General features: G+C 35.2%; 1 protein-coding gene across 8 annotated transcripts; it reads left to right on the top strand.

Moving 5' to 3' along the window:
- The first annotated feature begins 40,931 nt into the window (after nucleotides 1-40,931).
- On the top strand, nucleotides 40,932-49,196 carry PPR40 (pentatricopeptide (PPR) domain protein 40). Of its 8 annotated transcripts, none has more exons than XR_015211129.1 (6): nucleotides 40,932-41,206; nucleotides 45,188-45,516; nucleotides 46,734-46,815; nucleotides 47,101-47,273; nucleotides 47,400-47,476; nucleotides 48,505-49,196. XR_015211129.1 is itself a non-coding variant. In XM_086589195.1 (6 exons), the coding sequence occupies exon 1, from the start codon at nucleotides 41,065-41,067 to the stop codon at nucleotides 43,090-43,092; it is 2,028 nt and encodes a 675-aa protein (XP_086445321.1). In that variant the 5' UTR covers nucleotides 40,950-41,064; the 3' UTR covers nucleotides 43,093-43,302; nucleotides 45,188-45,516; nucleotides 46,734-46,815; nucleotides 47,101-47,273; nucleotides 47,400-47,476; nucleotides 48,505-49,196. The 8 variants fall into 8 exon arrangements, 4 of the variants coding, with proteins under 4 accessions (XP_086445321.1, XP_086445320.1, XP_086445319.1 ...); XM_086589195.1 differs by having other exon boundaries at nucleotides 40,950-43,302; XM_086589194.1 differs by having other exon boundaries at nucleotides 40,950-43,302; nucleotides 45,181-45,516.
- The last annotated feature ends 7,986 nt before the right edge of the window (nucleotides 49,197-57,182 follow it).

Genomic DNA, 57,182 nt, shown 5'->3' with positions numbered 1-57,182 from the left:
CTTGTTATTCACCCCCGACCAAACTTATTTTCCAAGTGTGGCGCCTACTTTTATGCTAATATGGAAGATACACCAAAGAATCAACGCCGCTCATGGCTTTTTTCTTAGACGGATTCACAATCAAAGTTGGTGGCACAAACCATGTCTTTTCAGAGGCAACACTTGCCCTGACTTTAGATCTTCCATATCACGAGCCGGCAACAACATGGCCATACATTTATCACAACTCTACTCGTTCCTTTTCATGGCCTGCTTTTCGCGCAGCATATGGTGACGGTCTTGAAATTAAAGATGAAGGAACCAAACTTGGAACATCACCATTCCCTTAGCCAGCATGACCATGAACATGGGAAATGCGATGTTGTTTGTCCTTCTTAACATCATGGGAGATTGGCATTTTTCTATCGCCAATGATGTTGCATGTGTAGTCTTCAATGCGCTTGCTCGAGGTCATACATTCTTAAACTGTGTTATCTCCAATTTGAAATGAGCTCGTACTTTTCAGGATCAGTATATACTTTTACCTGTAACTGTTTGCCGAATTATGAAGACACATTTCCCACAGTTTTCAGCTACTTTTCATGACTGGGTCAAAGTAGATTCTATGTGCCCAGCAAACAAGATAATTCGTTCATTAAGGTTTAGGCAATGGAAACGTCCTGCATGATACTTGAGACATGTTCGTTGTTATCCAAATGATGATAAGATGATGAAACATTTGAATGAATCTGGTGAACAAGAATGGGCCACCATTTGGGAATACGTTATCTTTTGGCGCGATACTAAGGAAATGCATTTCACTGAAGAAGATGCCAGACCTTCACCACATCCTGGATGGTAAACTTGAGTAGGGAATTGTACATATATCTAACTGTATATAGTTGTATATAGTGTGCTACTATTTTTCATTTTTTTTTGTATAATATATTATGTTACCATAACTTTCTATTCCAGCAATCCAGCTCTAATTTTGTTCATGGTTATTAGGTAATTCCTTTCTTTATCTATTTCTATTTCGAAGACTAATCATCACTCTGTTTGGGAGTGATTTAAAAAAAAATATATTATTATTATTAGGCAACTTGTAGTCTGTATATAGTTTCTATTTTCTTGTTAGTAAATGTAATTAGTGACAAGGTCTTGTTTCTTTTTCAATGATGAAAATTATCTAAAAGTCTCACATTAGCATTCGAATTATGATTCGTTTTTAAGAAACTTAAGCTAATACGTACGCAATAGTTTTTACATCTTTTCATGAGTATTCATGCACTGAGTATCATTGAATGTACATGACAGTAAGTTTCTGGAACCCACGGTTAGTCTACTTAAACTATCAATCCTATGAGAATCTAACCAAAAGCCTTGATATGAGTGATTTGTGAGTAATGACACAGAGGAGTAGTTTTTCCGAATAGAGAAAATCACGCATCGACTTACTTGATCACCATCCGAACCCTAGGCGAGAATTTAGGCATTCTTTGGATCGACATAGCTATAAATTATTACCTGTTACAAATTTTACCGCTAGTCACTCCACTGAACCTTTCATCAAACCTTTCACTTTCACCAAAAATTCCTTACCAATATATTAACCCCAAATAAAAGAACCTACCTAAGTGATGAGTATGAGAAATAGGATGAAATGTAGAAAAATAAAAGAAGACTTGTTCAAAATAAAAGTTAGTTACCTGCTTTAAAAAAATAAAAAAATAAACAGAATCATGTTTCTTAAGCCTTGAAAAAAAAAATGAATGAAATAAGTACAAAGGCTTAAGAGCAAAGTAGGAAAACTCAGGTAGGAGCAGGAAAAGAAAACAATGATTTCTCGAGTGTAAATATCTTGAAGACCTTATTCTCTCATACTTATCATTTTTGATCTTCCACTTCCATTTCTTTCTACACTATCACCTAAGCCCCATAATACCTAATAAAGACCTCTAGCTCAATTAGGAGTAGGATGATGTGATAATAAGTAGTAGATGTGATTGATCGACCTCGGCTCCTCTGACTGTCATCGAGTATGTGAGGAAAAGTGTGCCCACTACACACTGGAGTTAACGAAACCTGAGTGGGAAAATTATGAGCGAATTTATGTTTCGACACATACATGTGAGAACCCATTTAGGTACGCTCTCCAAAGGATCCAGAAACAGCCATGCCTGTGCAATTCAATGTAAATTCATTGTATGCATGCTCATATGTAGATGTTTTAATTATTGAATGCATATTAACTTGAGTTTCAAAAGAATTAATCCTCATTCCCCGCTAAGGAGATGTATAGATATCTGAGATTAATTTAGGAAACAAGCTTTTGTTACTGAGTCGTTGTAGTATAAATGAAGTTTGTGAGTATCTTCTCTGGAAAACTCTCACGAGGCTATAACTCGTCCACTAGGGAATTCCTAGTGGTTTAAGGCCTTGTTGCATATGGTCCATGCAACCGCACTGCAAAACGAGACTTAGCTTAGAATGCACAGTTTTGGCCACTTATCTGTTTTAATGTCTCTTCTTTGCTTGAGGACAAACAAAATGCTGTTTAGGAGTGGTGTGATAAGCACCCAAAACTGTATTATAAAAACATGTAGAGACATAACATTTAGGTCAATTTTGTGCTTAATAATCATGAAATAATCGCATCTTCGTATTTTTTTGCAGGTTAGAACAACTAATGTAAAAATTATGATAAAGCCAACATTTAAGCACGGAATAGGGAGTATACACATGCCTTCCGATCAAGCCCATGTGAAGCCCAACAAATCCGGACTAAAGCCCAAAGACTCAAATAGTACAGAATCCAGTCAGAAACGGGATTATGTGCACAGAAGCGTCAAACTTCCGGCTCTCATATCTCTTGAACCGGGACTCGAATCGACGAGTGAGCTACTCCGACGATCGTCGCGATGAACTCTACGATAGGCAGGAAGTTGTAAAATGCCAAAAGACCGGACTGCCATCGGACCTTGACGTGGACCCACTAGGCGGGCCCATAAGATTTGATGAGTCATCATGCAAGTCAAGACAAAGGTGCAAATAATTGGTGCAAATTTGACGCCTTGCATGAAGTTAATGAGTTGGTTGGATTTAGGTGATGTTTATCTAAAAAAATGAAAGGTGTCAAATGGGGGTTAGTTGTGGATAAGTGAAAAATAAATGAGAGGAGAGTATTTCACGTAGGAGAAGAGAAAAAGGCTCTCTTATGTAAAGGGGGGCTGATTTTGGGAGTTGGCTAGCTTTTACTTCCTTGACTTTTACTTTTCATTTACTTCCATGTCTTTACTTTTAGTTTTTAGTTTTTAGTTTTAAGAAAAAAAAGCTTGTAACTTGTTAATGGAGGACTACACATTCTAGTTCTTGAATAAAAACTTCTGTTTTCCTTAGGTAATTAATTGGCTTTGTATTTATTTCTTCTTTCTATCTCTTTTTACTTATCTTACTTGTAGTTTTAATCAAATCCTAGGATCATGATCTAAAACTCTCCCAAGGGGAGGGTTAATGATGCTTATGTGAGGATCAGGCTACAAATTTAGGATTCCAAAATCACTACTTAAAATACTTAGGTTCTATTTTTCATCCTGTCCCAAAATGACAGAGATTGACAAATATCTGATCAACTGTTGTAAAGTAGAACTAGGAGTTGGAATGATATTTCAGAGATGAAATATCATTTCAATTCCACATGCTAGCATGATATGTCTAGAGATAGGTATATTATGTTAGGGATTTGAGATGGTAGTGACCTGTTTCTAAAAGACTTGTAGCTAGGCCTTGCATGAGTAGGATTAATCCTTCCCTATCTTTCTCTCTCTTTCATTTAACTACAAAACAAACTTACAAATTTTAGATAACTTGTGTTAAAAAAAAATCTATCTATCAAATCCTTCTCACTTAGTTCTCCAAGGTGTAGATTTCAGTTGTGATCATTTAGATTCTTGTCTTAGAAGTTGGAATGAAATCCCTACTCGAACTAGATTGGCATTCTAAAAGAAAAACAGTGAGTAAGGAATTATTGAGTTTTAGCACGTAGTAAATAAATTTCTAAAAACACTGGAAAGTGCTAAGATCAACTGTTACAAAAGCTATATCTATTTTTGAGGTAAAACCCGATCCCAAATTAAAAAATTTGATAGAATCCCTCACTAAAAAAGTAGATGCCCTTGCAGTTCAAGTAAACGATCAACTCCCAAAACAGGTCATGAACGTTGACACATCCCCATGTATTCTTTGTTTCAGTCCTGACCATCCTGATGCTTATTGTCCCTTGTTATATGCCTCCCCTTCTCAACCATCAGAGGAGGTATGTGCATTCAACATTCTTAATGCACCTTGGCGACAACATCCGAATTTCGCTTGGCGCCCACCTCCACCACAGATGCCTCCTCCAGGTTTCGCTAATCCACCTGTTCGACCACCCAACAACTTTATTCTATACCGCCAAGGAAATAATCAGCAATACCAACAAGGTCAATTTCAAAATAATTCCAATGCTAACTATCAAACCAACCGCAGCCTTGTTCCAGCCAATCCAAATCCCAGCTATAATCAACAACTTCTCAGCAATAATCGTGAACTAGTACTTGTTGCACAACCTGCGCCACTCATTACGGATAGGACAAGCGAGACTTTCTTAGGTTACTTGAACCAACAATCTCAAATTCTAACGTCTATCTAACAATCACTTCAACAATTGGCACAAGAAAAGAGTCAGAAAAGCGTGTTTCCTGGACAAGCAGTTCCAAACCCTAAGCCAGCAAACACTGCCTTTAAACTCACCAATGCACCTGGTATAAGTACTCCAAACCAAGGTGAGGTGCATGGAATCACTACTCTTCGATCTGGCAAAACTGTAGACAATCAAATACATATGCCAAATGATCAACCAAAGGTATCCGAAGGTTCCAATGAATCTATTTCCAATAATGAACCTACGGAGGATTCACCAAATCCAACAAAGTCAACATCTCATAAATTAGTAAACGGGCAAGCGGACCCCTATGCCAAATTTCGGAATAAGGCACCGTTTCCTACACGCTTGGCAAAGAATAAACCTGATGAGAATTTTGATGAAATTTGAGAAACTTTTCAAAATTTGACAATCAACTTACCTTTTCTCGATGCTCTAAAGCTATTACCCAAACATGCAAAATTTCTAAAGGATATGTGCACCACAAAAAGGAGAACTAATGTTCCTCAACAAGCGTTCCTCACCGAACAGTTTTCATCCATCACCGAACACAATGGTATAGTCAAATACAAGGACCCTGGTCGACCAACAGTTCCATGCACCTTAGGTGACAAATATACGACTACTATGCTACTAGACCTAGGAGCTAGTGTAAACTTACTTCCATATTACTTATTTAAACAACTAGGTCTTCATGAGCTTAAACCTACAACCATGACTCTACAGTTAGCTGATCGTTCCATTAAGTATCCAAAAGAAATTGTGGAAAATGTCCTTGTAAAAGTCCAAGACTTTTACTATCCTGTAGACTTTGTTATTTGGATACAGAAGTTGAATGTGATTCAATTCCTATCATCTTAGGACATCTGTTCCTAGCAACTGCTAATGCTCTCATTAACTGTAGGGATGGTTCTATGACCATGTCCTTCGGAAATCTTTCGGTTGAGGTGAATGTGTTCAAGTTGATGAAACAAATTTCAGAGCCTGACATTGATAGTGAGGCGAACAGGGTTGACAGCATTGCACAAGAGTATTTAACAAACTCTTTTCCTGAAGATGAAGTATACCAATTTCTTTCCTTTAGCGATTCTTTATTTAACAAACTTCAAGAGTATTTAACAAACTCCATGGAAGACGACTTTTCTCAAGAATCTTTATTGATGAACATCAATCTGTTTATCTATTGATACTTCGAGGACTAAGCATCATTCAGTTTGGGGGTGCTTTAAACCTGTAGCAAAAATTAGGCAAATTGTAGCATGTATATAGTTTTATTTTCTTGTTAATAATTGTACTTAGTGACAAAGTCTTCTTTTCTTTTCAATAATGAAAATTGTCTAGAAATCTCACATTATTATCCGAATTAGGATTTGTTTTTAAGAAACTTAAGATAATACGTACGCAATAGTTTTTACATCTTTTCATGAGTATTCATGCACTGAGTATCATTGATTGTACATAGCAGTAAGTTTCTGGAACCCACGGTTAGTTACTTAAACGATCAATCCTGTGAGAATCTAACAAAAAAACCTCGATATGTGTGATATGTGAGTAATGACATAGAGAAGTAGTTTTTCTGAATAGAGAAAATCACGCGTCTACTTACTTGATCACCATCCGAACCCTAGGCGAGAATTTAGGCCATCTTTGGATTGACATAGCCAAAAAATCATACCTGTTAAATTTTTTACCGCTAGTCAATCTACTGAACCTTTCATCAAACCTTTCAATTTCACCAAAAATCCCTTACCCATTTAGTAACCCTAAATAAATTAAACCTACCCAAATGAAGAGTATGAGAAATAGAATGAAATGTAGAAAAATAAAGAGAAAAACTTGTCCCAAATAAAAGTCAGTTACCTGCTTCTATTCAAAAAAAAAAAAAAAAAAAAAAAAAAATCATCAATATCCTGAGGCTTAAGAGCAAGGTTGGGAAACTCAGTTAGAAGCAGGAAAGAAAACAAGGATTTCTCTAGTGTAAATATCTTGAAGACCTTATTATCTCATACTCGTAAATTTTGATTATCCATTTCCATTTTCTTCTACACCATCACCTAAGCCCCATAATACATAATAAAGACATCTAGCTCAATTAGGAGTAGGAAGGTGTGAGAATAAGTAGTAGACGTGATTGATCAACTTTGGCTCCTTAGACTGTCATTGAGTATGTGAGGAAATGTGTGCCCACTGCACACTGGAGTTAGCAAAACCTAAGTGAAAAAATTATGAGTGAATTTGTGTTTCGACACATACCAAAGGATCCAGAAACGACCCTGCTTGTACATTTCAATGAAGAGTTCACTGTATGCATGATCATATGTAGATGTTTTAATTATTGAATGCATATTAACTTGAGTTTCAAAGAAATCAATCATTGTTCCCTGCTAAGGAGATGTATGGATATCTAAGATTAATTTAGGAAATGAGTTTTTGTCACTAAGTCGTTGTAGTATAAATGAAGTTTGTGAGTATCTTCTCTGGAAAACTCTCACGAGGCTATAACTCGTCAACTAGGAAATTCCTAGTGGTTTAAGGCCTTGTTACATATGGTCAATGCAACCGCACTCTGTGAAACGAGAATTAGTTGTGACTACACATTTTTGGCCACTTATTTGTTTTAATATCTCTTCTTTGCTTGAGGACAAGCAAAGTGCTGTTTGGGGGTAGTGTGATAAGCACCCAAAACTGTAATATTAAACCCCATTGAGACATAAATTTGGTTAATTATGTGTTTAATAATCATGAAATAAGTATATTTTCGTACTTTTGCAGATGAAATAAGTAAACATGAAAATATTGGTTCAACCTGCGTTAAAGCACGGGGGAACGATGTATATATGAATTCTTCCAAATCAGCCATGTGAAGCTAAACAAAGACGGGTCAAAGCCGGGGACTCAAACATGATAGAATCGAGTCAGAACGGGACTATGTAAAGGAAAATGTAAACTTTCAGAACTCATATCTCGTTAACCTAGACTCCGATTTCGACAAGTAAGCTGCCCAAATGATTAGCATGACTAGCTCTACTTTAGGCCAGAAATTGCAGAAATCGATGTCCGGACCCACCAATAGACATAGCACATGGACCCACTTTTTGGGCCCACAAGAAGAGATGAGTTATCAATCATGGAGCATGTCAAGACAAAAGTGCCAAATTATTGGTGCAAAGTTAACACCTTGCATGTAATTAATAAAATTAGGTGTTAATAGTGAAAAAAAGCAAGGTGTCACTTTGTTTTAATGTGGTGGATAAAAGTGAATTAAATGTGTGTGCGTGTTTTCACGTGGGATGAGGGGGAGAATTCTAGAAAGGAAGAATAAAACAAAACAAGGGGGATGCACTCCATTTACTCCCTTGACTTCTTTTCCTTTATCATGCATTATTTTTTTTTTAGCTCCTTAGTAGGAAAAGCAAGTTAGTTTTTAGTTTTAGTTTTAGTTTTGAGTTTTTTATGAAAAAAACTTGTAATAGTTTTAATGGTAGAACTTTTTGTGTTCTTGTTCTAAATGTAATCTAAACTTCTTAATGCAAGTGAGTTCTTTTATTATTCCTCCTCTTCTTCTTCTTTCTTATTTTACATGTCTATTTGCTTCTTTCATTTATATCCCTAGGATCATGAGCTAAAACCTTCTCTTTGTGGGGGGTTAATGATGCTCATGTGAGGGATAACCTTAGTGATGTGATTTTAGTAAGTTGTTTAGGAATAACAACTAGATCTACATCCTATCCCAACATGGTAGTTGGTGTAGAGTCTAGTTAGGAATCAAGGTGATGATCTTAGAGATAAGTCATTACTTTGGTTCTACATGCTAACAATATGATCTTAGAGACGAGTCATAGTGTTAGGGATCAAGTTAATCTTTATTAGGACTTGTCTATGAGTTCTAGGAAGATTAAGATGCAAGAACCTAAAATCATACAATAGAGGTTATCTTCACATGAGGAGAACTAACTCTCCACACCTATCTAGAAGTAAATTTGTATCTTTGTTTTAGTTGCATGTTTAGGTAACTTAAAGTTTTCAGTTTTTGCATTAAAAGAAACCAAGTAGTTAGTATCAATTAATCCATAGTTTAAACTTACTCACTAGTTTCCTAAAAGAGCAAAAACAACTTCTAAGTTGTCTTAGACTTAGGATGGTTCGAAATCCCTACTCAAAGCTATACACACGAATATCGTGAGTAAGGAAATATCTTTGTATTCGCACTTTGTCAAATTAGAGAATCAAATCTCTAACACTAGCAAAAGGTGAACATCAACTACACTTATGGAATGTGTCCATGGTAACGAGAGGTCTTTGGAATCAATAGCCAGGAATGAAAGGGAATCTGATTACCGCACAGAACATACTTCTCGCATTATGTCTAAGGATGCTTTCCTCCTCAAGCATGCATGTAAAGTTTATACCATTAGTGCTTTCAATAAATTCAAGAAACATTTAGAAAAGGCTAGCTAAGATGAAATATAGAATTGTTGGAGAAGAGATAGACATACATGGAACTGGAATTTATACGGTGAAGACAAGGGACATCAAGCAAACTTCAATTTGGAAAGTGACTTTTAATTGAGAAACCTTGGAGGGTGACTGTGAATGTAAGAATTTTCAGTTCGAAGGATTACTTTGTGCTCACATTTTAAAGTTTTTTCAGCATTATAACATCGAAGAGATTCTAGATCATTTTATTTTGAAACAGTGGATGCAAAAGGCAAACACATATAGAGCGGTGGTTGATGGTGGACTAGTGGCCGGTCATGAAAACCATGAGCCTTTAAGAGTTGCCCATTGTATCAAGGTTGCTACTCAATTAGCTTATGATGCATCGATCAGTGTTGAGACATATGCATATTTTATTCAAAAGATGAGTAAAATGTCTATTGGAGTTTTGGAGCTCAAGGAAACTATCAGCAAAACAGATACAATGAATAATGAAACACCTCCAGTTGAAGAGTCTATAGTTGATACCTCACAGGTAATTTATTTAGTTTGTTGTTTATCTTTACAATGATAAAAATCTTATTTTATTTTAACTCTTAAATCTTCCTTTCAGCTCTTGGTTTTAAATCCCAACATTTCTCAAACGAAGGGGAGGAAGAAGAAAGCGGAGATAATGAAAGGCCCCAGGGAGGAAGCCTTAGAGAATTCAGGAAGAATGTGTAAACGTTGTAATAAGATTGCTAAGCACAACTCCAAAAATTGTCTAGAAAAATTAAAAATAAGAGTGTGGAATGACATGCTTGTCGAGTGTGGAAGGACCGTTGGGTTCTTACACTTTTGTTTTTTTTGGGTGTTTATGTTTATTTTTTTGAATTGTTTGAATTTTAAATTGACTATATCCAGTTTTTTGGGAGCTTACAGTGTGGAAGGACCGTCATTTTAAACATGCCTCCACGAACACGAGGAGGATCAAGCACCCAAACCCGAAAAAGAAAATGTAATGAAGTGCCACCAATTCCCATTGCTGATGAACCCAATGAAGAAATCGCAAAATCAACAACTCAGTGGACTATGAACACTTAATGTTCATACTCTTGTTGGACTATGAACATTCAGTGTTCATACTCCTAGTGGACTATGAACACTAAATGTTCATACTCTTGTTAGACTATGAACATTCAGTGTTCATAGTTGATGCAATACATTTTGCCAATGATGTCAATGAAGTTGCCATATGATGTGTATGTCAATGAAGTTGACATACGTCAATGAACTGGAAAAGCGGGTAACAAAGTCGGAAAGACATGGACGTGCCCATATTTGATTGGAAATGTCAAAATAAGCATAACCCACAGCTTTGCAGTGGGCACCACCCTCTCGGGCCCTAAATCCATCGTTTAGGCCTTCAAAATCACGTTTTTGCCGTTTTAGGAAAGTTTTGTTTTTGCTATATCTTTTGATAGGAGAGTCTGTTTTCAATTTGGTCAATTGGGTTAATTTTATTTTGATTAGCAGTTTCTTAATATGTGGTTATCCTAAAACTTTCCATTTTTGGAAAATTTCAAGTTTTGTGGAAATTAGGGTATTTCGCCCTATATAAAGGCTGGTAATTTGTATTAAAGTTTTCAGTTTTGGTTTTGAGTTAATCATATTAAGAGTTACCACAATTGGACTATGAACAGTGATATTAAGAGTTAATCATATTATGAGCTATGAACATTCTTTGTTCATATCACAATTGGACTATAAACAGTGATTGTTCATAGTTCGGTAGCTATGGACACTCATTGTTCATAGCTATGAGCTATGAATAATGAGTGTTCATAGTCCATATTGTACGTACTATGAACAATCATTGTTCATAGTCCAATTGTAGTATGCACAAAGAATATTCATAGCTCATGACTATGAACATTGATTGTTCATAAGACGCATGCAAAGATGGACTATGAACACTCACTGTTCATAGTCCAATTGTGATATGAACAAAAAATGTTCATAGCTCATGACTGTGGTATGAACAAAGAAGGGTTAATTTGAGATACCCCCTTGTTTTGCAGTGAGAGGAGTGATTTTTCTCGTTAATAATATCATCTTTATTTTGTTTTGGTCAACGGTTGAGATTAGAGCATCTAATTTATTTTAGATCGACGGTCGAGATTAGATCTAACCATTTTGGTAGTCTTCCACACGTGCACAGCTTATACATTGTCGTATATAAACTTTCTCTGTTATATAGTGTTGTACACAGCTTATACATTGAGGTATGAACATTGATTATTCACACCAAATAGGTATGAACAATGAATGTTCATATGAACAATGAGTGTTCATAGCTCATATTGGGGTATGAACAGTGATTGTTCATACCCCAAATAAGAGAGGGTACAATGGTCATTTGACTTTCTATTCACAAAAAAAAAGAAATAGATCCACAAAAAAACCACGACCCCATTCTTCTTCCTCCTAACAAAAGCCATCTCTGCACAAAACTTCATAGTTGGGTATTGATTTGTGTATAATTCTTCAATTTGGAGATGGGTTTAATTTACCTTGGACTTATCCTCATAAATATGAAGTGGGTGATCCGGTTATCTGTTGAAGTGAATTCTTTGACTTCCATTGAATCATTGATAAAGAAATACCTTATATAGTTATGACACCTTTTTTTTATGTAAACCATTGGAAGGAATTAAAGATATGGTTGAGTGGAGAATCTTGGTGAGTTTTTGTATCTCTTTGATTCTATTGTTGAGCAGGAGGTAATCAATTTTCAAATGAGTTCTTCAAACTTGATTGAGTTGGGTTTCAAGGATTCAACTTTAATTATATGTTCCTTTTGATTCTTAAGATTTGATTATGGGTTAACCGGTTCCATTAAGTTTCCAGGCAGAGTTTTCATGAAAAAACATGGTGGTGGGTTTCTCTGAAAACTTGGTGGTGGGTGTCCTTGTAGTGAGGAGAGAGAAAGAGGATGAGGAAGAAGAAAGAGGAGTCAATTTTTACCCAATTTTCTAATCTAATTTGTGAAAGAAAAATAAAATTACTATTGTACCTTCTCATATTTGCTTTGTGAATTTAGCGCAAGATCTGGACGTTGGATCGGGTATAATCGAATGGACGTGATGAGCTGTTAAGATGGGTTGTCATTTTAAGCTGTCAAGGTAGCCATACCATATATATACATATATATATATATATATATATATATATATATATATATATATGGGCTACCTTGACAACTTTTAAAATGACAACCCATCTTAGAATTAAACCGATTTGGAGAGAACACCACACTAATTTAACACTAAAGCTATAACCAAATATTGGCCGATTTGGTGTTTGGTTTGGTGTTTTTTTGGTGTTTTCATCAGACTCTCCTGAAGTTGAAAAAACACCAAATTGTTGGAAATTTGGTGTTTGATGCTAGGTTGGTATCACTCCTAAAGATGCTCTAACTTAACATGTATTGAATCATTGAGAGAATGAGATAGAGATAATTTTTATTCATTGAGGTAAGTCTAAATAGGAGGAGGTTACCTTCATATACAACTAGGTAACCTCATTTCCAAGATAAAGGATTATCAGGATAAATACTAGATAGAGGGTTATCAGGATAAACACCAGATAGAGGACTATCAGGATAAACACAGATCAATAGTGAGCATCCATATAAGCCCACATATTTCATAACACTCCCCCTTGGATGTCCACCATTCTTGTGGAAATTATGGTGGATGCATCTTTTTGTGGCATTCTTTTGGATGCTCTATAACTATCCAATGACAGTTGCCTCATAAAAACCTTGCTAAGGAAAACCCAGTGGGAAAAACCCAAAGCGAAGGAAAAAGAGTACAACATTACTCAGAATCATTGTGACTTGCTTAATACTGCCTCATTAAAATCTTTACTAGGAAAATCCAGTGGGATAAAACCTAGATAAGGGAAAAGAGTACAGTGCATATGTCCTGGGACATATTCTTCAGGATGCTCCCCTTGTTCTATTACTCCCCCTGATAAAGACAAGTCTTTATATGGCTTGGTGGTGAACTCTGTGCATGCCGATCCTATATACAAGCTTTTGAAATGTATGCTTCGGTAGTGATTTAGTGAAGAGATCAGCAAGGTTGTCACTAGAACGAACTTGCTCGACCTTAATCTGCTTCTTCTTCTGAAGCTGATGAGTGTAAAAGAATTTTGGCGCAATGTGTTTTGTCATGTCTCCTTTTATAAATCCTTCTTGAATCTGGGCTATACAAGCTGCATTATCCTCATAAATAATGTTGGGAACACCTATTATAGAAGGTAATTGACAAGAACTACGAATATGCCCAATTAATAACCTTAGCCATACACATTCACGACTAGCTTCATGAAAAGCTAAAATTTCAGAGTGGTTAGAGGAAGTTGCCACTAAAGTTTGTTTAGTGCAATGCCAACAAATGTTAGCATTACCACTAAGAAATACATACCTGTTTGGGAGTGACCCTTCTGAGGGTCAGATAGATAACCAAAGACTGCATAGCCAACTAGATCATAGTCATTAGTGGAACCATAAGAATAAAATAGTTTCATACAAGTTATTCCATAAAAATATCTCAATATGTGTTTGACATCATTCCAGTGTCTAAGTGTATGTGCACAATTATATCTTGATAAGAAACTAATAGAAAATGCAATGTCTGATCTTGTGCACGTATTGTGCTAGATACATAAATACTTCCATATCACTCAAGTAGAGTAGTTTCAAGACCAAGAACTTCCTCATGTTCTATAAATACTTCCATATCACTTAAGTAGAGTAGTTTCAAGACCAAGAACTTCCTCATGTTCTTCCTTTAGTCGAAATGGATCCTTATCCAAATCCAAATTTCGCACAACCATGTGCTTTGTCCATTTCATTTCAAAAATCTATAGTCAGCAGTTTTCTCCAATTCCTTAGGAGTCCCAATCAAGTTTATACCAACCAAACTTGCTGCTACTATATTGAATCCAACCTCGGATTTTACTATAGGTCCACACCACGTTTTTCAAAGAGTTTAATTATGCTTGAATAGCAAATTCTAGATTGGCCAATCTTTCCTTTGTCGACAAAACACGTGGTTCATTTATTTTTCATCATTGTCTATAACAACCCCAATTTTTAAATAACATAAATTATATTATTTTAAATTGAAAATAACTATTATATTATGAAGTCTAGCTTGTTCTAGAATTTGTTTGGTTGTTGTTGATTTTTCAAAATTGTTTTTACTTGAATTGTTTGTTAGAACTTGTGTGGGTATTTTAGAATCATTTTTAGACTTGAAAACATTGTTAAAAGGTACTTATTCATATAGGTATGGACCTTGAGTGTTTTAGACCCATTTGAGGCCCATAGGTTAACTTAAACAGACTTAAAACATTGGATAAACAATACCTGCGAATTTCTTCTGTAAAAATCTCATTATTCAAAAACAAAACCCTAGCCTCCATTAAAAGGAATATTTTTTATTGAATGAAATAAAAAGAAGGGGATGAAGAAGAAAAGGGATAGGAGAAAAGGTAGCATATATGGGTATTCTTTTGCAAATTCAATTTCGGGTGAGTAGTCTAAACCTTATTTTCATATAATTGATTTATTACGATGGTTTAGATTAGTTATGTATTTAATTCTCTATAATGATATAGAACTTTGAGATCGAAATTATTTGTTTAATCAGAGACTTTCAGTATATTGAGTTACTGGCACCAAAAATTTAGCTTTGATATATATGTGTTGTTGTGTTCAGGAGTACTTGTATACGGTAGTGAGTAAACTATGTGTTTATTGATTAATTGGTAGTATTATATAGGCCTGCAACTATTTTGAATGATGTGAAATCATTGGATTCATGGTATAGGGTTTTGATTTTCAGAATTTCAGAACTATTCTTAGTAATTTAAGAATAGAAAATTCGTTTTTGATTTTTTTGATATGAATTCAACGCTTGTCTACTGTAGACACGCATATCTACAATTTTTGTGTTTTGTAAAATTTCATATCTAGTCGTTTCGCATACTGAAATTTAAGTTGAAGTCTGACGTAGAAACTGGGACTGAAACTGAGCAGTCTTCAGTAATAAAATCATATAAAATAAAATATTTACTCTTTTGTGTTGATTCCAAAACCATTAGAATCTAGACTTACAGAAGTACAACCTCATACTTTGACTCGAGTTCATACTCGTGTTTAAGATTATGAAAACTAACTTCAATATATGATAACTGTTTGTGCATATATTCTGGATTGGTTGCATTGTAGAAAGTGTATAGGACACTATACTTTGTAGATTTGTGTGAAACCAAAACCTAATGAAACCTTAGAGAGTCGTTTATCCGACGCAGTGAGCTTCACTTAATTTGGATGAGTGACGGAAAAGATATGACCTCGACAATTCAATGCGTCAGAAATTCTATTTGTCAGAAAATAGTTTTCTGCATAGGGTTTGATCACAAATTGCATAAAGCTAGGGGGAGATTTAGAGTTTTTGTAAAACATGAAAAGGTGAGTTTTATAAATCTTCTTTCTAACTCATATTCCGAGGTTAGTGGAGGTAGATATGATGTCTGGAAGTCTGACTAACATAAAACAATGCGTCAGAAATCAGTTTCTATGCACTGTGTTCTAACCTAGTTTTCGTATACTTAGAATAAGATTGAGTATTTTTGTAAAACATAAAAAAATAATTTCTGTGTGTTAGTTTTTCAACACAAAAAGCCTCGATGTATTTGGATACCTGTGGAAAGAGTTGTTCCATTTGGAAGATAGTCCGTCAGAAATCCAATTTGCTGAAATTAGAAACCAATTTACCGTTTTCAACCTAAGTTTTCTTTTATACGGGCTGAGGTTGGGACTTCGAGTTATACATGAAAAAGTATGTCTACATACCCTAGTTTCTAAATAATTAAGTTACATGTCATTTTGGATAAATGTAGGAAAAACTATAACATTGACAAGTTGGCTAGAAAACCTACCGTGTTATCTTTTATGTGTATGAACCTATTTTGGAAAATATGTCTAGTAATGAACTAAGAGTCTCTTAAACTCTTCTTGGGTGTTTTATATAGTGTTTGTAGCAAACTTTTAGACTGTGGTTTTATTTGGAACCGACATGGTTCATAAGATCATTTTTTTAGAATCAAAAGTAGAGAAATATCCATTTGTGAGTTTTTAGATTTAAAGGTTCATATTGTATCTCTGGGTATGAAACTTTACGTATATGATTGTGGGAGTATTTGAAACTTATTGTATGTGATTCTATATAATATAAATTGTTGTTTTCCTTAAAGGTACATATAAGGATGTTGATATTTATTGGTTAAGAGCTACGTAAGGTTTAATTCTAATCTTAAAAGATTGGATACATAGACAACCTTATGTACAGGTGTAGTCACTATATTATATTATTATATATTAGTTTTTGTGATAACTATATGTGTACAATGTTAGTACTTAATTGTGTACGTGATTATGGTTGTTTAAAATGTATTCATGAGACATTTAACTAATGCGTTATTTTTTATTGAACTTTTTGATATCTAAGATTTATATAATTGATAATGAGGTGAGTTGATTAGTTATTGTGTTTGGAATCTTTAGTAATAAATTATTGTTTGAGACGATGTTTGTTTTGTAATGAAAATATTATAATAACTAAGAACTCTTGAGTGTTAAAATCCGATGTAAAAGTGTCCGGTGAAAATTTAATGTGTCGTAGCCCATATCTTTAGATCTCTCCCCACCTCTTTGATGAAAAGAAATGAAATGAAATGTTTATGACTAATGATGTCATGGGAAAAGCCGCCTTAGGCTGAGTCCAATGGCTTCCTATCCCTTTAAAAGTAGTGTTAAAGTCAATAAAGTAGAGCTAAAGTCAACAAAATAGAGCTAAAGTCAACATATTTTACTCTCTATCATTATTTTTCTATATATATATACAAAGGATTTTACTCTCTATCTCTATTTTACTCTTTATATATAGAGAGTAAAATAGAGATAGAGAGTAGAATCCTTTGTATATATAAAGAGGAAATTAATGATAGAAAGTAAAATCTGTTGACTTTAGCTCTACTTTTAAAGGGATAGGGAGCCATTGGACTCAGCCTTAGAGAGGAACTAAGGCATTCGCCTTGCGGGTTGGCTGTATTCCTTGAATGTATGAGAATGTATGTGGGTATTTCTTGAATGTAGCGGGAATGACCCAAGGTATTCATTGAATGTGCTATGAATGACCTGTTAGTGTTATGATGGGTATTCCTTGAATGTGGCGAGAATGACCCAAGGTATTCATTGAATGTGCTATGAATGACCTGTCAGTGTTATGATGGGTATTCCTTGAATGTGGCGGGAATGACCCAAGGTATTCATTGAATATGTCATGAATGACCTGATATTTTGTTATGCCCAAAAGAGGCTTTGTGATTGTGTGTATGGGGAGCCCAGAGATGGCTGTGACTCACAAGTTATGAGTTTATAAGATGAAAATATGTTTCCTAGAGGCGATATCCCCGCTTAGGACATATGTCTTGTAGTGGTATTCGGTGTGAGTGAGGCACACGGATATGTGTGATTTGGCAAATGTGTGTAGTGCAAATCGTGGAGTAGGAACTAAAGGTTGGGCTGTGTCTTTTAATAAATGAGTCAACGAGATAATTAATAAGCAAAGTAAAATATTAATTTTACGTGTGATGGAGTTATTGCATATGATGTATATGATTTATTATGAGAAATGTTTATGTGGTTTGTGTGAGTTGATACTCACGAGGGATGAATGTACTCCCTGGTTGTGACTTTTTCCTCGTTCTCATAAGTAGACGAGTGATATCCAAGTAAAATATTGATTTTATGTGTGACTGAGTTATTGCATATGAATATTTATGTATTATGATGTACATTATATCTTACAAGGAAATGTATACGTGGTTTGTGTGAGTTGATACTCACGAGGGATGAATGTACTCCCTAGTTGTGATATATTTTCTCGTTCTCATAAGTAGACGAGTGGCTTTTAAGAAAAATATTAGCTTTAAGTATAAGCGAGTTGTTGAATATGATTGGTGATATATTATGATATGATGCATATAAATTCTTACGAAGGAATGTGAATATGATTAGCGTGATATGATGAATATGGTGGTGTGATATGAATGTTAGTTAATATTGGTGATATTTTATGATATGATGGATATGGTGGTGTGATATGAATGTTAATTAATATTGGTGATATATTATGATATAATGGATATGGTGGTGTGACATGAATGTTAATATTGGCGATATATTATGCCAGATTATATATACCCATGATGGTTGCAGTGAGAGTGAAATAGGTGTATACTATAAATGATTACGTTTGGAAAATCTAACTTTATTTTGCAGGAGGGTAGGACTTATTAACTTTTTATGCAGAGACGTTGTCCTACCTTAAGACGACATGCTGGCTTAAAGGTAAAGTGTATCATACTCATATTTAAATAAATTATCATATGTGTATGTAATAAGTTGAATATAAGTGGAAATTATATTGTGAGTTATTTTGGAAAGTGAGCATGATGAATACTGTTATATGAGATTTCTTGGAAATGTATATTGGGGGTTGAAATTTTACTTGGGAAGAAACTGCATGCCGTTTTGAGAATACGGAACTAACTTGTCTTCCAAGTTGAAATGATTGAATAATATATTTCTTTATTCGAAAGATATGAACGTATTGCTATTTTATATTTATTCTTACTCATACCAGCAAATTCAATTTGCTGACCCATTTTGTTTTGTTTTGCAACGTGGGTGTGTTCTTGGAAACATAGATGGTAGAGTGCAGTGGATGAGGACACATGATTTGGAATTGCTCTTAGAGTCTTCTGGTTTAAGTTTTTCTGAAGTGTACGGTTTTGTTTTGAGACAAATGTAATAAAGTTGGTTAGTTTCTTTGTAGTTTAATAATGTGATGAAGAGTTGTTCCTTTTAGTTTTCTTTGGATTTTAGTTTTTTTTTATATCGTGTTTGATAATAGAGTATTGGGTTTTGTTTCACCCCGGGTTTCCAATAGCTATACCATAGCTAAATATGTCATCCATGACAAGTGCTTTTCTATCGCACAATTCACCTGAACATGCATGGAATATTGAGATCGATCTCTTCATTTTCAGGTACCCGTGCCTCTTTATGGGCAACCATATATAGGCATTTCAGTGAATTTGGATATTTGCACATTTTCATTATTTGTTTATGGAGCTCCAGCCATTACCTGACTATTATTTGGACAAGATGGTTCCTCAGTTCTCCTCTCCTAGGAGCACTCTTTTTGGATTCTATAAGTCTACCACGCTTTTATCGTATAGTAGATTCATTTGCCGCCATGTTTGGACCCCGTCCAAATGGAACATCAATTATGGCTGGCACATTCATGGTTACTTTTACCATATCATTAAATGCTTAGGCATTTTCTCTGCAACCGCTTGCAAGTGTATCATTTTCCTTATCTCATATAATCACATTCATTATCCTTAATGAGACAGAGAATGTGATCCAAGTTGTTTCACATCGTTCCTTAGAGCAACCATTGCTTTTCTCCCCCTAACGACGGGAATATTGTCTCATTAAATTGACAATTATGTAATACAGACTGTCTAAGTGAGCGTCTTGCTCCCAACATTAGATATGTTACACAATGTCTTTCTCATTTATGGGTATAGTCTATCGGACATATATCCATAATACTTTTCTCCATTTATATATCCATACATTTTAACATAAAGCAAAATAAATTTGTAAAGATTGATACTAGCACAAGTATATTAAGAAAAATAAAACTTGAGATTCATAATAAGGAAATTCAAAATATTAACGACAATCCTGGCCTAGACTGTCCATGAAGTAAATACAATATTAACGGTAAACGTTCAATGAATTGGTAATAAAAATATAATTAACTAAATAAATCATTCCAAGGATGAAAGTTTGCTCATCAAACTTTTCCATTGCATTTGGTAGTATGACCATCTTTTGGTGATCATACCTATCCTTCAGGGATTTCCAAAGACCTGCTAGGTCTTCCTCTGTTAGGTACTCATTCTTTAAGTCGTCATGAATATGATGACGTAGGAATATGAGAGTTGTGGCCTTTTCCTCTGGGCTCATTTTGTTTCCTTCTTTTAATAGCATCACCAAGTTTTTTTAGATTGTAAATGGATCTTGGCATCCAACTGCCATGATAAATAATTGTCGCCTCTAATTGAAAGAGCTTGAAAATCGAGTTTAGTAAGGTTTGACATCTTTCAAGTAATTGTAACAGATGAAACATACATGGAGTTAAACATACATGATTTTTAGAACTGCAAGTCCTTATTTATGTTAGAACTTCAAGTTCTTGAAAACAAAATAGCTATAAAAACGAATTGGGCCTACATAAATGACCACTGTAATGGGCCAAAACCGGACTAGTCCTTATGGGTTGGACTTGACTAAGTCGATATAGTCAACCAGACGATCTTGGAACTCCAGGTTCCTAAAAATTGAATCTTTGGAACTTTAGGTTCTTAAAAAAAAATAGATCTTGGAACTTTAGGTTCCTAAAAATTCGACCTTAGAACTTCTAGTTCCTAAAAATTAGATCTTGGAACGTCAGGTTCCTAAAAAAAATAGATTTTGGAACTTCGGGTTCCTAACAATTTAATTCTTGGAACTTCAGGTTCCTAAAAAAAATAGATCTTGGAACTTCGGGTTCCAAATATATCGTAGAACTTTAGGGTCTACATCATTGTTCAATAGTATACATAAAAAAAAAAATGAAAAGAAAAGAAATTTCCTTAAATTAAAAACCCTAGCATGTAATTCTATGTTTTAATCCATCTCACAATATAAAACAAAGAATTGCATAGATTTGGTAAGGAATACGATACCTATCTGATTGAAAAATCAGATTACCACGTTTCGCTATTCGACGAGAAATTGGCCCATAAAGAACTGTAAAACTGAATCAGCTCTGAATGAATTAGGCTCCAAGCCATACACCGTTGGAAGCATCTGTGCGTTAGCTTTCTAATGCAAAAGGTGGATTGTGAATCCGATCATCGAGCAGAAAGTTATAGCAGTTTTCGTTTAGAGTGGCTTAGATATCCAAATTTCGAACTCAAACGTGGATTCACAAAGAATAGCAATTAGAAGAGTTCCACAATATAGTAATCATATCGTCTAAATAGACCGAGCATGTGATACTAAACTGGTCACATGTTATTTCCAGACTTACAATCCATATTTCATGAATCTAGTTTTAATCCTTTTTACTGAAACCTTATCGCCTCATCGCATGAGAAAGAAATTAGACTTGAAGTCATGCTACTTATATAATAAACAAATTATTATAGTTATCATAGGTGTTCACAAGTTGCTCACGCTGAAGCATGTGCACCAAAACCTCAATTTCTTGCACTTCAAACTCAAGAGAGAGTATGCAAAAATTCTTTTTTGATGACACCCATCTTATGAACCTATATATCGTGACCAACTATAGCATCTATCTTTTAAACCAAGAATCACATGTACAGACTATAAAGAAACTTGCATCGCTAACAAACAAAGATCATAAAAAATTTATGCAGTACAATAAAGTACAGTAACAACAACAATTGTTGTTACCATGCCAATATTCAGGATTAACATTAATCCAATTGAAACACAAATTTTTTTATCAACCTTCGGCTCCACATACTAACTGTTAGTAGAGCAACTTGACGATAATATACTAGATAATACCGTAACTAAAAACGCAAAAACGTACCTCTTAATCGCTTAACACATAAACGAAAACTAGGAATCTTTCTTCTTCGTATTCATTGTCAAACAACCTTAAAATTGTTGGTAACAATTGCTTTAATCCAAAGCTAGAGACTATCATGCTGATAACGTGTTAGAATTAAACCGATTTGGAGATAACACCACACTAACTTAACATGTATTGAATCATTTAGAGAATGAGATAGAGATAATTCTTATTCATTGAGGTAAGTCTAAATAGGAGGAGGTTACCTTTATATGCAACTAAGTAACCTCCTTTCCAAGATAAAGGATTATCAGGATAAATACCAGATAGAGGGTTATCAGGATAAACACCAGATATATGACTATTAGGATAAACACAAATCAATGGTGGGCATCCATATAAGCCCACAGATTTCATATATATATTAAAGCTCCCACAAGGGGTATTTTTCGAGCACTATTAAAATTCCACGTCATCTCCTATTAAAACATAAATTTCTCTCCTATTTGAAAACGAAAATCTTTTTTTACAATGGGAATTTCTCTCCTATTATAACGGGAATTAATCTCCTATTAAAACAAATTCTAGCACTTTTAATTAAAGCGAGAATCATTCTCCTATTAAAACAGAATGTCTCTCCCAATTGAAAAAATGCGTTTTTAAAACTTGATTAAAACTCTCCTAAAAAAAAATCTACATATTTTCAAAAGAGCCGATGTGTATGCAAGGGCATACGCACCTACAAGCTAGTGTATATATATATATATATGTTGAACTAATTTGACACAAAAAATTAGTTTAGGGGAGTCGGTTAAGAATTCTTTTGACTCCAAATACAGAAAATACAGTGGGAATAATATTTTTAGTTTTAACACCGTAACACCTAGGGGTGCCAATGGGTACCTGATTACCCAGAACTGAAACCGAATGTTCCGGTTTTGGGTATTAAAATGGGTCATTAAGAACCGAACCAATAAAGAACCGAAACTGTAGAACCGAATAGTAAAAAACCCGTGGGTACCCGAACTGATTATTATGATTTCTATCAGGACCAAATTTTAACTGGTCCAACACATATTTTGTGTATGAAGATAATCCATTTTTCACACAATGCCACAAATAATACGTAAAACAAAAGGAAAGATAAATAGTACAAATCAAGTGGTTCAAAACCAAGTAAAACAAATCCAACACCTGCAAAACATTTTATAGAAGAAGTACTACCCTCTTGAAGTACCATTTTATTATTATTATTATTATTATTATTATTATTATTATTATTATTATTATTATTATTATTATTAGAGTTTGATTTGGGGGAAAAAATGAGATTTGAAACCCTAAAAATTGAAGAGAGGAAATAAAAATGAGAGGGATTTTGTTTTTTAAGATTTGAGTTTTTGGGTGTAGTGGCGGGAGATGAAATTGGGACAGCGAGATTTTGGATGTTTCGATACACGTGGTAGTAGTGTGTTGTGTGTTGTTATAATGTGTTGGAAGTAGGCGAGTCATTGATTTTAAATTAGACGTGAACATGTGAGTGATTAGTGTGAGTTTTTACTTTTGAGAGATGGGAAGAGTCTTACTGGATCAAGCTTCTCAAAGAAGACTCAAACTTTATTACATAAAACTTGATAATATAGTGCTACATTGCGAAAACCTGCCAGTTATACGTACTCTAGTCATACAAATTCCAAAAAAACTCTACCATGAAAAACAATAAATTATAAGTTGATTTTTTGTAAAGATGTTCTCTCTACAATATAGATCATTCTTAGAAGAAAAAAAAATTAGCACATTTGAAGATGTCTAGATGTATCAAAATTTGATTACAATGTTATAAAATTATCCAACGGTCCACATTTTTCAAATTTCAAAACAACTTTTGACAAAGTTAAATATTTTCATTTGGGCTTGTTTTAGTAGTTATTTAGTTTGACAAACATATTAGTTATCTTCGTTTCCTTGTGAATTTTGTCCTTTGTCTAGCATTGTGAGTTGGGATGCTCATTTTTAGTTACATGTCAGATTATTGTCTTAGTCGTTTATGAACCAATTATTATTACATTTTGTATTTATTATAGTGAATTATAAGCTTCAAAGCCAATTGTCCCGTAACTCAGTTGGTTAGAGCGTTGGTCTTGTGAGCCAAAGAATTAACATATTTTAAAGTGTAGAAGAAAACATTATAAGCTTGTTCATTATGTGTCAAGAAAGGTCACATTTCTTTGATTTGTTGGGACTATGGTTGTGCATCTACTTCTGATCATATAGTAAATACTCTTGTTAAAACCAAGTCTTCTTATGTGAAAAAGATTTTTACTTGTTGTGATTGTGGTAAGAAGGGACATCTTGCTTCATATTGTTAGGATCGGATAACTTTTGTAGCTATCAAGATCAGGTTTCTTATGGAAATGGGTATTGGTTTTCTTTTGTGCCTTTTCAACAAGTTTATCCTTATTACTTACCTTCACAATATGCTAAGACCAAATTTAATTGGAATAAAATACTAGAGGTAATTTGAATGATCTATATTGTAATTTGAATATGCCACACCTAGAGGTAAAGCTCATATTTCTTCAGAGTCTTACAAGGCATATTGGGTAAGAAGAGATGAACTTGGTCCCCAACCATGTTTACATGGGCGAGTCTCAATTTTTTTTGTAGACCTATGCTTTTCTTGTATATTGTTTTTGGTGTGTCTAGTCTTTTGTTAAGAGTTTAGGATTATATATATATATATATATATATATATATATATATATATATATATATATATATATATATATATATATATATATATATATATGGATGGTTATATGAACTCCACTAAAACGAACTCCAAATAAACTCCACCACTTAACTCAATGAACTAGAAGCTGATTTTTGGTGGAGATGTTTTCCACACAATAGAGATCATCCTCACAAAAAATCAGCTCATTTGAAGATGTACAACCTCATCAAAAATCAATTAGAAAGTTATGAAATTATCCAACGGTCCAGATTTTTTTAATTTCGATACAATTTTTGACAAGGTTAGACATATGCAATTGAGCTGATTTTTGGTGGGGGTGTTCTCCATCATGAGATGTACACATCCACAAAAAATTAGTCCTCAGTTCATTTTGTAAGTTCATTTTTATGAGTGGAGTAACTTTGGAGTCGCTATAAGGTGGAGTTCATATAACCATCCCCTATATATATATATATATATTTCCCTTTGTGTGTTTGCATTCATGTATATTTAGCATTTTTTTATTTTTGTGAATGAGTGTATTTAGTTAGGATTTTTATTTTTTATTTTTTCAAAAAAAAAGTAAATAGAAAAGAAAATGATTGTTTTTGGTTTTGATTGAGTTCACTTGCACATTGTTTTTTTTTTTTGTGGTGGGTTACTTGGTGCGTCCTTTCAAAACCCGATTTCTAATAGAATGAGGAGACTAGTTTTGTACATTTGACTATTGTATAGGTATATATTGATATTATTATCTTGTTCATCACACTCCTATTAGTGATATGGTAACAACAAGTGTGGAATTTGCAATCAGCCAGGGCATACAAAGCCTACATACCCAGATTTACATCTAGAAGTTGGGAAATGATTACATTTACTATCGCATAAATTTTTCCGATACAAGTATCCATATTGCTAAAGAGTTATATTTGTAAATGCGTTGCACCGGTAGAAATTGTGTTTCTTAGTAACGAAAATGTTATTTGTGTGTATTAGGTCCAAGTATGGAATTTGCAGTCAACCAGGTCATACGAAGTGATGTAATATGAAGACGGAAGCAACTTCAAATCAATAACACCAATAAATAAAATTGATAAACACCCAAAAACTCGAGTTTCAAAGGGAAAACGAATTTTCTTAAGTCAATATCTTAATTAAACAATCCAAAAACAACCAACCTAACAATGAGGCTTCCAAGCCTTTATATAATAAAACCTTACTCCTAATTCTAGTCCTAATAGGAAAGTCCTATTAAATTAATAAATAAATAAAAATAGAAACTAACTAAATAGAACTAGTTAAATAAACCAAGTACTAATTATTCCATGCCCATGCATCATGCACGAAGCCTTGGTGTACATCGCTAAATCCTCAAGCACAAGGTTAGTCACTTCTTTCCAATAATGTTGTTAAGGGATGTAGTTTATCACCGTTGCATCAAGGTTTCTTTTCTCTTTTGAAAATCTCTCCCTAGTCATTAACAAAACAAAAATGGTGTGCAAGTGTTTCTACTAATTCAATTCTAAAGTGAGAACCTCTTAACTTTTTGACTGAAGGGGTTAGGATATGAATGGTGCGTTTGGCCTTTATCAAATATCTGACTTATTTTGCTTGTATTCACCCGTTGTCGATGTTGGGGGAGCAGATTGCCACTGCCAAGGGCCTACAAGCCAGTTGGCTCTTGTAGATATTGAAGTACCAAATATATGATTATAGGGTGAGAACCTCTTCACTTTTCATGGCCATCATAAGTACATTACCATCAACAAAAAATACATACAACATTTAAGCTTTTTCTCCAATTATTTTTGCTTTTGTATTTGTATTTGTTTTTTTTTTTTGTTTTTTTGTTTTTTTTAGCGGAGAAAAGTTTAGAGGACCATAACCTATATTCATCGTCTAGATCATATGTAAGTCCTGCCACTGCATTATTCCTACACATTGGTACTTAATATTTGGATAATTGGAGGTGCATAATACGTTCATACAAAAATTCTCACCAAGTTATGCTACATGATTGGAACATCTATAGACCCCATTGTATACATGTGAGAATTTAATGAACTTGAAGCTTGGAGCTTAGAAAACGTAGGGTAGTACCAAGGTGGTGCCTTTGTCCTCTTATATCTTTAAACTACCCTCAACGAATCTGATTTGACTAGGATTCTCATTATATACCTTGCTCCATGCGATATTTCAAGCCTTGTATTACCTAATTATTTGTATGTTAGCATGGATAAGATTGTTGTTTGTCGCTTTTGACCACTGTTCTTTGAGCTAATGTGGAATTTGAGGGGCCGGATGATCAACTTTCCTTGGGATTTCACATTAGCGCGCATGCTTTCACATATACAATAAGTTTGGTCACATTGCTATTGATTGTCACAATAAAATGAACCATTCATATGTTGGCAAGATCCCTCCAGCAAAATTGGTTACGATGGCAAGCATGAATGTTGATTTGTTCAACTCTAATGATTCATGTTCTTACAAATCAAAAGGAATCCTTGTGGTATGCTGATACTGGAGCAACAAACCACATCACATCACATCACATCTGATTTGTCCAATCTCTCAATGCACTCTGATTATAGGGGATATGACACAATTCTTGTTGGGAATGGTCAAGGCTTGAACATTTCACATTCAGGTTCATCTCTTTTATCTCCTTTACATTCTAATCACAAGTTTAAACTAAACAATATCTTTCATGTCCCTCATATTACTCACAATTTGTTCAGTGTCAACAAATTTGTTAAAGATAACAATTGTGTTCTAATTTTGGCACCTCATGATTTTTATGTAAAGGACATTGTCTCGGGGAAGATACTCTTCCAAGGTCCAACTGACAATGGTCTTTACCCAATACATCTCAACAACAACTTTCCATCATCTTCATCCATTGCACTCATTTCTACAAAAACTTCTGTTGCTACTTGGCATCATAGGTTAGGTCATCATGCCTCAGCTGTTCTGCATAAACTCATCTAAACACAAAGTGTTGACATTCAAGGTTCTTCAAGTTTTTCATTTTGTTCAGATTGTGCATTAGGAAAGAGTACTAAATTGTCTTTTAGTATTTTTTTCTTGTAAAAGTACTCATCCTCTTCAGTTGCTTTACATAGACTTGTGGGGGCCTTCTCCAGTCTTATTTGTAAATGGTATGAGGTAATATGCCAGTATAATTGATGATTTTTCCAAGTATTGTTGGATTTTTCCTATTGCATTGAAATTTGATTTTTTTCTATGTGTTTAAATTATTCAAGTCCTTTAACATCTTTAACACCAAAATTAATGTTTAAGAACTGATTGCTGGTGGAGAGTTTACTAGCACTTTGTTTGACGATTTTTAAAAAAAAAATTGTGGCATTGTTTATCAATTTTCTTGTCCACATACACCCGAGCAAAATGGTATTGTGGAAAGAAGACATCGATATATTCTTGAAATGTCTAGAACCTTGTTATCCCAATGTCAAGTTCCAACAAAGTACCGGATAGAAATTTTCTCTGTGTCAGTATTTCTTATTAATAAATTACCTTCCTCTTCTATTAATTACCTATCTCCCTGGTAGAAAATCTACAATACCAAGCTTAACTACCATATTCTTAAAACCTTTTAGCTGTAGATGTTATCCATGGCTAAAGCCTTACACATCAAACAAATTTGAACTTAAGTCTAAACCTTGTGTCTTTTTAGGGTATAGTTTGAATCATAGAGGATATAAATGTTTGAACACTGACACTGGCAGAGTTTATCTCTCAAGGCATGAAATATTCATTGAAGCAGAGTTTCCATTCAAGTCATCTTCCACTATTTGTCCTTCTATAGATTCTTTTCTTTATTCTTCCTTTTGCACTCCTTCTGAAGTCGATAGTATAATCTATCCTCTGAAGTTAATAATTAACTTCCATCTTCCATTGATATTTCATCTGAGATTCATTCTTATTCTCAATCAGCTAACTCAACTTCAAATGTTTCAAATTCATCATCTAATATTCCTACTATGTCACAACATATGACTACTAGATCCAAGCATGGCATTTTTAAACCTAAATCACTCATCTTTACTAAACATCCAATACCTTGTGCTCTACAAGCAAGTCTCTCCTCTATACATACCTATTACTCTAACTGCTTCAGCCAAGCATTCAATGATCATAACTAGAAAGATGTCATGGTCCAAGAGTTCAATTGATGTATATTGTTGGCGGAAGCTTCAACAATGGATGAATATCAATAAGATTTAATAAATCAAACACCTAAATCTAGGGTTTAAACCTTCAAATATGAAGAACAATTCACAAAAAATTAATAATCAATAATAACCCTCTAACAATGAAGGCCTAGATGCCTTTATATATGAAAACAACTACTAAACCTAATTAGAAACCAAATAGGAAACTATCTTAAATCCTATTCCTAATTGAATTAGGAAACCAAATAAAATATAAACTACTAATTAATTAATAATCCATGCTCATGCATCATACTCCCCGGCTTGAAAGAAACTCGTCCTCGAGTTTGGAGTTATAAAAATCCATCAACGCATAAAAGCTCTTCATAGTCATATACGTCACCCTCCCGTGGTGGCAGAAAATTCGACCTCGAATTTTTCCCAAATATCGGCTCAAACAAATAACATGACACCAAAATACTGCTAGTACTCTTGTCAAGAAACACAACGGATAGTGGAAGTCACGAAAGAGACATTGAACTGCTTGGTAGGGGCAAGCAAAATCCTCCTCAAAATTAGATATATACGGATCCACACAATCAGTAGAAAGTTTAAGTAACTTACTACAATCCCCATATCTTGGAGAATTTCCATATCTTGGAGATGATAGAAGTGGGGTATTAAAGTTGACACGCAAATTAGCAATTTGAAAATCAATCCCATTTGGTTCTTCTTTCTTATCTTCTTTCATAATATTTTTCACTGCCCCCGGTGAAAATTGCACCATTGTAGAATCCAATAGGGATTTCTCCTCTTCAATTGATAATAATTGTTGACGAAAAAGGAATAGATGATGCTTTACAACAGTGTTATATGTTGAAAGTTGGTTGGATTTGTCCTCACTTACCAAGATACTATTCCGAACCACATGATCTGCCTGGGATGTTGTATCATTTTCAGTTAGTGTAAAAGTAGAATCTTTTGAAACATTCCTTGGATCATTCGGTTGGTGGTCAATGTGTTTGTCTATCGTGGGATCAATGGCAGCACAAGCTTGTCGTTCACGAGAGCTTATAGAGGCTGCTCGAAACAAAAGGTGTTGGCGCTGCCGCTCACTTTCATAATTAGACGGTGGAGGATGTTCCCATGCAGGATTACTGTATTGGTGTTTCCTTGTTTGAGATAATTTGCCTTGTTGGTCAGGAAGAGAAGGTTCGTGGGCTCGCCTAACTAACAAAAGTGACTTTTTTCCATGGTGGTGGTAGTGACAATTTTTAAGAGGGGAAACACTATCCTTCTTTGTGTGGTCGGAATCAGAATCATACATTGATTCTTGGGAGGAAAATTCGCATCCCTTCTCTGACTTAAATTTTCATCGCAAACTAACAACCGGTGATGGAGGAGGGGAAGGAAGTTCATACCTTCTTGAAGGAGTAAAACTCTCGTGGCAGCTGCAATCCATATCGTAAGTTCTCCCATAATTGTGATCGGCATAGTACTTCGACCCATGGAAACTTTGATGATCTGGCGGCGGCGGTGACTCTTTTCTGCTTCTCCTATGATACTCCATGACAATTAGCCAAGAAAATTGAAGATTTTTTTTCCCCACAGTAAATAGTGTTTGGTGAACAATAATCCGCGGCAAACAATGTTTCTTTTAAAAAAAAAAATCCTAAAAATTAACTTGGCTATGATACCAAATTTGATGTATCTTGTTGGCGGAAACTTCAACAATGGATGAACATCAATAAGATTTAATAAATCAAACACCTAAATCTATGGTTTAAACCTTCAAACATGAAGAACAATTCACAAAGAATTAATAATCAATAATAACCCTCTAACAATGAAGGCCTAGATGCCTTTATATAAGAAAACAACTACTAAACCTAATTGGAAACCAAATAAAAAACTATCATAAATCCTATTCCTAATTGAATTAGGAAACCAAATAAAATATAAACTACTAATTAATTAATAATCCATGCTCATGCATCATCAATGCATTAATTAAAACTGGTACCTGGATCTTAGTTCCCTACTCCTCTCATCAAAATGTTTTAAAGCACATGCAAGTGGGTCTTTCGACTAAAAAAAAAAGAGGATGGATCTATAGATAAGTTTAAAGTTAGATTGGTTACTAAAGGTTATCTTCATAAAAGTGGTTTAGATTATGATGAAATCTTCAGTCCAGTTACAAAGCCATCTACCATCAAGATTATTCTTTCCTTAGTTGTTCCTTTCAACTGGGATGTAAGACAACTTGATGTCTCAAATGCCTTCCTTCATGGTCATTATCTCAAGGAAGAAGTCTACATGACTTAGCCTCAAGGTTTTGTGTATCCTCAAAGATCAACATATGTCTGTAAATTACCAAAGTCCTTATATGGCCTAAAATAGGCCTCTAGGGCCTGGTATGAAGAACTATATCAAGCTCTCCTTGGTTTTGGATTTGTTACATCTGAAGCAGATCACTTTTTGTTTGTTTTAAAGAGTTCAAAGTCAGTAACATATGTGTTAGTTTATGTGGATGACATCTGTTGATGTAGAAATAGGGGAGTTTGATGAGGTTCACCATGGAATGTTCAAGATGAATGAATGATAGTTTGATGAAGGGGGAAAGGTAGTTTCAATGGTTTGATCCTTTAAAGTTTCTAACTTGATTGGGTTTGCAAAAAGAATATGATCGACTTGTATTAAAATGAAGACTTGAATAAAAGCAATGAAATAAAACTTGGGTTGAATGAAAACATTGAGTAGAGATTGCAAAACATATAAAACTTGGATTGAATAACAAATTGAATTGAAAAACTTGATAAATAACAAAAGGGAAATAAAGCAAATAAAAGGCTTGGAAAAATAAAGGACTTGAATTGAAATTCTACACTACTCCTACATGACCATAGATTAAGTCTATGTGCTCTTTCTTCTCTTACTTTTTGGTTTATATACTACACCTTTTACAAGTTACATATTTGCCCTCATCCATTGGGTTCAAGCCACCTCATGAGTTTGCTTTATGTTTTTTTCCTAGATGCAAGACACCTCATGAGTTTGCTTTTTTCCTTTATGCTTTTGCTTTTGGTTTTCTTATTGAGCAAGTTTTGGTTATGCAATGCTACTTTTGAGACAAGGCTGCACCATAATCTTCAGTCTTCTGGGTTTGGGTTATTGACCGTTGACTTTAACTTTTCAGCATTTTCTCCTGTAAGCTAGAGTCTTCATAATAAGCGTTAATAGAGCTCCTTTTGGCACTAAAATGCATCTTTTACGATAAGTGGTTTGAAAAGGCCTATAACCTGCAAATGGCAGTAAAAGCTATAAGTTGTCTATTTATTAAGCATAAGAATGACATATTTGAAGCATTGTAAAAGTAATAAAATACACATTTGAAGCATTGTAAAAGTAATAAAATGCACATTTGAAGCATTGTAAAAGTAATAAAATGCACATTTGGGGTCTGATCAGCATCTTGGTAACAGGTATAGTAGCTGCTCCATCACATATCAAAGGATTATTACTCAGTGGAGTGCTATTTTTTCAATGAAGGACTTAGGATTTGTGCATCATTTTTCTAGGATTAGAAGTAAAAAGGCAGTCTTCAGGTCTATTCAACTCTCAAACTAAGTATATTTATGATTTACTTAGTAAAGCAAATATGCTTAATGCAAAACCATCACGAACACCAATATCTAGTAGTTGCAAATTGGATGGTCATACTGGAAAATTGCTTGTAGATCCTACTTCTTATAGGTCACTTGTAGGTGGTCTTCAATATTTAACCTGGACTAGGCCTGATGTTTCTTTTGCTGTCAATTTAGTGTGTCAATTCATGCATAAAACTAGACAGACACACGAGTGTTGTTAAAAAGATTTTAAGATATTTGAAAGGAACTATTACTCATGGTCTGTGGTTTAGAAAAGGGTTCATTACATTTGAATGCCTTCACTGATGCTATTTGGGCAGGTTGTCCTATGGACAGGAGGTCTATTATAGGTTTTTGTGTATTTTTGGGATCAAATCCTATTTCTTGGTCTGCCAAGAAAAAACACATAGTAGCAAGATCTTCCACTGAAGCTGAGTACAGGGCATTGGCACATACAACTGCTGGATTGTTTTGGTTATGTACTCTGTTTAAAAACCTCAAGGTTCCACTTGTCAGAAGTCCAATCATTTATTGTGATAATATAAGTGCAATCTCCTTGGCAAACAACCATGTTTTTCATGCAAGAACAAAACATGTGGAAATTGATTATCACTATGTTAGAGAGCTGGTTACTTCAAAGTTCTTGGATGTTAGATATTTATGTACCAAAGACCAACTTGTAGACATATTTACCAAGGGATTATCATGTCATAGGTTCAAACTCTTACTTTCCAAGCTTTCAGTTCAATCTTCTCCCTTCAGCTTGAAGGGGGCTATTAAGGATATACATGATTCCAATCAGGCAAGGATAAATGAAGTCGGCAGTCAAGAGAATCAATCAAGTCAAGATTAAGACACGTCATCAGCTTTTTGTAACTAATTCAGTTGTAAAGTGTATAGTATAAATACAAGATGTAATCATTCTAACATTCTTAAGTCAATAAAAATCATTTATGTAATCATTTATTGAAAATGGACATAGATTTACGAATGTTATGTTGCATGTGTATCTAACCATGAGAATTGCCTTGAGATTTTTCAAGGCAAGTATTATTGTTGCATTTATTTTTTTCTTTTTGTATTTATTTTTTTCTATAATAATTGTTTCATTAAGTTGGATTTGATCTAAACACCTTTTCATCAAACTCCTAATTTATTCTCATTTATTTTGTTCTATGGTTGTCTTATTGCATTTATATTATGAATATCTATTTCTTTCCATGGATATATATGAATTAAACTTAGGTGATATTTTTTTAGATATTAGTGGGAATATTAACTTCATATGACAAGTTTAACTTTTGAACCAAAATATATAAGGTTGTGATGATATTAGGGCACGTACGTAGAAGAACGAATCATGTGCAAACAAATACATGCCAACCTTGACAATTTGATATGATTTACAAACACTATAGGTTTGTAATATATTATCGGAGGAAATAAGTGTGTAACTGTTTCATTAACACAAACTAATATATTAATTTAGGTATAGAACAATACTTAGGTATCTTACCTGTTTCAATCATGAAAAAGGTAAGATAGTATAATTAGACAACATGGAATGTATTAGCCTCTCTAACATACCTCAACTGAAGCATGCATGGATACAAGTTTTGCTTAATTTTTTTATTAGCTAGTAATGTCATTGGCACACTGTAGTTCGCCAATCATGGCCAAATTGCAGGGGTCTGATTAATTATTTGCAGGATATATGTTCTCATGTGTAGCACAAACTTATTTGTATTGTTCCATGTTGTCCCTAGCACAAATGCTATTTCTACGTAGGTACGTAAGAATTTCTCAAATGGTTAGACATACGCTTCTGTGTACTCAATGAATCTCGATCCACCTTTTTTAGTTGCTAGCTCCATTTTTTTCGTACTCATACAAAATGATGAAGAATGACAGGACAATACATGGAAATATCAAGTCTTATAACGTATGTTTGTGCAGCAAAAAAGGCACACAACTCCAAAGTACAAGCTTGAAGAATGTTGTACCATGTTTCAAAAGTGGATATCAACATTTGTTGTCTAATTAAGATTGGCAAAAAGTAGTTGCAATGAAGGGGCAAATTCAAGTTTGACGTTTTTTATATAAACAATTGATTGGATCAAGGTATAACTTTTAAATTGGCTTACATTTATTACAATTTTTTTTTTTATTATTATTTATTTATTTATGTGTTGAGCTTAGTTTGGCTTATGGTTATTTTAACGATTTGAGTGAGCATATATTTTTATATGGTATCAAAAGTACGATTCATGGGATCAAGACCCAACTCAACCTGTATTACTTGCAGTGACTTCGACAGTGATGTCCCTAAATAATTCGCATAAAGAACGTCCTTAGTATGAAAATTCTCTAAAGGTTATGCCTTCATAGTAAATTTTTTTCTAATATTCTAATAATGTAAATTTGCCGTGTTTAGCAATATGGAGCTCCTTTAAATTTCGATTGAAATGTAACTAATTGATGGGGAGTGCTCTTTGATAAAAATAATAGTAGTTACTTAAGCTTCTTAATAATCCAAACATGTAAAGTCCTTCTCTTGAAAAATTGTATGTGATAAACCTAAGCTTGGAGAAAACCATGGAGCCTATAACACCTTGTACGTATTCGGTTAGAATTAGATAAGTGTGAGCATACCAAACTAGCTGAAAACACGGGCAATATGTAACCTGATTTGATGAAGAGGAACTAATATTGTCACAGCCCAAATTTCTAAACAATAAAAAAAAATGAATATTTGAAATATAAATATATCAATTGTCTAAAAACCCAGGCTATGACGGGGTGGATACAACACGTGTCAAAACCTAAAACCCACATCATAAAAAAATCTTAACAACACAAATCTCCAAAATTCCTCAACCATCACTTTATTAAAAGACTTTCTTCCATCCCAATAAAATATCAAACCACTCTAAGAATAGCATGTCTTCAACATCGGATTCTCATGTCATATGAAAAGAAAACTACGTTATTACATAGTTCCAAAAGATCAGACCTAATAAACTAAACTCCCAGACTGCTCCAGGCGAGGATCCAAATCACATGCCGCGGTTCCACTGCCTTCCACCTGTGTTCCCAAGAACACACCCACGTTGCCAAAACAAAGCAAACATGGGTCAGCAAAATGGAATTTGCTGGTATGAGTAGACTAACCACATATACATATTATCATACTTTAATTATTCAAACAATCACTTTATATTATCCTATAACTTAATCATTCACAGCTTGGAAGACAGGTAGTTCCATCATTTTAACCGGCATAATTTCTTCCCAAGCAAGACTTCCATTATATAACTCATTATAATAACTCGTTTTAATATCTAAACCATTGAATTAAAACTTACCAATATCCATCTTTGTATAAGGGTAGATCAAGTCCCCTCAAGACAAAATGTTATTAAGTCCTACCCTCCTGCAAAAGAAAGTTAGAACTTCTATATAACCTTTGTAGATATTATATTAGGCATTCAAAAGTAAACCCAAACACTCGCATAATCAAAGAATACAACTAACCCGCAAGGCGAATACCTTAGTTCCTCTCTAGGGTAGTCCAAACAATCTGGTCATTCATGACACATTCAATGAATACCCATATATAACGCTAACGGGCCATTTATGGCACATTCAATAAATGCCCACCTAACCTATGACATCAACAGTCATAAAACTCAATTCCAAAACTTGAGACGTGAAAAGTTCTAAAAGAGTGCGGTAAATTTGTTTACACATTATTGAACTTTATTGCATATATTATTTCAGAGAACGAAAGAGTATCTTGATTCATGTATTTTTGGTTTACGCGTTATTAATTTCATAGATGTATAAGTGTCATAACGTTGCATATCATAAAAGATTGAAATATCACATAATAGTTAATACACGTACACACGTATATATATACAGGTCTTAGCCTAAAGTCAAGCACCTATCCCAATAGACTTAATCATAGCCAAGTCAAAGGTCTTTATGGCTATGTCTCTTAAAATATAAATCTTGTCACGTGTCTAAAATACGCCATATCAACCTCAAAGTCAACATATCATGGTCAAAGTCAAACTGTCATTTCCATGTTCGACAGGTTCAGGGTCATAGCCATGGTTCATGGCTAAGGTCAATGTGTATGGCTCATGGGCTCATGACCAAGGTAATGGTTCGGACCCAACTGGCCAAGCCCAAACCTTAGAACCCGGAAGTCTCAAACCAACTTATTTATTATACCCAATTGGGATCTATATTAAGTCCTATGGACTGGCCCCAAGCAATATCGGCCGCCCAAAAAACTTTAGGCCGAATCGCCCCAAAACATTAACCGAAGTTCGGCCCGAAAATTTAACTGAAACCGGCCCAATCAAAACAAAATAGAACTGGTCCAAGCAAACAAATGAAACGGGTCCAAACTTTATTTTAAACCGGCCCAAACTAAACACAATCCGGGCCCAACCAAACCTTGAAATTTCGGCCCAGCCACTAAAAATTAGAACTGGCCCCATCTAAAAATAGAACCGGCCCAACTTAAAAAATTTGGATCGGCCCAAACTCACCTAAGGCCCAAGGCCCAGACCGACCACAGTTCATTTTCTCCAACTGATCCTCCACCACCAGCCACCAAAACGCCGGCCACCACTAATCCCTTCTCCCTCATATCGGTTTGACTCATATGCACAAACCATACAACTTTAATAAAGACAATAACTCTAATATCAGTGATTCAATACTCTTCTTCAACTAGATCTAAGGTTTCGACCTCCATTAAAGCTTGTTTCAAGCTCCACTCGACAGCCCTCATCACTCAACCAATACCCCAACACTCAATCCTAAACAGTTCAAACACGAAAATAACTACAAATCTCAAAACCTTCAGTAACACAGTAATGGCAGTAACGCCATTAACGATTTCTCCAAGCTCTCGCAGCACCTTCAAGTGTTAACCACCTCGCCCAAACAACAACATCCTAACCGTCCCAACAACAAGTTCCAAGCAAACCATGGGGGCGTTTTCTCTGTTTCGTTTTGGCGACGCCATTAACGTCTGTCGAAAACTTCGACAGAGCTTCGAAAGCCTGACATCAACCAACGACCCCAAACAAGATTTAATGTATCAACAGTGTTAAAAACTACAAACACTGAACAACTGCTGGTTGTGGCTCGCCGCCATTAACGAGCTCAGTTCCAACAGTTCAAATAAAACTTGGTAATTAAGAACAACAACCAATATACAACAGGTTTTAACAATACTCCCAGTTTTTAACCCTACGGCAATACGCAGAATAACAACCGGGAATGAGAAGGAAACAAGAGCGGAAATCTTAGACCATACAGTTATCTCTGTATAGACGTAAAATAATAGAAAAGCTAAACTACTCACTTTTAGCGCGCTCCGACTATCAACCAGCTACCAGGAAAAACTTCCTTTCCTTCCTTCAGTAAAACTCCCATTTTTTTTCTAAAACCCTCGCTGTGTTTTTTTTTCCCCAAAAACTCTACGTGAGAAAACTCCCGAAAAACAAGGACAACCCTTATCTATTACTTACGGGCTTTTATCCGTAAGCTGATAGTTATCTTATATTATTTTATCTATTATCTATTATTATTATCTTTATTATTATTATTATTAGGAAAATATAAGAAATAAAACACGGGGTGTTATAAATATGATCACCATTAATAACACCTTATTTGTTTTAGGGTTTAGGGCAAATGAACTAATAGCCTTTGGTGTATGTCATAACAGGAACAATCACCTTCGTGTTCACTTGGAAGGCTGCGTTTGCGGGAACTGAAACTGTGTTTAACATGGTTGAAGTTTTGAAAAAAAATGAATGGAAGGACATTGCATTAACGTTCATTTGTAGTATGAAATATGCTCTTGGATATTTTTTGAAGCTGGGTGAATCACATCAAGTTGGATCAACTTACATGAGAGATCTAAGGGAACTATGAAGGCTGTCATTGTAACTTTATACCAAAAGTTAGTGTATGATTCTATACTTCTCACATTTTGTTGTCATTTCAACTTAGTACATAATTTTTTGATGATCCCACATACCAATCATGTTTAATTGTGGAATTATCATTTGATAATTACTAGAAGCATATTTGATGAGTTTCAATTTTTAACACCAATTTTTACAAGGACACTGCGGGAGGATAAACATAAGTGGCTATCATATACCACCGTGAATTATTAACAGGAGATCTCTCCTGGAACCGAAGCAATAGAATTGAAATAACCCTCAAAGCACATAGGAGGAAATAACCTTCAAAGCATATAGGAAGTTGAGAATACTGATGATATGTGGTGGTTATATTTCGACAAATATAGTTTTGCATTTAGAATGGTGTTTGTCTTTTTATCATCTAAGTGGCATTCATTGCTATTAATTTTTCAAAACATACTTTGATATGATAATTATGCTTGATTACAGGTTGGTGCTTTTGCAAGTCTTATAGGTTCACCGTTCACACTTTGACAATTCTAAAGTTTCAGAATAACACTTACAAGCGTACAAGCATTTGAACTTATTCTATTTAACAAACAACGAATATCTTACTCCTACTTAACTAAAATAAGCTTTCAACATGATATTCGTTTTGGCACGAGTAGCTATGTATTATTGCAAAATTGTCCCAAATTATCGAAAAACACTTTCATATAACGGCACGTAGTAGGACATTATTTTTGTAGATATTAAAAATGAAAAATAAGACTTTCATAAAATGGCACCCTTTTATACTATGGCACTGTGGGCTAACCTTCTCTCTGGACTTTTGTTAGTACCACAATGGCACAATGTATATGGTGCCTCGGTACATGTTATGAAAGTATTTTTCTAGCGTAGAGTTTTGAAACCACCTCCCATTGCTATTATAAATATGTGCTAGCTATTTGCCAATTTGTTATGCATTTAGCGTAATGTTGGGTTCGTTTGCATGTGCGAATATACAAATCATAAATATGGAGAAGGTGCGAGAAACGTGACAATGATGTGGCACTGATCACCAGGTGAATCAAGGCGTCTAAAGGTTTTAAGTGGATTCTGAAATACAAAGTAAAATTCAACATATTACACTCATTCTCCACTTATTACTCGAAAATATACTCTACCTAATCACATGAGCTAATAACTCAACTACCTAAAGAAGAGCTTGGCCCAAAACAGGAGCTTGGGTGATCCTTAAAACAAACAGCTTAGGGCTAGGCGTTGCCAAACAAAAAAGATGCTTGGGTGAACATGAGCTTAGATCGACCCCGAATAATAACAAAGCACTTTAGGGCGTGCCACGAGTAACAACCGCTTCGGTTGGTTCGACTGGTGGAACAAGATAAAGTCGAGTTGTTTTACCGAGATGCTCAAAAAGTTGCTTTACCGAGACACCCCACAAAAAAAAACGTATGCATTTTTTTTTATCAGAAGGTCCAAACAATAAAAATTAACAAAATTATGTATTTATTTAAATTCATAAAACTAGAGTGCGTTGACTACTAAAAATTTAATATGGGCTGATGAAGTTAACTACTTAAGAACTTAAACCATTAATTGATATTACTATGTCTATATATATCTACATAATCTAGTCCACAAGTTTACAATAATTCAACAAATTGTTAACTTCCTATAATGTTATATAAGTCTATATAACCCTACTATCATGTGGAGAAAATTATAAAATATTAACATTGAAAGTAAAAAATTACCTTGGTTTGTTTTGTTTTTTTTTTTTGAAGTATAAATTTTATTGATAATGATAACGAGTTTTACAAATAATTAGGACAAACGTACAACAAGCTACGCCGCAAATTCTTTTTGAATTTGTTTTTTGTTTTTTTTTTGTGTTGAGGTCTGACGCTTGTTTAATAATTGAGAGTGAAAGAAAGGAGAGAGAGCTTACGGGTTTGTTATGATTGGTTAGAATTATACAAACTGACCCGTTGGGTTTTGGATCTTTGGCTATTTGTTTTAGCCTCATTAACCCATCAAACATTCAAAGACGCATTTGTGATTTTGGACTCAAAATAAATAATAAATGATAATTTTATAAGGGCAAAAAGAGAAGTAAAAAAAAACGTTGGTTTATTGGAATGTTTTTTTATTAATTTTTTTTTTTTCATACTATTTTTTTGTGTTAATTATATTCTTATTATAGTTGTGAAAATTTTGGGGGTGTTGCTAAAATAATTGTGGGGGTGTGAGTCCTTATAGTATGAAGATTTTTCTATTTTAATCTTAAGGGGTGCGACCGGCTCCCACACGCACCCCCTATATCCATATTTGGAGTAGGGTTGTCAATGGGCCGGGTTAGGCCCAAAGCCCTATTGGATCCGAACCGATAACATAAGGACTTAGACTTAAAATTAGGCCCGATAGCCTTAATGGGCCAGTTTTGGACACACCTACGTCCGGTCTGTTAGTGGCCCGACATAGCGTTGAAGGAAAGTGAGTATGAGTGTTTTTTGTTTTGGGTGGAAGTAAAGTGAGGGTTGAAGGAAGGAAAAAGAGAGTAGCCCGGCTGAAATTAAAGCCCATCAAAATACACAGATAAACAAACAAACACTCATGTTTTCTGACTCACTCGTCACACTGAAGCCATGAGAGGGTTTTCATCCATATCCTCAAAACCTTCTCCTTTTACGAAAACTCTTACTCAAAAAATCTCCATCCCTTATAATAGAAAAAAACCCATTTCCAACGACGCCTCAAAACTCACCTCCTTGAAAGCTCCAGTAACTGGTAAGTCACCTTTTAATCTCTCAAATAACAGAATTTTACCAAATGTGCATAAATTACCTGTTAATGTAATAGAGCATAGTTACTTATCCGAGATACTAGCTAGAAATGATTGGTTTTACTTGTTAAACCACGAGTTTGAAGCGAAGAGAACTAGTTTGAATCAACAGTATGTAGTTAGAGTATTGCAAAATGAAGAAAACGCATTGAGCTGTGTTAGATTTTATGTCTGGGTTTCGAATGTCCAGGACAGATTAGCCAAGGATCAATTAGTTCATAGAATTTTAGGTAATAGGCTTTATCGTAACGGACCCATTGTGTTGTCTGCTGATTTGATTAAAGAAGTTGTAGGATTTAAGTGTCGGATTACGGAAGAGATTGTTTGTGTGATGATTGGTAGTTGGGGAAGATTAGGATTGGCAAAGTATTGTACTGAAGTTTTTGGGCAGATTTCGTATTTGGGTCTTAGTCCGACTACTCGATTGTATAATGCTGTTATTGATGCGTTGGTGAAATCCAATTCTCTTGATTTGGCTTACTTTAAGTTCCAACAGATGCCGGCTGATAACTGTGTCCCTGATAGGTTTACGTATAATATTCTTATACATGGAGTTTGTAAGATTGGGATTGTGGATGAAGCTCTTAGGCTTTTGAAGCAGATGGAGGGCTCTGGTTACTCCCCTAATGTTTTCACATACACGATACTGATTGATGGGTTTTGTAATGCAAAGAGAGTGGATGAAGCATTTCAACTACTGGAAACAATGAGGGAGAAGAATGTGGCTCCCAGTGAAGCGACATATAGGTCGTTGGTTCACGGTGTGTTTCGATGTTTGCCTCTACGCGAGGCTTATGACTTGTTTTTGAGTTTTGTAGGAAGAGAGCCAATCATGTCTAAACATGCTTGTGATACCATACTAATTTGTCTTGCAAAGAATTCATTATCAAGAGAGGCAGCGGATATACTGAGGATGGTGGGGAAAAAGGGTTATATTCCCGACAGTGCAACATTTAGCATCTTGATGGTGTGTTTTACAAAGGATTTAAACCTCCATGAAACATGCAATATAGTTAATGGTTTTACTGAGCAAGGTGGGATGCTGGGGTTCAATACTTATATCGCCTTGATCAAAGCTTTGTTCAAAGCTGGAATGGTTGAAGAGGGTAACCAGTATTTGGATGAGATGGTCCATGATGGACTTGTATCAAGTGTGGTTTCATATAATATGCTGATTGACATGTTCTGCCAGGCTGAAATGATGGAAAAAGCCTTCACAACTTTAATGGAAATGCATCGAAGAGGTGTAGCTCCCAACCTTGTTACTTATAACACTATTATCAATGGTTATTCGAAGGCTGGGCAGATAAGTAGGGTGCAGGAGATTTTAAAGATGCTTTTGAAGCATGGGTTCAAACCAGATAAATATACGTTTAGTTCGATTATTGACGGTCTTTGTAGGGCAAACCGGTTAGAAGATGCTTTTAACTGTTTCAGTGAGATGGTTGAATGGAATGTCATTCCAAATGTTGTCACATACAATATTTTGATTCGCTGTCTTTGTGTTGTTGGAAATGTTGGTAAGTCATTGCAGTTGTTAAGACAGATGAAAGCAAATGCCATTTCACCAGACACTTTTTCTTTCAATGCTCTCATTGTAAGCCTCTGTAAGATGAATAAAATCGAGAGCGCACAAAGGCTTTTTAATTCCATGTTGAGACTGGGCCTGAGTCCTGAAAGTTATAGCTGTAATGCTTTTATCAAAAAAATGTGTGAATCAGGAAGAATTGATGAGGCCAAAAAGATGGTTCTAACAATGGAAGCCAATGGACACGCTCCTGATCCTTATGCATATAGCTTAATTGTAGATTTTTTATCTCAGGTCCCTTGAAGGAGGCTTGGGATTTAGTAACAAAGTGTAGAGCACAAAATATGTGAACTCCATGGCGAATTTGAGTTTCAATTGTAGTTCCTATGATTAGGGTTCTTATGAGTTTGTTAAGTTGGTTCACTTCTCCTGCTTGCTTCTGTGGAAGCTCATCTTAGTAGTGACAACTCCACTATCATGCACTCAGCTGCTGCCTGCTTTTCTCCTATACAGGTAAAGATGAACATTCCTTCCCCATTTTTAATGTTGTGATTAATATGACATTGGACAAAACCACAGCATATTTAATTTCTTGGGGAAAAAAGTGGACTTTTTTTTTGGTGCTAATAACAAAAAATTACCCCGTTTGTTTGTAGTACATTCTTTGGCTATCTGATAATGTTTTTTTTCCTGGTAAATTTCAATTGTTCGCTCAAATTTTGAATATTAGCAAATTACAAGTTATGTAAAGGGATTTTTAGACATGTCCACCCCACAACTTTGGTGGAAGTAGGGATGACCCCCTTCCTCCTCAAAATTATTGAAAGTAGACATACCCCCCAATTCCAAGATCCAGCAGCTACGAGATGAAGCTTTCCGTTCACTTGAAGTAGCTTAATTTACTGTTGGATCTTGGTTTTTTATTATTATTATTATTATTATTATTTATTTATTTTTTTGGGGGCATGTCTAAAAATCCCTTATATAAATTGGTTTTAGATAGCATGATGCTGATTTCTTGGCTATCCATTGGTGATAGAATGTAGATCTCTATCTCTCGCAGTGATGGTTGTAAGTCTGTTTTTCTTTCTTTAGTCAATGCGTTCCAAAACAAGCCATTTGGCTGTTAATTAATTCGCTTAAATATTTGGGTTAGTTAGTGTTACTCGCCCCAAGCTAGATGACCCAATTAGGATTTCCCCCCACTAGATGGCAATTAGGGTCTCCCCCACGGTCAACCCAAGTTGACTTTTTGTTTTGTGTGTACTTGGGGTGTTAATACTAGTTAACCCTAAATATTTATCTAACGGTCCACAATTTCTTTCAGTTTTGCTACACTTTTTTGATAAGGTTAGACATACTTTGTCTAAGTCCATTTTTGGGTCAGGGTGGCTAGTTATCCTGCCCCTTCATTGATTTAGGTCAAGTAACAATAACAAAACTACAACTACAAGCCTCAGTGCCGACACAGATATGTGGTCTTGTACTCGGTGATGTCACATACGACCCAAATTAAGAATGCCTACATGTATGCAGTTGACATGGTTCCGATGTAGAGTCTACAGTATCCACTACCTTCTAGAAAAGTATAAAGTCAAAAAGTTAGCTTCTGTCAAAAAACCAAAGAAAGAAGTTACATGTTTCTACTCCTGTCAGACAGTCACCAGCACAATATCAGTGATTCTTCTATTTGCTGAGTTGGTCGCTTCCTGACAGATGCACAGGACCAGATCTATCATACTGGAAAGTGTGTTTGAAACATATTGGAAGCGTGCTATAAGAGTGAATTGGTTTAGAAGCCAAGAGCGGGACTTCACAACGCAGGAGTGACCCATTGTCAACACTTGTGGCTCCTAATTGTTTTTGTAATTTGAAATATCCATTTCCATACTCTTTCTCACTAATTATTAAAATCAGCATCAGGTCAGAAGCACATAGAATAGCGAGCTAACATCTCAAGTTCCTCAATTGATTCATATGCGTCAATGTACACTCATGTTCGAATTTCAAATTTTGCTATAGAATTTACTTCTCTTCTGATTTGAGCTTTTCCATGTTTTTACTATGCTAATGAAACTTTAGTTTTTTTCTCTGATTCTGTTTCCATACCTATGCTGTCAAAAGCGTAAGACGGGGCGGGGAGGTAGACCAATTTCAGAACGCCTTGTTGCCCCCTGTCAAAAGTCAACCAGTACAGTTTGACACCACCCCACCCACACACACACACATACAGTAACATAGACTACATCTTAAAGTTCAAAAAGACAGTTTCTTTACTAAAATGTTTGGATTATGTAGTTACTCTATTTGTATGTTATAATGCCTCGAGTCTCTGTTCTATCGATTCTTTTGCAGGTGAACGCTCATTTTCTGAAACCTCCTGGTTTGAAGCCTCCAGTCTGCAGGCAATTTTTCTTAGACTGCAAAGAAATTCTTTTAAAGCAGGCGGCGGAGAGCTTATACTATTTTAAAAAGAGTGTCCTTAGCTTCACTCGAGCGAACTTCCATGCTAGTGGGCATCCCGAGCTTCCTGCTCTATGAGAAGAAGGCTTTCAGACTGACTGTACAGCAAATCTTTGTGATAGCGTAGATAGCATATTTGCAAGTGAAGCAACTTCTCTGCAGATAAAGGTTCCTATGAATACATTTGGTGACTTGCACGGGCAATTTAGATCTCATGCGCCACGTTGATGAATATGGATCTCCTTCAACACCTGGATACATAGTGTAAGCCTTTCTTCAATGCAAAACTTGTTTAGCTATCCTGTATGAGTTTTAGTTCTCAATACATGTCTTCTTAGATATATCTGCTGTATGTTAGATCTGGTTCTGTGAGCACCCTTGATATGCTTTAATTGTTTCACCATCTTGATCACCCTGTTAACTGGTGAAAGACGAAACCTGAGAATTAGTTGTCTCCTGTAGCTTGGGGACTGATACATTCGTAACTGTTTGGTCAGCTATCAATAAATAAGTATATATTTTTCTTTTGTAAGAAAGGTTAGTACCATTAGCGCATTTGTGGCTTACATTTTTTAAGACAGTAATTATAACAGCGTAAAGGGCCAAAGTCTTGAGGGCATCTCCATTTTTCTTCACCAGAATATCCAAATTGTAAACATCAAAAGTATCACTTTCTGTGAATTGTTTTCCACATCAATATGCAGTCACATTCACAGATCATAGGTGTTATATGTGATGAAGGTTCATGTTTTGGGCGAATTGAACTAAAAAAATAAAAAGAGGTATTTCTAATTCTTACACCTTTCGTTAGACCAGTCAGATACTATAAGACTGACAAATTCATTGTTGAGTGAAAGAAATTGTCTAGTACTTTTTGGTAGGTGATATGGTCAGTGGTTTGACCTGTTTCTAGGTCATCAGCTCAAACTGCAAAGATTTCACATCCTCCAGGCACGTTCCCTGATAATACGTGTCAACTTCTTTTTGTGGCAGAGCATTCTCTCTGTGGCTAGTGTTCTTGTTGTCATCTTAAGCAGTTTTTCTTATTGTCATCATTAATATTGTAGGTTTTTCCTGACAAACCTTTACGATAAACAAAATTTTTGTCGTACTGTTTCAACTCTATCTAAGTTTTTAGTTTTCAAAAACTAAGTACACGTCAACTTTATTGATTCTATATTTCTATTTGTAGGATGAAATAAAGAACACAAAACCCTCGAGGAGGGGGTGGGGGACTTGATTGTACAAACAGTTGGCATATGACTTCACTAGATTTACTAGTAAACACAGAGTTTGACATGGCATTCATCTTTATGGAACTCTTAATTCGTTTAAACTATAACCAAACATGTGTACCTCTTATTTTCAAATTCTTAATGTCTTAACCTGTTAGATGTACTGAGTGGAAGATAACCGTCTCTTCCAATGTTTTCAGTTAATATTGACAATCAGCCATACTGATTTGGTCTGTCTATTCCCAGTTATATCTTTCATCTCGTCTAAGGGGATTATCTTGGGGTAGCGCTTGTTGAAAGTATTAGTACTCTTCTGAATTCTCCAGAGGTATCACTTACTCCTTACTGCATAATTCTTACTACCATTTTTGATACTTGCATTTAGTGTTCATTGTTTGTACATCACCTTTCGTTTGTGACGATTTTTCTCATTCCGGGTCGAGTATCCACATAATGTGCATTTAATTTCTGGAAATCATGAGGCAGCAGATATCAGCGCTTTATTTGGCTTCCAATTGAGCGCATGGTATTGTTTTGTCAATATAGACATGTAACCCTGTATTTTATTCTCTATAGTTATACTGTGGGCGCTAACTCTATCATCTGCTTTCAGGGTGAAAGAGAAGGAAGCTGGGCTTGGCATTGCATAAATCAATTACTTTATTGGCTTCCTCTGGCACCCCTAATTGAAAAGAAGTTGGCATGTATCCATGGTGGCATTGGTTGGTTAATAAATCATGTAGGAGCAGATTGAGAACCTACAATGGCCAATCGCAAGCTAAGCAGGTTTGATTGTTCTTGTAGAGATATTGTTGTCTGTGCATTTTGAATTCCTCACTTTATAGGTCGGCACTATTATTCATACATTTTTGTGATCTGGCTCTTACTACATATACAATTTTTGATTTATAGGTCTGGCCCAACAGTAAATGATGGTGTTGGAGCATGGCGCGCAAATGGTAGAGGTCCTGGTTTAGTTACTTTTAGGGGTGAGTTCATGTCCTGTTTGTTTACTTCTTATTTTGCACGATCTTGAATATGTTAACGTAATATAGATATCAAACTCATAAAATGCAACTTTTTGTTGTATATAACTCCTATTAGAAAGTACTGGATAGGTGGTTAAATTGGATGAACACTTGGCAGTATTATGTGGTTCACAATGTAGTGAAATCACGGTCTGACATCCAAACTATCACCAGTAAAATTGGTGAAATGTCCAACTATTCATTTGGGTGGACCATAAACCACAACTTATATAGTGAACATTTCACCAATAATTCAGGGATATATAGACTGAGTAAACCAAAGCCAAAAGAAAATGTAAAACCAAAAGTCATCACTGAGTAAACAAGAATGAGATGAGATACCCATGACGAACTCCGTATTACATAATCTGAATAAATCAAAGGGACACACTCTTCTGTTCGAAACTTCGAATCACATACCACTTTAGATATATGCACTCAGCTCCTCAAGAGTATTCTATAAACTTCACCATGCTTTAATATAAAATTTTCCCTTTTTAGCTGATTTATTGTTGTTATAAAATAGAAGACATGATTACATGAATTTAAGGAAAAATAAATAAATTCAGAACCCCTAAAAAGAATTTCTGGATCACTTTGAGAATAGATAACCAGTGAAAGCAGCTTGATTGAGAGGCCGTTATATACCAGTGAGGGAATCTTGCTTAGTTATTTAGTTTTGAAATAGTAAAAAACAATGCTAATTCATATGAAAACGGATTGCGAAGAGGGTTTATGAGAATGGGAGATGGTTGACAGAGGGGCTGAGAGTAAGGATGAGATTGACTTATCTTTTTCCTTGAAAGATGATAGTTCATGTTTTCATCTATTTTCATGGTGATATTTTTCTTTTGGGGACTACATGTCTACATCTCAGACGTTACTTGTTCCACAGTTGGATCAAATTTGGTATTAATGCAGATTGCAGAATGATAGACATTTCCTTGTCATTGCTCTGATTCATGGTGGGTGTGTCTCTGTAAATGCAGGAGCTTAATCTACAGACCGGGCCGCCCGCATGTTACAAATGTTTGTCGTTCCCTTGCTTGGATGTAAGACTGAAGGTCTGGTGGTCATCTTACCAGAGGCCACCCACAAGTTACATATGTTCGTTGATCTCTTGCTTGGACATAAGATTGAATTTCTGGTGGTCATCTTACATTCTGGTTTTAGGCGGTTCTTTGTACAAAGCTTGAACATTTGTAGACCTGCTGGACTGACGCCCAGAAACATGACAGTAGAATGGTGCTAACGACAACATTATGGTTCTCAACCATATGTCAAACGATGTCATTTTGAATGTTAATATATCCACTATGTCATCTATGTCATATCTCAACACCAGGAATTACTATACAACTGAACAAGTTGATGAAAAATGAAGACGAGATGAAATTACGAGAGAAGGTTGGGTCGCTATGATAAGATGAAAGTATGCACTCATTGAATGAACCGAATTAGTACAGATGAAAATGTGCACCCAAGTTCCTTAGAGAGATTTGTGAGAGATGAAGAGAGAGAGCATAAACTAGGAGTTATTATTTGGGGTTTTTTTGACTTAACCCATGTACCCCCTTTTAAGATAACCCCTCATTTTAAAAGTCATTACAGATTGCCCCAGTTTTGTGTGTAACGTACGTTGATATTTTCCATATTGATAATTTTGCCTCTACTTCAAATTTGTAAAAATCTCCCATTTTTAACATACGTCTTTGATCATTAACCAACTTTCTCAAAAAATTAGAAAATTAGGAAAAAAAATCTAAAGTTAATGAAGCTTAAAATGCAAATTTATGTTAAAGTTTGTGAATTCACTATTAACTTAATATATCAAAGGAAGTAAAATAAAAAACAATCAAGACCCAAACTATCTAAAAAAAAAAATCCAACATTTAGGTCTAGGAGGAGAAGCACCGCCATAATAATCCAATGGTCCATTATCTCTTCTTCTCTTATTCTTACAACAAACAAACAACAAACTCAATACAACAAGCACTACTACTCCACCAATAACAATCCTAACCACCGTTCCAATCGATATCCCATTCGAAGATGGAGATGGCGGTGATAGCCCCGACAATGGCGATGGTGGCGAGGGTGGTGGTCTTCCAGAAATCGGCGTGGGAGGTGATTGTGGACTGTTTGTATTTCTAGGAGGTGGCGGTATGTAGAGATTGCGAAGGCATGCATGGTCGGTCGGTGGGTGTGTCGGAAGGCGCGAGAGAGCCCGCAGCATTGTAAGAGGTGGCAGGAGGTGTGGGCGGTGGTGTTGCCGTAGGTGGTGGTGGAGAGGCGGAGGGTGATGTTGTAGCTGGTGGTGAGGAGGTTACATTGGGAGATGGGGCTGGTGGTGATGGTGGTGTTGTTGGAGCTGGTGAAGCTCCAGGTGATGGTGTTGTTGACATTTTACAATTTGAGACTACCTCTCAAAATTAAAGTTTGTATTGTGGGTTTTTTTTCTCTCTCAAAATTAACCCAAAATATTCCCGCTTTATAATAGGGGTAAAATGGCCAATATGAAAAATATCAATTAACGGTACTCACAAAACAGACGAAATAGGAGGCAATCAGTAATGATTTTCAAAATGGGGGGTTACCACAAAAGGGGTACATCCGTGGGGGGTTAAGTCAAAAGCCCCTGATTATTTTTTGATGAAAACTGAAATTCATTAAGCATAAAGGGAGTTACAGTGGGAGAAGAGGAGAGAACCAATTAAGAATTTTTCGCTGTTGAGATTGGTGCAAGAGTTTTTCTTTTGGTAATCAACATATATTATTTATATATTAAGAAGTAGAATTTACATTCAGTCTATACTTCTTCCAACGAGTTCATCAGCCGTATAGGTGGTAGCCGGACCCATTCACAAGGAAGTTAGCTGGACCATTCACAGGGAAGTTGGATATTATTTATATACTGACTGTCATAAGTTGGTAGGATACGTGCAACTTTCTTTCTAGTACATCCTACCCAGTTTGTACCGACATTATGTGCAACTGTATTCTTCTGCTCCAAACTTTTTTTTGCTGCTTGAAAACTTGTCTCCACCTCTATATTGGTAGAAATAAACTTGTCGTGGGCAAATATTGTCAATTCGATATTTCGGCGATTATTATCGATATTTTGTATTACAATTGATATGTTGTAGGAAAGCGGGAAAAAGAAGGAAGAAGGAGAGGATGGACACATGTCAAGAGGGGATTGGTCCAAGCTATTCTAAAAGAACTATAAATAGACTAGCAATGAAAAGATTGATTCATGGGAAATCATTACAACAAAATGGAAAACTGAGAGTAAGAGAGAGAAAAAGAGAGAATTAATATTGTAACCGATATTATTACTCAAGAACAAATGTTATTTCAACTCGATTTCAATCTTGATATTTCATCTTAGCAATTTATTACTGTTAATAGTGATAAATTTCTTAGAGCACTACATTGGCGCCGTCTGGGTTCAAAGACAAAGATCGCGACTGTGATTTCTCGTTGTCTTTTTCTTTGGTTGAATACATTAATTGAAGTTTTTGGTTAGAAAGAGTAATCAGAATGCCTCCAAAGCATGCTATAGCAAATAAGGCAATGATGGTTAATGAGGGAAGCATTTCTCAGGCTATATCTAAGAATGAGGAGAGAAAAACTCGAAGATCCACTAGTAGGATGATAGAAGAAGCAGAGGAGATACAAGAGAAAGAAGTGTCATTGAAAGATTTGTTGAGAAGGATGAATGATTTAGAAAAAGCAGAATAAGATGTTAATGGCTGAGAATAAACTAATAAGGGAAGAGAAGGAGAAGCATGCTGAAGACGCTAGGTATGAGAAGGGTGATGAAGAATCGAGTTCATAGTCTCGGCCACATATTCCATGTTGGCAGCATATGAAGCAACTTGGGCATGGGCTTTTTCCAGTTCAGCTTCGAGATTGTTTTGTCGAGTCGTCCAGGCAGTTTGTTCAGTAGCAAAGGAGGTTTTGGTTTGAGTAAGTTCTTTCTCCATAGACTGATAAGATACGGACAACTTCTCATTCATAGCTGAGGTGTCGTCAAAAAACTTCTTCATCTTGGCAGAATGTTGCTTTTCGGTCTCGAGAGTTTGCTCAAGATGATGTTTATCTTTCTTCAGTTGAGCATTTTCTTCTTTATGGACGAAAGCAAGACATTTCATAATCAAATTGCCCCACCGCAGCAATTTTGACCTGAGAAGGAGAATATATGATTTATGAATAATAAATAAGTAGATAAGAATGAGGGAAATCATAGAAACTTACTTTTTCAATAGAAGAACACAGAAGTTGAAATCGTTCATCGGAGCTGATTGTAGCAATTGCTCGCCTATCTCGAGGAAGTATAGTATTTGTCACAAGAGCTTCCCCGAGACCAGGTACTGCAGGTTCAGATAACAGAGAAGCAATGTTTTGGACGTGGGTTTGATCTCGCATAACGAGTTTAACTTCAAAGTCACTGGAGGGCGAAGAAGAGGTAGACGCAATAGGGTTTGTGTTAGGTGGAATGGTGGAAGTTTTCGAAGGTAAAGTAATAGATGCAGTGTCAGTAGGTCTGATGGGTTTGCTTATTTTAGAGGCTGGGGGAGCCAAAGGATTGGTTGGTTCTTTTCTTTTCTTCGAATGATGAATGGGCTCGACATTTTTATCTAGGGAAGAAGTAGGAGCTTGGGAAGAACTGCCATCCGTGGTTTTCTTTTTGCTCAAAATCTTATCCAATAATTTTGAGGATTTGACAGGGACTTGTAGAATACGAGATGCCATATCTGTGAAACATAAACAATGCTGATCAAATACGTCATTCAAAAGAGGATAATTATAGAAGTCAAGAATTTCTTATTTGATTTGAGGGAAAAGATCTGCAGTAATTTTAAAACCAGTTTGCAAATATGTAAAATAACATGGGGGAGTATTAACGGGTAGTTCAGTAAAGTTGAAAGTCGTTCGTAGCGTTTGTTCAGAAGAACAAGGTTGTAAGAGACAAGGTTTGGAAGGTAAGGAATCTTGACCTCAAAGAACGAAATTCTTTAAGCAGTATAAAGGAGCAACATAGTTGGCGATATCAATGAGTTCGTCAGTCAATTGTGGGTTGCCATAAATATCAGCGCCAATTCGAACATTGATCTCTTTATCAGTGCCTTTTAGAAGATATGTTACTCTAGCAGATTCCTCAAGACTTCTCATCAAAGATGGTTTAGGAACTTAAATAAGCTCACAATAGTGTATAAGTTAGAAACAAGGCTCGAGATAAAGAAGGAGAGGATATCGAAAGATAACATACCATTGAGGTTAAAAACAGGGTGCGCCAAAGATGGAACTGCTATCGGTTCAAGTGATTCCCACCGACCAGAAACAATGATAGGGTATAATGGCCATCGGAAGTCATTATCTCGGTTTATCCTTATAATACCAGCACGGCCAATTCATTTCTTAGGATAAAAACAACCACTGGGTACTTTCGTATCATGGTTAATTTTCTCATAACGTTCAAGAAAAGAATAGTGTTTTTGGATATCGATAAGACGAATTCTCTTCGAAGACCGGACATCGGGTTCAAGATGAGAATTGTAGAAGTTGCAAATGTACAACAATCTCCGGAAGTTGCCTGTGCCTTGACCAGGAGAGATGGCAAGATAGTTCAGTACTTCTCGGTCGAGGGTAGAATGGGGAAGGCGTAAGCCGGCAGCCAATTGTCCAACAGTGATAATGGTGGTGTTGAGCTCGCCATTTTGGCATTGAGTTCCTTTTTTACTTTCAGCATAGTGTCGAAGTTGGACGCAGTCTGGAATTTGATAGGCAGCTCTAATTAGATGTAAGTTGGGTCGTCTTTCTAGAAAACAAGGGTTCAAGCCGCCACTCCAAATACTCTGGTCATTAATAATCTCGCGATCGGTGTCAAAGTCAACAGTCTCGAATGGATGGCAGGGTAAACCATCAACCAAATACGAGGCATGCCATTCTGGTTCGGCAGACTCAGTTTGTTGGGATGACGAAGCAGAAGCAGACGAGTTGATGCGAGTTGCAGACTCAGTACTTTCGTTCGACATGGTGGTGTCACTAAAAACAATAAATTTTTTATTAGAATTATATCATTTATCTGAGCTACTATCGCTATATATAGTATAAGAATATAATATAGGGTGAACTAGTATTACCCCCCACTAGATGAGCCAATTAGGATTTCCCCCGGCCACTAGATGGGAAATTAGGGTCTCCCCCCTAAATACACAAAAAAAAAATTCGGTCAACCCACTTTGACTTTTTTTTTGTGTGTATTTAGGGGAGAGACCCTAATTCTCATCTAGTGGGTAATACTAGTTAACCCTATAATATATTATGTAATAAGCATGTGTCGGTGTCTCGAGATGATAATGTTGGGTTTTGAGGTGAAGAGGTGTGTCTCAAATGCATACGTTCTTGATGTCGAAGCCGGGATTGTTTCGAGAGAGTACGTATAAAGTTAACACAAGTTTTTCTCCTAGCCATACTGTCAAAGATATTGGTGTTAAAAATCTAGTTAGTATAAGGGTACACAGGTAATATTCAAGTATTCAAAGCCTAAACGCTAAGTAACATAATCTAGAAAAAAGAAGATGGTGAGAATAGTTAAAATATTTTCAAGAAACTATGGAATCGGAATAAGCAATAACATGTTAAGTTACTTTGTAGTACTAACCTAATATTGTACGTGCAGAAGAATTTGTTGAAAGTAACAACAAGTACAGACAAAATGAAGCTTTTCTGAAGACGATAATGATGGTGGGGTTTGGAAAGATAAAGCTTTTTGGGAGAAGGTGAAGAGAGAGAAAGCGGTGAAACTCTTTTTATAATAAATATTTCGTGATAACTGTTCAGATTTCTAGGTGTAACCGTCTGATTTTTTAAAATTTTTAAAATTTGAAACTGTTCATATTCTGATAGATTCTCGAAGCATTCAAATTTTGCAGGTTGAAATTTGAAAGTTTCAAGAGGGAGCGATGTCGTGGGCAAATATCGTCAATTCGATATTTCGGCAGTTATTATCGATATTTTGTATTACAATTGATATGTTGCATGAAAGCGGGAAAAGGAAGGAAGAAGGAGAGGATGGACACATGTCAAGAGGGGATTGGTCCAAGCTATTCTAAAAGAACTATAAATAGACTAGCAAGGAAAAGATTGATTTATGGGAAATCATTACAACAAAATGGAAAACTGAGAGTAAGAGAGAGAGAAAGAGAGACTATTGTAACTGATATTATTACTCAAGAACAAATATTATTTCAACTCGATTTCAATCTTGATCTTTCATCTTAGCAATTTATTACTGTTAATAGTGATAAATTTCTTAGAGCACTACAAAACTTCCTACACCAGTTGATTCCTTTGAGTAAGGGTTGGCATCCTACCTCTTCAGAACATTGGTCCCATCCCTGTTATCTTCCTACAACAATATAGATTCCATTAGAGTCTCTTAAGACATAGCTATAAGTAGGTTTGTCTCCTGGTTTTTTAAAATTTGCGTCAATATGTATTGAGTTTCAGGTAATTCCCCAAAAGGGGTTTCCACTTCTTGAATTGTTCTGACATCTGTTGGGCACATGAAATGGTCACATGAGAATGGTTAGTAGCAAATAATTTTTGAACTAAACTATCTTTAATATATAGAAAAACGTGGGGTTGAGTAACAGTATTTTGGTGTACGTCTCAGGGGCAATTTGGTAATTCTCAGTTTTTTTTTGAGAAATAAAATATTAATTTAACGTTTATATTTTTTTAAAAAAAACTCAGTGGAGCCTACGTAGGTACCACGTGCACAGTGACTAGTATAGTTTATACATATTTGGTGGATGCGTATTGTGGAAGATTAAACATCTTTCTAGCCAAATGTTCTAGTACAACACCGGCAGAATTTTGTCCATGTTTCATTGTCAATGGGCCACCCTGTAGGTGGCGCAAACCACATATCCATCCACTCCTTTACCTCTAGATTATCAAAATTTGATATTGGGACTAGCCAAAGAGTGGCATACTATAGGGCTCTTGTAAAGGTGCATTTCAGAAGGATATGATGAATATATTCTATATGTAAGCCACATAGCATGCATGATTTATCAGGTATGTACATGAATTGACTAAGATGATCTCTAGTAGGAATGATATCATAATAACATTTCCAAACAAATAAAGAGGCCCTCGGGTTATGATTATTTTTCCAGAAAGCTAGATTAGATTTATTGTTATTTATAATAGGGGGTAACTTCACTAAGCCTAATGACATAGATTTAATACTGAATTGTCTTGTTTTTTCAAGGTTCCATTTCAGACAAGCTATTTAAAAAAAAAAAAAATTGGATCTCAAGACTAGTATTGTTGTCAAACAAGATATTTAAAATATTTACATCCCATGTCCTAGTGTGTTGATCAGTTAGATTAGATACGTACTATTAGAGATATTCTAATTACAACTTGTTCCAGTTTGCCATATAGAGTTATCTTTAATGTTTTGTATAATGTGTAGCATGCCAAACCAAAAACAAAAAATCCCTTGATTACTCTTAGAGTGTAAGACATTATATTTGGGGAAATACTTACTTTTAAGCTGTTGAGATAGAAAAGATTTAGGATTAGTGACAATATTCCAAATAATTTTGCAGAGATGAGCATGATTACTTAGAGCCAAGAGTTAACACACATTAAGGCTAATGGGGTGTGCCACCAACTTGCAATGGGGCGTGAAGAGATTTTATTGCACCGGTGTGGAGAGAGCAATGCAAGGTGCAACAAGTGCATTCATGTTCTTAATATATGGGTATGTTTCTCTATAACAACATTGGCGGATAGCTTGTACGAATTACAGATTGATGAAGACTCCCAAAATCACAAGCATTCTAATCTAACATTTGTTAGTTAACCCTTGTTTGGATCTTTTAGTATTACCCCCTACTAGATGAGCCAATTAGGATTTACCCCAACTAGATGGGGAAATTAGGGTCTTTCCTTTGAATACACACAAAAAAAAAAGTCAACTTAGGTTGACCGTATTTTTTTTGTGTGTACTCAGGGAAAAGACCCTAATTTCTCCATCTAGTTGGAGAAAATCCTAATTAGCTCATCCAGTAGGGGGTAATACTAGTTAACCATTGTTTTAAAATCAAATACATACTAGACATTGGGACAACTGATTAGAATTTGTTTTGATTTTCCTTGCAACGTTGTATAACTTCATTTCTAACTCATAGGTGAATGAATCATTGATTAACTACATAACAATCTCATTCAATTTGAGCTATCAAAAGCAACATCAACTGATTGCCCACACGCTTTTAACTCTTAAATACCATCTAAGTTTCAACTACATTTCTGATACTAATCGAGTCTGATAACAACTCAAAATTTGTTCGAATTGTACCAACTCAAACTCAAGGACATGACTATATGTCTATGTACGGATGTACCCCTATTTTATCTACGCCTACATCAACATTTCGCAAAAGACGAAATATAATCTCATACTTACTCAATTAGTGGGATATGTACAAAGTCATTAAGTGGTAGGCACAATGTTTGTTCTAGTCTCAGGAATTTGTCGACTCTGTATAGTCCATAATCCACATGGTGGGGGAACCTTTTCCTTACTTGCCAACCCTGAACTACTGTATTGATGCTTTGATTGATTTTCTAATCTTAACGT

The sequence above is a fragment of the Coptis chinensis genome, chromosome 2, assembly GCF_015680905.1.
Source record: "Coptis chinensis isolate HL-2020 chromosome 2, ASM1568090v1, whole genome shotgun sequence".
Classification (NCBI taxonomy): Eukaryota; Viridiplantae; Streptophyta; class Magnoliopsida; order Ranunculales; family Ranunculaceae; genus Coptis; species Coptis chinensis.
This window is presented reverse-complemented; position numbering and strand designations above follow the sequence as displayed.

Coding starts and splice junctions, on each gene's coding strand:
- PPR40 (XM_086589195.1), top strand. CDS start 41,065: ATGAGAGGGTTTTCATCCATATCCTCAAAACCTTCTCCTTTTACGAAA.